The sequence below is a fragment of the Bombina bombina genome, chromosome 11, assembly GCF_027579735.1.
Source record: "Bombina bombina isolate aBomBom1 chromosome 11, aBomBom1.pri, whole genome shotgun sequence".
NCBI lineage: Eukaryota > Metazoa > Chordata > Amphibia > Anura > Bombinatoridae > Bombina > Bombina bombina.
In genome coordinates this window covers 32,735,725-32,807,813 of record NC_069509.1, presented here as the reverse complement: position 1 = coordinate 32,807,813, position 72,089 = coordinate 32,735,725, and positions in this window count along the sequence as shown.

Genomic DNA, 72,089 nt, shown 5'->3' with positions numbered 1-72,089 from the left:
ATATATTATAGAGTCTGGAAGACTTATATTTCTTGGTGTCTTTCTCATCATTTTTCTTGGCATTCTTTTAGAATACCGAGAATTTTACAGTTTCTTCAGGATGGTTTAGATAAGGGTTTGTCCGCGAGTTCTTTGAAAGGACAAATCTCCGCTCTTTCTGTTCTTTTTCACAGAAAGATTGCTATTCTTCCTGATATTCATTGTTTTGTACAAGCTTTGGTTCGTATAAAACCTGTCATTAAGTCAATTTCTCCTCCATGGAGTTTGAATTTGGTTTTGGGAGCTCTTCAAGCTCCTCCGTTTGAACCTATGCATTCATTGGACATTAAATTACTTTCTTGGAAAGTTTTTTTCCTTTTGGCCATCTCTTCTGCTAGAAGAGTTTCTGAATTATCTGCTCTTTCGTGTGAGTCTCCTTTTCTGATTTTTCATCAGGATAAGGCGGTGTTGCGAACTTCTTTTGAATTTTTACCTAAAGTTGTGAATTCCCAACAACATTAGTAGAGAAATTGTGGTTCCTTCATTATGTCCTAATCCTAAGAATTCTAAGGAGAAATCATTGCATTCTTTGGATGTTGTTAGAGCTTTGAAATATTATGTTGAAGCTACGAAATCTTTCCGTAAGACTTCTAGTCTATTTGTTATCTTTTCCGGTTCTAGGAAAGGCCAGAAAACTTCTGCCATTTCTTTGGCATCTTGGTTGAAATCTTTAATTCATCTTGCCTATGTTGAGTCGGGTAAAATTCCGCCTCAGAGAATTACAGCTCATTCTACTAGGTCAGTATCTACTTCCTGGGCGTTTAGGAATGAAGCTTCGGTTGACCAGATCTGCAAAGCAGCAACTTGGTCCTCTTTGCATACTTTTACTAAATTCTACCATTTTGATGTGTTTTCTTCTTCTGAAGCAGTTTTTGGTAGAAAAGTTCTTCAGGCAGCGGTTTCAGTTTGAATCTTCTGCTTATGTTTTTTGTTAAACTTTATTTTGGGTGTGGATTATTTTCAGCAGGAATTGGCTGTCTTTATTTTATCCCTCCCTCTCTAGTGACTCTTGTGTGGAAAGATCCACATCTTGGGTAGTCATTATCCCATACGTCACTAGCTCATGGACTCTTGTTAATTACATGAAAGAAAACATAATTTATGTAAGAACTTACCTGATAAATTCATTTCTTTCATATTAACAAGAGTCCATGAGGCCCACCCTTTTTTGTGGTGGTTATGATTTTTTTGTATAAAGCACAATTATTCCAATTCCTTATTTTATATGCTTCGCACTTTTTTTCTTATCACCCCACTTCTTGGCTATTCGTTAAACTGATTTGTGGGTGTGGTGAGGGGTGTATTTATAGGCATTTTAAGGTTTGGGAAACTTTGCCCCTCCTGGTAGGAATGTATATCCCATACGTCACTAGCTCATGGACTCTTGTTAATATGAAAGAAATGAATTTATCAGGTAAGTTCTTACATAAATTATGTTTTTATATGCTTTCGCACTTTTTTATCACCCCACTTCTTGGCTATTCGTTAAACTGAATTGTGGGTGTGGTGAGGGGTGTATTTATAGGCATTTTGAGGTTTGGGAAACTTTGCCCCTTCTGGTAGGAATGTATATCCCATACGTCACTAGCTCATGGACTCTTGCTAATATGAAAGAAATGAATTTATCAGGTAAGTTCTTACATAAATTATGTTTTTTGGCGCAAATATTTTGTAATTTCCGGCGCACTAATTGACGCCGGAAGTTTGTTCGTGGTTGCGTCATTTTTTGACGTATTTGTATTCAGACTTTTTTTGCGCCAAAAATGTGGGCGTCGTTTTTGTCGGCGTCACCGGATGTAGCGTCATATTTGGCGCCAAAAAATATAGGGGTTGTACTTAGCGCCAATAATGTGGGCGTCATTTTTGGCGCCAAAAAATGTGGGCGTCATTTTTGGCGCCAAAAAATGTGGGCGTCATTCTTGTCTCCACCTTTTTTTCACATTATTTCAGTCTCATTTTTCATTGCTTCTGGTTGCTAGAGGCTTGTTCATTGGCATTTTTTCCCATTCCTGAAACTGTCATTTAAGGAATTTGATAATTTTGCTTTATATGTTGTTTTTTCTATTACATATTGCAAGATGTCTCAACTTGACCCTGGATCAGAATCTACTTCTGGAAAGACGCTGCCTGATGCTGGTTCTACCAAAGTTAAGTGTATTTGTTGTAAACTTTCGGTAACTGTTCCTCCGGCTGTAGTTTGTGATAAATGTCATGATAAACTTTCTAATGCAGATTGTATTTCAATTAGTAATAATCCATTACCTGTTGTTGTTCCTTCAACATCTAATGCTCAGGATGTTCCTGTTAATGTAAAATAATTTGTTTCTAAATCTATTAGGAAGGCTCTGTCTGTTATTCCTCCTTCCAGTAAACGTAAAAGGTCTTTTAAAACTTCTCATATTTCAGATGAATTTTTAAGTGACCGCCATCATTCTGACTTGTCTGTTTCTGATGAGGATCTATCTGGTTCAGAAGACTCTGTCTCAGATATTGACACTGATAAATCTTCATATTTATTTAAAATGGAATTTATTCGTTCTTTACTTAAAGAAGTGTTAATCGCATTAGATATGGAGGAGTCTAGTCCTCTTGATACTAAATCTACTAAGCGTTTAAATTCGGTTTTCAAACCTCATATAGTTATTCCAGAAGTTTTTCCTGTCCCTGATGCTATTTCTGAAGTAATTTCTAGGGAATGGAATAATCTGGGTACTTCTTTTACTCCTTCTCAAAGGTTTAAGAAATTGTACCCTGTGCCATCTGATAGATTAGAGTTTTGGGACAAAATCCCTAAAGTTGATGGGGCTATCTCTACTCTTGCTAAACGTACTACTATTCCTACGGCGGATAGTACTTCCTTTAAGGATCCTTTAGATAGGAAGCTTGAATCCTTTCTAAGGAGTACTTTATGTTCAGGTAATCTTCTTAGACCTGCTATTTCTTTGGCTGATGTTGCTGCTGCTTCCACTTTCTGGTTGGAGGCTTTAGCGCAACAAGTGTCAGACCATAATACTCATAGCATTGTTAAACTTCTTCAACATGCTAATAACTTTATTTGTGATGCCATTTTTGATATCATTAGAATTGATGTCAGGTATATGTCTTTAGCTATTTTAGCTAGAAGAGCTTTATGGCTTAAAACTTGGAATGCAGATATGACTTCTAAGTCAACTTTGCTTTCTCTTTCTTTCCAAGGTAATAAATTATTTGGTTCTCAGTTGGATTCTATTATTTCAACTGTTACTGGGGGGAAATGAACCTTTTTGCCTCAGGACAAAAACATCTAAAGGTAAATACAGGGCTGCTAATCGTTTTCGTTCCTTTCCTCAGAATAAGGAACAGAAGCCTGACCCTTCCCCTAAAGGAACGGTTTCCGTTTGGAAACCTTCTCCAATCTGGAATAAATCCAAGCCTTTTAGAAAGTCGAAGCCAGCTCCCAAGTCCACATGAAGGTGCGGCCCTCATTCCAGCACAGCTGGTAGGGGGCAGGTTACGATTTTTCAAAGATATTTGGATCAATTCGATTCACAGTCTTTGGATTCAGAACATTGTTTCACAAGGGTACAGAATAGGTTTCAAGGTAAGGCCGCCTGCGAAAAGATTTTTTCTCTCTTGCGTTCCAATAAACCCAGTGAAGGCTCAGGCGTTTCTGAAATGTGTTTCAGATCTAGAGTTGACTGGGGTAATTGTGCCAGTTCCAGTTCTGGAACGGGGTCTGGGGTTTTACTCAAATCTATTCATTGTACCAAAGAAGGAGAATTCCTTCAGACCAGTTCTGGATCTAAAAATATTGAATCGTTATGTAAGGATACCAACATTCAAAATGGTGACTATAAGGACTATTCTGCCTTTTGTTCAGCAAGGGCATTATATGTCCACAATAGATTTACAGGATGCATACCTTCATATTCCAATTCATCCAGATCACTATCAGTTTCTGAGATTCTCTTTTCTAGACAAGCATTACCAGTTTGTGGCCCTTCCGTTTGGCCTAGCAACAGCTCCAAGGATCTTTTCAAAGGTTCTCGGTGCCCTTCTCTCTGTAATCAGAGAACAGGGTATTGCGGTATTTCCTTATTTGGACGATATCTTGGTACTTGCTCAGTCTTCACATTCTGCAGAATCTCATACGAATCAACTTGTGTCATTTCTTCAAAGACATGGTTGGAGGATCAATTTACCAAAGAGTTCTTTGATTCCTCAGACAAAGGTAACCTTTTTGGGTTTTCAAATAGATTCAGTGTCCATGACCTTGTCTCTAATAGAAAAGAGGCGTCTGAAATTGGTTTCAGCCTGTCGAAACCTTCAGTCTCAATCGTTCCCTTCGGTAACTTTGTGCATGGAAATTCTAGGTCTCATGACTGCTGCATCGGACGCGATCCCCTTTGCTCGTTTTCACATGAGACCTCTTCAGCTTTGTATGCTGAACCAGTGGTGCAGGGATTATACAAAGATATCACAATTAATATCCTTAAATCCCAATGTACGACACTCTCTGACGTGGTGGATAGATCACCATCGTTTAGTTCAAGGGGCTTCTTTTGTTCGTCCAACCTGGACTGTGATCTCAACAGATGCGAGTCTGTCAGGTTGGGGAGCTGTATGGGGATCTCTGACAGCGCAGGGGGTTTGGGAATCTCAGGAGGCGAGATTACCAATCAACATTTTGGAACTCCGTGCGATTTTCAGAGCTCTTCAGTTCTGGCCTCTTCTGAAGAGAGAATCGTTTATTTGTTTTCAGACAGACAATGTCACAACCGTGGCGTATGTCAATCATCAAGGTGGGACTCAGTCTTCTGGCTATGAAAGAAGTATCTTGGATACTTGTATGGGCGGAATCCAGCTCCTGTCTAATCTCTGCGGTTCACATCCCAGGTATAGACAATTTGGAAGCGGATTATCTCAGTCGCCAGACGTTGCATCCGGGCGAATGGTCTCTTCACCCAGAAGTTTTTCTTCAGATTGTTCAAATCTGGGGACTTCCAGAAATAGATCTGATGGCCTCTCATCTAAACAAGAAACTTCCCAGGTATCTGTCCAGATCCAGGGATCCTCAGACGGAAGCAGTGGACGCGTTGTCGCTTCCTTGGAATTATCATCCTGCCTATATCTTTCCGCCTCTAGTTCTTCTTCCAAAAGTGATTTTCAAAATTCTAATGGATTGTTCGTTTGTACTGCTGGTGGCTCCAGCATGGCCTCACAGGTTTTGGTATGCGGATCTCATTCGGATGGCCAGTTGCCAACCTTGGACACTTCCGTTAAGACCAGACCTTCTATCTCAAGGCCCTTTTTTCCATCAGGATCTCAAATCATTAAATTTGAAGATATGGAAATTGAACGCTTGATTCTTAGTCATAGAGGTTTCTCTGACTCAGTAATTAATACTATGTTACAGGCTCGTAAATCTGTGTCTAGGAAGATTTATTATAGAGTCTAGAAGACTTACATTTCTTGGTGTTCTTCTCATAAATTCTCCTGGCATTCTTTTAGAATTCCTAGAATTTTACAGTTTCTTCAGGATGGTTTGTATAAAGGTTTGTCTGCAAGTTCCTTGAAAGGACAAATCTCTGCTCTTTCTGTTCTTTTTCACAGAAAGATTGCTAATCTTGCTGATATTCATTGTTTTGTACAGGCTTTGGTTCATATCAAACCTGTCATTAAGTCAATCTCTCCTCCTTGGAGTCTTAATTTGGTTCTGAGGGCTTTACAAGCTCCTCCGTTTGAACCTATGCATTCTCTGGATATTAAATTATTTTCTTGGAAAGTTTTGTTCCTTTTAACCATCTCTTCTGCTAGAAGAGTTTCGGAGTTATCTGCTCTTTCTTGTGAATCTCCTTTTCTGATTTTTCATCAGGATAAGGCAGTGTTGCGGACTTAATTTCAATTTTTACCTAAGGTTGTGAATTCTAACAACATTAGTAGAGAAATTGTTGTCCCTTCATTGTGTCCGAATCCTAAGAATTCTCTGAAGAAATCTTTACATTCTTTGGATGTAGTAAGAGCTTTAAAATATTATGTTGAAGCTACTAAAGATTTTAGAAAGACTTCTAGTCTCTTTATCTTTTCTGGTTCTAGGAAAGGTCAGAAAGCTTCTGCCATTTCTTTGGCGTCTTGGTTAAAATCTTTGATTCATTATGCTTATGTGGAGTCGGGTAAATCCCCGCCTCAAAGGATTATGGCTCATTCTACTAGGTCAGTTTCTACTTCCTGGGCGTTTAGGAATGAAGCTTCTGTTGATCAGATTTGCAAAGCAGCAACTTGGTCTTCTTTGCATACTTTTACTAAATTCTACCATTTTGATGTTTTCTCTTCTTCTGAAGCAGTTTTTGGTAGAAAAGTACTTCAGGCAGCTGTTTCAGTTTGATTCTTCTGCTTATAATTTCAGTTTTTTTCATTATTAAGATTAAAACTTTTGTTTTGGGTTGTGGATTATTTTTCAGCGGAATTGGCTGTCTTTATTTTATCCCTCCCTCTCTAGTGACTCTTGCGTGGAAGTTCCACATCTTGGGTATCTACTATCCCATACGTCACTAGCTCATGGACTCTTGCTAATTACATGAAAGAAAACATAATTTATGTAAGAACTTACCTGATAAATTCATTTCTTTCATATTAGCAAGAGTCCATGAGGCACACCCTTTTTTGTGGTGGTTTTTTTTTTTTTTTTTTGTATAAAGCACAATTATTCCAATTCCTTATTTTGATGCTTTCGCTCCTTTCTTATCACCCCACTTCTTGGCTATTCGTTAAACTGAATTGTGGGTGTGGTGAGGGGTGTATTTATAGGCATTTTGAGGTTTGGGAAACTTTGCCCCTCCTGGTAGGAATGTATATCCCATACGTCACTAGCTCATGGACTCTTGCTAATATGAAAGAAATGAATTTATCAGGTAAGTTCTTACATAAATTATGTTTTTTCTGCCTCAGGATAAAAAACCTAACGGTAAATCTAAGGCTTCTAACCGTTTCCGTTCCTTTCGTCAGCATAAGGAACAATGCTTCTCCCAAGGAATCTGCTTCCAATTGGAAGCCTTCCTCAAATTGGAATAAATCCAAGCCATTTAGGAAACCTAAATCCGCATGAAGGTGCGGCCCTCATTCCAGCTCAGCTGGTAGGGGGCAGATTAAGGTTTTTCAAGGATTTTTGGATAAAATCTGTCCAAAATCATTGGATTCAGAGCATTGTTTCTCAAGGGTATCGAATAGGATTCAAAGTAAGATTTTTTTCTCTCACGCATCCCTGTAAATCCAGTAAAAGCTCAGTCTTTTCTGAAGTGTGTTTCAGACCTGGAGTCTTCAGGGGTAATCATGCCAGTTCCTCCTCAGGAACAATGTTTGGGGTTTTATTCAAACCTATTCATTGTACCAAAGAAAGAATCTGGATCTGAAAATTTTGAATCATTATGTAAGAGTACCAACTTTCAAGATGGTGACTATAAGGACTATTCTGCCTTTTGTTCAGCAAGGACATTATATGTCCACAATAGACTTGCAGGATGCATACCTTCATATTCCGATTCATCCAGAACACTATCAGTTTCTAAGATTCTCTTTTCTAGACAAGCATTACCAATTTGTTGCTCTTCCATTTGGCCTAGCAACAGCTCCAAGGATCTTTTCAAAGGTTCTGGGTGCCCTATTATCTGTAATCAGAGAACAGGGTATTGCGGTGTTTCCTTATTTGGACGATATCTTGGTACTAGCTCAGTCTTTACATACTGCAGAATCTCACACAAATCAACTAGTGTTGTTTCTTTGGAAACATGGTTGGAGGATCAATTTACCAAAAAGTTTCTTGATTCCTCAGACAAGGGTCACCTTTTTAGGCTTCCAGATAGATTCAGTGTCCATGACTCTGTCTCTAACAGACAAGAGACGTTTAAAATTGGTTGCAGCATGCCGGCACCTTCAGTCTCAGTCATTCCCTTCAGTGGCTATGTGCATGGACGTTTTAGGTCTCATGACTGCAGCATCGGATGCGATCCCCTTTGCTCGTTTTCACATGAGACCTCTACAGCTTTGCATGCTGAATCAATGGTGTAGGGATTATACAAAGATATCACAATTAATATCCTTGAATCCCAATGTAAGACACTTTCTGAAATGGTGGATAGATCACCATTGTTTGGTTCAAGGGGCTTCTTTTGTTCGGCCAACATGGACTGTGATCTCAACAGATGCGAGTCTTTCAGGTTGGGGAGCTGTTTTGGGATCTCTGACAGCACAAGGGGTTTGGAAATCTCAAGAGGCGAGATTACCAATAAATATTTTAGAACACTGTGCAATTCATTTGTTTTCAGACAGACAATATCACAACTGTGGCTTATGTCAGTCATCAGGGTGGGACTCACAGTCCCCAAGCTATGAAAGAAGTATCTCGGATACTTGCTTGGGCGGAATCCAGCTCCTGTCTAATCTCTGCGGTGCATATCCCAGGTGTAGACAATTGGGAGGCGGATTATCTCAGCCGCCAGACTTTACATCCAGGGGAGTGGTCTCTCCATCCAGATGTGTTTTCTCAGATTGTTCAGATGTGGGGTCTTCCAGAGATAGATCTCGTGGCCTCTCATCTAAACAAGAAACTTCCCAGATACCTGTCCAGGTCCAGGGATGTTCAGGCGGAAGCAGTGGATGCACTGACACTTCCTTGGTGTTATCATCCTGCTTACATCTTCCCGCCTCTAGTTCGCCTTCCAAGAGTGATCTCCAAAATCATCATGGAACAGTCTTTTGTGTTGCTGGTGGCTCCAGCATGGCCACACAGGTTTTGGTATGCGGATCTGGTTCAGATGTCCAGTTGCCCGCCTTGGCCACTTCCGTTACGGCCGGACCTACTATCTCAAGGTCCGTTTTTCCATCAGGATCTCAAATCATTAAATTTGAAGGTATGGAAATTGAATGCTTAGTTCTAAGTCATAGAGGTTTCTCTGACTCAGTGATTAATACTATGTTACAAGCTTGTAAATCTGTCTCTAGAAAGATTTATTATAGAGTTTGGAAGACTTACATTTCATAGTGTTCTTCTCATAAATTCTCCTGGCATTCTTTTAGAATTGCTAGCATTTTACATTTCCTTCAGGATGGTTTGGATAAGGGTTTGTCTGCAAGTTCCTTGAAAGGTCAAATCTCCACTCTTTCTGTTTTATTTCACAGAAAGATTGCTATACTTCCTGATATTCACTGTTTTGAACAGGCTTTAGTTCGTATTAAGCCTGTCATTAAATCAATTTCTCCTCCTTGGTTCTGAAGGCTTTTTAGGCTCCTCCATTTGGGCTATGCAATCTTTGGACATTAAACTACTTTCTTGGAAAGTGTTGTTCCTTTTGGCTATCTCTTCTGCTAGAAGAGTTTCTGAGCTATCTGCTCTTTCTTGTGAGTCTCCTTTTCTGATTTTTCATCAGGATAAGGCAGTTTTGCAGACTTCTTTTCAATTTTTACCTAAGGTTGTGAATTCTAACAACATTAGTAGATAAATTGTTGTCCCTTCCTTATGTCCTAATCCTAAGAATTCTTTGGAGAGATCCTTACATTCTTTGGATGTGGTAAGAGCTTTGAAATATTATGTGGAAGCTGCTAAAGATTTCAGGAAGACTTCCAGTCCTAGGAAAGGTCAGAAGGCTTCTGCTATTTTCTTGGTTGAAACTTTTGATTCATCAAGCTTATTTGGAGTCGGGTCAGGCCCCGCCTCAGAGAATTACAGCTCATTCTACTACATCAGTCTCCACTTCGTGGGCTTTTAAGAATGAAGCTTCAGTTGATCAGATTTGCAAAGCGGCGACTTGGTCCTCTTTGCATACATTTACTAAATTCTACCGTTTCTATGTATTTGCTTCTTCGGAAGCAGTTTTTGGTAGAAAAGTTCTTCAGGCAGCTGTTTCAGTTTGATTCTTCTGCTTTTGTTTTTTGTTTTTTTCTTTCAAAAATGAAATAAACTTATTTTTTTAGGTTGTGGATTAATTTTTTCAGCGTAATATGGCTGTTTTTATTTTTATTCCCTCCCTCTCTAGTGACTCTTGAGTGGAAGACTCCACATCTTGGGTATTGATATCCCATATGTCACTAGCTCATGGACTCTTGCCAATTACATGAAAGAAAACATAATTTATGTAAGAACATACCTGATAAATTCATTTCTTTCATATTGGCAAGAGTCCATGAGGCCCACCCTTTTTATGGTGGTTATGATTTTTTGTATAAAGCACAATTATTTCCAAATTTCCTTTGTTGATGCTTTCTACTCCTTTCTTTATCACCCCACTGCTTGGCTATTCGTTAAACTGAATTGTGGGTGTGGTGAGGGGTGTATTTATGGGCATTTTGAGGTTTGGGAAACTTTGCCTCTCCTGGTAGGATTGTATATCCCATATGTCACTAGCTCATGGACTCTTGCCAATATAAAAGAAATTAATTTATCAGGTAAGTTCTTACATAAATTATGTTTTTTCTCATTTCACTTCACCAACTTAGACTATTGTGTTCTGATCCATCACATAAAATTTAGATTAATAAAAGATTGAACTTAAGGCTGTAATGTAACAAAATAGGTAAAAAGTCAAGGGGGTGAATACTTTTGCAAGGCATTGTATTTCTTCTGTTCGCTCTCCTGCCAAGAGTCATTGCTCGGATCAAGGGTGTCAGTGATTCTCATAGCGCCGGCTTGACCTTGCAGGATCTGGTATGCAGATCTAGTGGAAATGTTATCTCTACCTCAGTGGAGACTCCCTCTAAGAAAGGACCTTCTACTTCAGGGTCCTTTTCTTCATCCAAATCTCGTTTCTCTGAAGCTGACTGCTTGGAGATTGAACGCTTGATTATCTAGTGTGGGTTTTCAGAGTCCGTCATTGAGACCATGATTCAGGCTCGTAAGCCTGTGACAAGAAAGATTTACTATAAGATATGGCGTCAATATCTGTATTGGTGTGAATCCAGAGGCTACTCTTAGAGTAGAGTCAGGATTCCTAGGATTTTGTCTTTTCTGCAGGAGGGTCTGGAGAAGGATTTGTCAGCTAGTACTCTGAAAGGTCAGATTTCTGCGTTGTCTATTTTGTTGCATAAGCGTTTGGTATTACGTACTAAATTAGGTTTACTACCTAAGGTTGTTTAAAACAAGAATATTAGTCAGGAGATTGTGATTCCCTCTTTGTGTCCTAATCCTCCTCCTAAGAAGCGTTTATTGCACAACCTAGATTATTATATCTATAGCCTGGCACCACTACAGATAACTAATGATATCTATAGCCTGGCACCATTACAGATAACGAAAGAGATATATAGCCTTGCACCACTACAAATAACTAATGAGATCTATACCCTGGCACCACTACAGATAACTAATGAGATCTATAGCCTGGCACCACTACAGATAACTAATGAGATCTATAGCCTGGCACCTCTACAGATAACTAATGAGATCTATAGTCTGGTACTACAACAGATAACTAATGGGATCTATAGCCTGGCACCACTACAGATAATTAATGAGATCTATAGCCTGGCACCACTACAGATAACTAATGGGATCTATAGCCTGGCACCACTACAGATAACTAATGAGATCTATAGCCTGGCACTACTACAGATAACTATTAAGATCTATAGCCTGGCACCACTACAGATAATTAATGAGATCTATAGCCTGGCACCATTACAGATAACTAAAGGGATCTATAGCCTTGCACCACTACAAATAACTGAGATCTATACCCTTGCACCACTACAGATAACTGAGATCTATAGCCTGGCACCATTACATATAATTAATTAAATCTATAGTCTGGCACCACTACAGATAACTAATGAGATATATAGCCTGGCACTACTGCAGATAACTAATGAGATCTATAGCCTGGCACCACTGCAGATAACTAATGATATCTATAGCCTGGCACCACTACAGATAACTAATGATATCTATAGCCTGGCACCACTACAGATAACTAATATCTATAGCCTAGCATCACTACAGATAACTAAAGAGATATATAGCCTGGCACCACTACAGATAACTAATGAGATCTATAGCCTGGCACCATTACAGATAACTAATGAGATCTATAGCCTGGCACCACTACAGATAACTAATGAGATCTATAGCCTGGCACCATTACATATAATTAATTAAATCTATAGTCTGGCTGAACTAAAGATAATTAATAATATCTCTAGCCTGGCACCACTACAGATAACTGAGACCTATAGCCTGGCACCACTACATATAACTAATGAGATCTATAGCCTAGCACCACTACAGATAATTAATGAGATCTATAGCCTGGCACCACTACAGATAACTAATGATATATATAGCCTGGCACCACTACAGACAACTAATGATATATATAGCCTTGCACCACTACAGGTAACTAATAAGATCTATAGCCTGGCACCATTACATATAATTAATTAAATCTATAGTCTGGCACAACTACAGATAATAATATCTCTAGCCTGGCACCACTACAGATAACTAATGAGATCTATAGCCTGGCACCACTACAGATAACTAGAGAGATATATAGCCTGGCACCACTACAAATAACTAATGAGATCTATAGCCTGGCACCACTACAGATAACTAATGAGATCTATAGCCTGGCACCATTACAGATAACTAGAGAGATATATAGCCTGGCACCACTATAAATAATGAATGAGATCTATAGCCTGGCACCACTACACATAACTAATGATATCTATAGCCTGGCACCACTACACATAACTAATGAGATCTATAGCCTGGCACCACTACAGATAACTAATGAGATCTATAGCCTGGCACCACTACAGATAACTAATGAGATCTATAGCCTGGCACCACTACAGATAACTAATGAGATCTATAGCCTGGCACCACTACAGATAACTAATGAGATCTATAGCCTGGCACCACTACAGATAACTGAGATCTATAGCCTGGCACCACTACAGATAACTAGAGAGATATATAGCCTGGCACCACTACAAATAACTGAGATCTATAGCCTGGCACCACTACAGATAACTAATGAGATCTATAGCCTGGCACCACTACAGATAACTAATGAGATCTATAGCCTTGCACCACTACAGATAACTAATGAGATCTATAGCCTGGCACTACAACAGATATCTAATGAGATCTATAGCCTGGCACCACTACAGATAACTTAAGATCTATAGCCTGGCACCACTACAGATAACTAATAAGATCTATAGTCTGGCACCACTACAAATAACTAATGGGATATATAGCCTGGCACCACTACAGATAAATAATGAGATCTATAGCCTGGCACCATTACATATAATTAATTAAATCTATAGTCTGGCACCACTACAGATAACTAATGATCTATAGCCTGGAACCACTACAGATAACTAATATCTATAGCCTGGCACCACTACAGATAACTAAAAAGATATATAGCATGGCACCACTACAAATAACTAATGAGATCTATAGTCTGGCACCACTACAGATAACTAATGATATATATAGCCTGGCACCACTACAGATAACTAAAGAGATATATAGCCTGGCACCACTACAGATAACCAATGAGATCTATAGCCTAACACCACTACAGATAATTAATGAGATATATAGCCTGGCACTACTACAGATAACTAATGAGATCTATAGCCTGGCACCACTACAGATAACTATTGAGATCTATAGCCTGGCACCACTACAGATAACTAATGAGATCTATAGCCTTGCACCACTACAGATAACTAATGAGATCTATAGCCTGGCACTACAACAGATATCTAATGAGATCTATAGCCTGGCACCACTACAGATAACTTAAGATCTATAGCCTGGCACCACTACAGATAACTAATAAGATCTATAGTCTGGCACCACTACAAATAACTAATGGGATATATAGCCTGGCACCACTACAGATAAATAATGAGATCTATAGCCTGGCACCATTACATATAATTAATTAAATCTATAGTCTGGCACCACTACAGATAACTAATGATCTATAGCCTGGAACCACTACAGATAACTAATGATATCTATAGCCTGGCACCACTACAGATAACTAAAAAGATATATAGCATGGCACCACTACAAATAACTAATGAGATCTATAGTCTGGCACCACTACAGATAACTAATGATATATATAGCCTGGCACCACTACAGATAACTAAAGAGATATATAGCCTGGCACCACTACAGATAACCAATGAGATCTATAGCCTAACACCACTACAGATAATTAATGAGATATATAGCCTGGCACTACTACAGATAACTAATGAGATCTATAGCCTGGCACCACTACAGATAACTATTGAGATCTATAGCCTGGCACCACTACAGATAACTATTGAGATCTATAGCCTAGCACCACTACAGATAACTGAGATCTATAGCCTGGCACCACTACAGATAACTAATAAGATCTATAGCCTGGCACTATTACATATAATTAATTAAATCTATAATCTGGCAGCACTACAGATAACTAATGAGATATATTGCCTGGCACCACTAAAGATAACTAATAATATCTCTAGCCTGGCACCACTACAGATAACAGATCTATAGCCTGGCACCACTACAGATATCTGAGATCTATAGTCTGGCACCACTAAAGATAACTAATTATATATATAGCCTGGCAAACAAGAAAATAGAGAGACACATTCAACTGAGGCAGAATAAAAGCTAGAAAAACTTCAGTGCTTGTCCACAAGGCCAGTGCCACTCAGGGTGTAGTCTCTTTTAGCACATTATGCCTTTCACAGAGAAAAAATATCCTGTAGTAAGCGTAAAAGGGGAAACCAGACGTGGACTCCTTGCACACATGCCCTAGAGATATGCAACTGCACCTCATTGACGAGGCCCAAGAGAGGCCGAAACGTACGTCTGGGGTTTGTTGTTTGTCTTGTTCAGAGAAGAATTGCCTGGTATTTTGGTGTTGGACTGTCATTGGGCAGGATCAGACTGATATGCTACAGTATATTTTCTTTCATGTAATTAGCAAGAGTCCATGAGCTAGTGACGTATGGGATATACATTCCTACCAGGAGGGGCAAAGTTTCCCAAACCTTAAAATGCCTATAAATACACCCCTCACCACACCCACAAATCAGTTTTACAAACTTTGCCTCCTATGGAGGTGGTGAAGTAAGTTTGTGCTAGATTCTACGTTGATATGCGCTCCGCAGCAAGTTGGAGCCCGGTTTTCCTCTCAGCGTGCAGTGAATGTCAGAGGGATGTGAGGAGAGTATTGCCTATTTGAATGCAGTGATCTCCTTCTACGGGGTCTATTTCATAGGTTCTCTGTTTTCGGTCGTAGAGATTCATCTCTTACCTCCCTTTTCAGATTGACGATATACTCTTATTTATATACCATTACCTCTGCTGATTTTCGTTTCAGTACTGGTTTGGCTTTCTACAAACATGTAGATGAGTGTCCTGGGGTAAGTAAATCTTATTTTCTGTGACACTCTAAGCTATGGTTGGGCACTTTGTTTATAAAGTTCTAAATATATGTATTCAAACATTTATTTGCCTTGACTCAGAATGTTCAACTTTCCTTATTTTTCAGACAGTCAGTTTCATATTTGGGTTAATGCATTTGATTTAATCATTTTTTCTTACATTCTTTGGATGTTGTTAGAGCTTTGAAATATTATGTTGAAGCTACTAAATCTTTCAGAAAGACTTCTAGTCTATTTGTTATCTTTTCCGGTTCTAGAAAAGGCCAGAAAGCTTCTGCCATTTCTTTGGCATCCTGGTTGAAATCTTTAATTCATCTTGCCTATGTTGAGTCGGGTAAAACTCTGCCTCAGAGAATTACAGCTCATTCTACTAGGTCAGTTTCTACTTCCTGGGCGTTGAAGCTTCGGTTGATCAGATTTGCAAAGCAGCAACTTGGTCCTCTTTGCATACTTTTACTAAATTCTACCATTTTGATGTATTTTCTTCTTCTGAAGCAGTTTTTGGTAGAAAAGTACTTCAGGCAGCGGTTTCAGTTTGAATCTTCTGCTTATGTTTTTCGTTAAACTTTATTTTGGGTGTGGATTATTTTCAGCAGGAATTGGCTGTCTTTATTTTATCCCTCCCTCTCTAGTGACTCTTGTGTGGAAAGATCCACATCTTGGGTAATCATTATCCCATACGTCACTAGCTCATGGACTCTTGCTAATTACATGAAAGAAAACATAATTTATGTAAGAACTTACCTGATAAATTCATTTCTTTCATATTAGCAAGAGTCCATGAGGCCCGCCCTTTTTTTGTGGTGGTTATGATTTTGTATAAAGCACAATTATTCCAATTCCTTATTTTATATGCTTTCGCACTTTATCACCCCACTTCTTGGCTATTCGTTAAACTGAATTGTGGGTGTGGTGAGGGGTGTATTTATAGGCATTTTGAGGTTTGGGAAACTTTGCCCCTCCTGGTAGGAATGTATATCCCATACGTCACTAGCTCATGGACTCTTGCTAATATGAAAGAAATGAATTTATCAGGTAAGTTCTTACATAAATTATGTTTTTTCTCTGTGAAAAGGCATACACCTAGATTTAGAGTTTTGCGTTAGAAGGGGTGCGTTAGCTACGCGTGGTTTTTTCCCCCGCACCTTTTAAACAACGCTGGTATTTAGAGTTCTCTGAAGGGATGCGTTAGGCTCCAAAAAGGGAGCGTACAGGCATATTTACCGCCACTTCAAATATCAATACCAGCGTTGCTTATGGACGTGGCCAGCCTCAAAAACGTGCTTGTGCACGATTCCCCCATAGGAAACAATGGGGCAGTGTTCAGCTCCTAACGCAGCCCAATTGTTTCCTATGGGGAAACACTTCCTAAGTCTGCACCTAACACCCTAACATGAACCCCGAGCCTAAACACCACTAACCTTACACTTATTAACCCCTAATCTGCGGCCCCCGCTATCGCTGACCCCTGCATTACACAATTAACCCCTAATCTGCCGCTCCGGACACCGCCGCAACCTACATTATAGCTATGTACCCCTAATCTGCTGCCCCTAACATCGCCGACGCCTATATTATATTTATTAACCCCTAATCTGCCGCCCCAAACGTCGCCGCTACCTTACCTACACTTATTAACCCCTAATCTGCCGACCGGACCTCGCCGCTGCTCTAATAAATGTATTAACCCCTAAAGCTAAGTCTAACCCTAACACCCCCCTAAATTAAATATAATTTAAATCTAACAAAATAAAATAAATCTTATTAAATAAATTAATCCTATTTAAAGCTAAATACTTACCTGTAAAATAAACCCTTATATAGCTACAATATAACAAATAATTATATTGTAGCTATTTTAGGATTTATATTTATTTTACAGGCAACTTTGTATTTATTTTAACTAGATACAATAGCTATTAAATAGTTAATAACTATTTAATAGCTACCTAGTTAAAATAATTACAAAATTATCTGTAAAATAAATCCTAACCTAAGTTACAATTAAACCTAACACTACACTATCAATAAATTAATTAAATAAACTACCTACAATTATCTACAATTAAATAAACTAAACTAAATTACAAAAAAAACAAACACTAAATTACAAAAAATAAAAAAAGATTACAAGAATTTTTAACTAATTACACCTACTCTAAGCCCCCTAAAAAAATAACAAAGCCCCCCAAAATAAAAAAAAATGCCCTACCCTATTCTAAAATAAAAAGTTTACAGCTCTTTTACCTTACCAGCCCTTAAAAGGGCCTTTTGCGGGGCATGCCCCAAAGAATTCAGCTCTTTTGCATTTAAAAAACATACAATACCCCCCCCCCACATTACAACCCACCACCCACATACCCCTAATCTAACCCAAACCCCCCTTAAAAAACCTAACACTAAGCCCCTGAAGATCTCCCTACCTTATCTTCACCACGCCGGGTATCACTGATCCGTCCAGAAGAGGGTCCGAAGTCTTCATCCTATCCGGCAAGAAGAGGTCCAGAAGAGGGTCCGAAGTCTTCATCCTATCCAGCAAGAAGAGGACATCTGGACCGGTAGACATGTTCATCTAGGCGGCGTCTTCTATCTTCATCCTTCCGGTGCGGAGCGAGACCATCTTGAAGCAGCCGACGCGGACCCATCCTCTTCCGGCGACTCCCGACGAATGAAGGTTCCTTTAAGGGACGTCATCCAAGATGGCGTCCCTCGAATTCCGATTGGCTGATAGGATTCTATCAGCCAATCGGAATTTAGGTAGGAAAAATCTGATTGGCTGATTGAATCAGCCAATCAGATTCAAGTTCAATCTGATTGGCTGAGCCAATCAGATTGAGATGGCATTCTATTGGCTGTTCCGATCAGCCAATAGAATGCGAGCTCAATCTGATTGGATCAGCCAATCGGATTGAATTTAAATCTGATTGGCTGATTCGATCAGCCAATCAGATTTTTCCTACCTTAATTCCGATTGGCTGATAGAATCCTATCAGCCAATTGGAATTCGAGGGACACCATCTTGGATGACGTCCCTTAAAGGAACCTTCATTTGTCGGGAGTCGCCGGAAGAAGAGGATGGATCCGCGTCGGCTGCTTCAAGATGGTCCCGCTCCGCACCGGAAGGATGAAGATAGAAGACGCCGCCTGGATGAACAGGTCTACCGGTCCGGATGTCCTCTTCTTGCCGGATAGGATGAAGACTTCGAACCCTCTTCTGGACCTCTTCTTGCCGGATAGGATGAAGACTTCGGACCCTCTTCTGGACGGATCGGTGATACCCGGCGTGGTGAAGATAAGGTAGGGAGATCTTCAGGGGCTTAGTGCTAGGTTTTTTAAGGGGGGTTTGGGTTAGATTAGGGGTATGTGGATGGTGGGTTGTAATGTTGGGGGGGTATTGTATGTTTTTTAAATGCAAAAGAGCTGAATTCTTTGGGGCATGCCCCGCAAAAGGCCCTTTTAAGGACTGGTAAGCTTAAAGAGCTGTAAACTTTTTATTTTAGAATAGGGTAGGGCATTTTTTTTATTTTGGGGGGCTTTATTTTTTTAGGGGGCCTAGAGTAGGTGTAATTAGTTTAAAATTCTTGTAATCTTTTTTATTTTTTGTAATTTAGTGTTTGATTTTTTTTGTAGTTTAGTTGATTTAATTGTAGATAATTGTAGATAGTTTATTTAATTAATTTATTGATAGTGTAGTGTTAGGTTTAATTGTAACTTAGGTTAGGATTTATTTTACAGGTAATTTTGTAATTATTTTAACTAGGTAGCTATTAAATAGTTATTAATAGCTATTGTACCTAGTTAAAATAAATACAAAGTTGCCTGTAAAATAAATATAAATCCTAAAATAGCTACAATAAAATTATTCGTTATATTGTAGCTATATTAGGGTTTATTTTACAGGTAAGTATTTAGCTTTAAATAGGATTAATTTATTTTAATTAGAGTTAATTTATTTCATTAGATAAAAAATATATTTAACTTAGGGGGGTGTTAGGGTTAGGGTTAGACTTAGCTTTAGGGGTTAATACATTTATTATAGTAGCGGCGAGGTCCGGTCGGCAGATTAGGGGTTAATAAGTGTAGGTCGGGGTCGGTGATGTTAGGGGCAGCAGATTAGGGGTACATAGGGATAATTTGCATACAAAGAGAGAAGCGCTCTACCAGGAACGAACAACAGCTCAGTGGCTTGTTCTATGGCGATTTACCACCCTGAAGCAGCCTCTTTTAGACCAGTGTGCTTTTCACAGAAAAAAAACTTTCCTGAAGTATATCAGTCTGATCTGGTTGTTGCTTCCCTTGTTCAGAGAAGAATTGCCTGGTATTTCGGCGCTGGACTGTCATTGGGCAGGGTCAGACTGATATGCTTCAGGATATTTTTTCTCTGTGAAGGGGCATAGTGTGCAAAAAGAACTGGCACCCTGAGGAATTCAATAAAAATTAACATGCATGGAAGTTATTCCAGCTTCTGTTCTATCTCATGGAGTGCTGTTCTCTCTCTTTGACTTTTTATGCAAATTATTCTTGGGTCACCCTAAGAGTAATGGGGAAACCAGACGTGGACTCCATGCACACTTGCCCTTAGAGAGATACAACTGCACCTCACTGACGAGGCCCATAAGAGGCCGAAACGATCGTCTGGGGTTGTTGCTTCCCTTGTTCAGAGAAGAATTGCCTGGTATTTCGGCGCTGGACTGTCATTGGGCAGGGTCAGACTGATATGCTTCAGGATATTTTTTCTCTGTGAAGGGGCATAGTGTGCAAAAAGAACTGGCACCCTGAGGAATTCAATAAAAACGAACACGCATGGAAGTTATTCCAGCTTCTGTTCTATCTCATGGAGTGCTGTTCTCTCTCTTTGACTTTTTGTACATAGGGATAATGTAGGTTGCGGCGGTGTGCGGTTGGCAGATTAGGGGTTAAAAAAATTTATTAGAGTGGCGGCGATGTGGGGGGACCTCGGTTTAGGGGTACATAGGTAGTTTATGGGTGTTAGTGTACTTTAGAGCACAGTAGTTAAGAGCTTTATGAACCGGCGTTAGACCAGAAAGCTCTTAACTCCTGGCTTTTCTCTGCGGCTGGAGTTTTGTCGTTAGAGTTCTAACGCTCACTTCAACCAAGACTCTAAATACCAGCGTTAGAAAGATCCCATTGAAAAGATAGGATACGCAATTGACGTAAGGGGATCTGCGGTATGGAAAAGTCGCGGCTGGAAAGTGAGCATTAGACCCTTTCCTGACTGACTCTAAATCCCAGCGGGCGGTAAAAACCAGCGTTAGGACCCCCTAACGCTGGTTTGGACGGCTAACGCAGAACTCTAAATCTAGGCGATAGTGTGCAAAAAGAGACTGCACCCTGAGTGGCACTGGCCTTCGGGACAAGCACAGAAGTTTTTCTAGCTATTGTTCTGTCTCAGTGAGTGCGTCTCTCTATTTTCTTGATTTTATGTAAATTGCTCTTAGGTCTCCCTAAGAGTAAAAGGGGAAACCAGACGGTGGACTCCTTGCACACATGCCCTAGAGATATGCAACTGCAACTCACTGATGAGGCCGAATTGTACGTCTGGGGTTTGTTGTTTGTCTTGCTCAGAGAAGAATTGCCTGGTATTTCGGTGCTGGACTGTCATTGGGCAGGATCAGACTGCTATGCTACAGGATATTTTTTCTCTGTGAAAAGGCATAGTGTGCAAAAAGAGACTGCACCCTGAGTGGCACTGGCCTTGTGGACAATCACAGAAGTTTTTCTAGCTATTGTTCTGTCTCAGTGAGTGCGTCTCTCTATTTTCTTGATTTTATATATAGCCTGGCACCACTACAGATAACTAATGAGATATATAGCCTGGCACCACTACAGATAACTAATGAGATATATAGCCTGGCACCACTACAGATAGCAGAGATATATAGCCTGGCACCACTACAGATAACTAATGAGATATATAGCCTGGCACCACTACAGATAACTGAGATCTATAGCCTTGCGCAATGACAGATAACTAATGATATCTATAGCCTGGCACCACTACAGATAACTGAGATCTATAGCCTTGCACAATGACAGATAACTAATGATATATATAGCCTGGCACCACTACAGATAACTGAGATCTATAGCCTTGCATAATGACAGATAACTAATGATATCTATAGCCTGGCACCACTACAGATAACTGAGATCTATAGCCTTGCACAATGACAGATAACTAATGATATCTATAGCCTGGCACCACTACAGATAGGCTGAACAGAAAAGAGATTTGGTTATACATATTAGTACTGTGCTAATGGAGAAAACACCATACCTTCCAACATATGTGGCTGGGTATTAGGGACTTAGGAGTTTGATGGGGGCCTGTCACCATTTTGTAGGTGGTGCCATATTAAGAGGGATGGGATCATGGGTGTTTGGTAAACAGGATTGTGGGTGTGTCTGGGTGTTCTGTAGGTGGGGCAAAAGAAAATTCTGCAAATATGAACATAAGGCTGTCTTAGAGTGAGAGCGGGGCAGAGCCCAGAATCAGGGACTCTCAAATAGAGACAGTTGGGAGGTCTGAATATACCTTTTTCAGTTACACATCTAACTGGCCTTAGCAACTGACTTCTACAACAGCCCAACAGTTGGTGCTAAATTCAAATTCAGATCAAACAGCTAGTGGAGCTGCCAGATCTGGTGCCAAATGCTAAACGTCTGCCTGATAACAGCACACAGGTTTATTTTACCTACAAAGGAAATCTGATCATATCATGTTTAAGAATCATGTAGGCCATGGCATTAAAGGGACATTATACACTAGATTTCTCTTTGCATAATGCATAAATGTTTTGTAGGCGATCCATTTATATAGCCCATCTGGGAGGGTTTTTGTAAAATGTATAGTTTTGCTTATACTTTAATAAGATTGTGCTGATTTTCAGACTCCTAACCAAGCCCCAAAGTATCAGATGTAGACTGTAGTCTACAGATTCCTGTTTGCTCCTGTTTGTTTAAGGGTCTTTTCATATGCAGGGGAGGGGGAGTCCTTGCTCCTTCCGCTTTCTCATCCCCTTTCAATTGGTGTCCTAGCCTAACTTCATCAACAGTACTAAACTGCTTCTAAGTAAGTTTTTAAAGGCTTTATACTGGATTTTTAGATCAATATCTGTGCATATTCTTTATATTAGTGTCTATTACCTGCGATAATGTGAAAATTGGTGTATACTGTCCCTTTAATTCACAGATTACTTTAAAATCCAATCCATAAAAATGTTAGTGACTTTTTTTTTAAAGAGAATTCAGTATTTAGATTTATAATTTAACTACAGAGTATTTAGAAGTGGATTGAGTGGTAGGTTATAAACCTATTAATAAAGATTCAGACAGATGAAAATGTGTATGCATATATTAATTGTAGTTATTTTCTTTGATATTAAACACTACACCTGTTTGTACATTTTGAAAGAACAGAAGCAGGGAGTCAGTAAGCCACAGAGGGTGCTGCAGTTATGAATAAAGAGAGCAGTTCTCTGGGACAGCAGGACTATTTGACCAAGGAGTCGCTAAGTCAATCAGAATATGTAGAGCACCTGATTCAGCTGTTAACAAGCGCAGCCAGCTTGGTGTGTGCCACGGACGCTTCTGAAAAAGCAGCTAAGGTAATGGTCCTGTATGGGAAGGGGGGAAGGATAAAATAGAGACTATGGAGAAGGAAAAGGATATCATGGGAAAAACAAGAAAATAAAGATTATAGATAATAACTATGGTATTCGGCTGCAAATTCCCAGTTATAAGGTCTAGATCATGGCACTTCTAGGGCTGAGGAAGTAAAGAGATATATAGCTTGGCACTAATAGGTTTAGTACTGTAATGGGATCTGTAGCTTGGCACACATAGGGCTGGGCAGTAATGCAATCTATAGCCTGGCAGCAATAGGGTTAGTACAGTAATCAGCTGTATACTGGCACCAATTATACCCTGGCACCAATAGGGGGTTAGTACAGTAATGTAATCTATAGCTTGGTACCGATAGGGTTATTACAGTAATGTGATCTGTAGCTTGGCACATGAAGGGCTGGGTAGTAATGCATTCTATAGCCTGAACCTAAAAGGGTTAGCACATTAATGAGATTTATAGCTTGGTACCGGTAGGGCTGGACAGTGATGAGATCTATAACCTGGCACCAATAGGGTTAGTACAGTAATGAGATCTAGAGCCTGGCACGTCTAGGGCTGAGGAAGTAAAGAAATATATAGCCTGGCACCAATAGGGTTAGTACAGTAACGTGATCTAGAGCCTGGCACGTCTAGGGCTGAGGAAGTAAAGAGATATATACCCTGGCACCAATAGGGTTAGTACAGTAATGAGATCTAGATCCTTGCACGTCTAGGGCTGAGGAAGTAAAGAGATATATAGCTTGGCACCAATAGGGTTAGTACAGTAATGAGAATGAGATCTTAGAGCCTGGCACGTCTAGGGCTGAGGAAGTAAAGAGATATATAGCCTGGCACCAATAGGGTTAGTACAGTAATGAGATCTAGAGCCTGGCACGTCTAGGGCTGAGGAAGTAAAGAGATATATAGCCTGGCACCAATAGGGTTAGTACAGTATTGTGATCTGTAGCTTGGCACATGAAGGGCTGGGTAGTAATGCATTCTATAGCCTGAACCCAATAGGGTTAGCACATTAATGAGATTTATAGCTTGGCACCAATAGGGTTAGTACAGTAATGTAATCTATAGCTTGGCACCAATAGGGTTAGTACAGTAATGTAATCTATAGCTTGGCACCAATAGGGTTAGTACAGTAATGTAATCTATAGCTTGGCACCAATAGGGTTAGTACAGTAATGTAATCTATAGCTTGGCACCAATAGGGTTAGTACAGTAATGTAATCTATAGCTTGGCACCAATAGGGTTAGTACAGTAATGTAATCTATAGCTTGGCACCAATAGGGTTAGTACAGTAATGTAATCTATAGCTTGGCACCAATAGGGTTAGTACAGTAATGTAATCTATAGCTTGGCACCAATAGGGTTAGTACAGTAATGTAATCTATAGCTTGGCACCAATAGGGTTAGTACAGTAATGTAATCTATAGCTTGGCACCAATAGGGTTAGTACAGTAATGTAATCTATAGCTTGGCACCAAAAGGGTTAGTACAGTAATGTAATCTATAGCTTGGCACCAATAGGGTTAGTACAGTAATGTAATCTATAGCTTGGCACCAATAGGGTTAGTACAGTAATGTAATCTATAGCTTGGCACCAATAGGGTTAGTACAGTAATGTAATCTATAGCTTGGCACCAATAGGGTTAGTACAGTAATGTAATCTATAGCTTGGCACCAATAGGGTTAGTACAGTAATGTAATCTATAGCTTGGTACCGATAGGGTTATTACAGTAATGTGATCTGTAGCTTGGCACATGAAGGGCTGGGTAGTAATGCATTCTATAGCCTGAACCTAAAAGGGTTAGCACATTAATGAGATTTATAGCTTGGTACCGGTAGGGCTGGACAGTGATGAGATCTATAACCTGGCACCAATAGGGTTAGTACAGTAATGAGATCTAGAGCCTGGCACGTCTAGGGCTGAGGAAGTAAAGAAATATATAGCCTGGCACCAATAGGGTTAGTACAGTAACGTGATCTAGAGCCTGGCACGTCTAGGGCTGAGGAAGTAAAGAGATATATACCCTGGCACCAATAGGGTTAGTACAGTAATGAGATCTAGATCCTTGCACGTCTAGGGCTGAGGAAGCAAAGAGATATATAGCTTGGCACCAATAGGGTTAGTACAGTAATGAGAATGAGATCTTAGAGCCTGGCACGTCTAGGGCTGAGGAAGTAAAGAGATATATAGCCTGGCACCAATAGGGTTAGTACAGTAATGAGATCTAGAGCCTGGCACGTCTAGGGCTGAGGAAGTAAAGAGATATATAGCCTGGCACCAATAGGGTTAGTACAGTATTGTGATCTGTAGCTTGGCACATGAAGGGCTGGGTAGTAATGCATTCTATAGCCTGAACCCAATAGGGTTAGCACATTAATGAGATTTATAGCTTGGCACCAATAGGGTTAGTACAGTAATGTAATCTATAGCTTGGCACCAATAGGGTTAGTACAGTAATGTAATCTATAGCTTGGCACCAATAGGGTTAGTACAGTAATGTAATCTATAGCTTGGCACCAATAGGGTTAGTACAGTAATGTAATCTATAGCTTGGCACCAATAGGGTTAGTACAGTAATGTAATCTATAGCTTGGCACCAATAGGGTTAGTACAGTAATGTAATCTATAGCTTGGCACCAATAGGGTTAGTACAGTAATGTAATCTATAGCTTGGCACCAATAGGGTTAGTACAGTAATGTAATCTATAGCTTGGCACCAATAGGGTTAGTACAGTAATGTAATCTATAGCTTGGCACCAATAGGGTTAGTACAGTAATGTAATCTATAGCTTGGCACCAATAGGGTTAGTACAGTAATGTAATCTATAGCTTGGCACCAATAGGGTTAGTACAGTAATGTAATCTATAGCTTGGCACCAATAGGGTTAGTACAGTAATGTAATCTATAGCTTGGCACCAATAGGGTTAGTACAGTAATGTAATCTATAGCTTGGCACCAATAGGGTTAGTACAGTAATGTAATCTATAGCTTGGCACCAATAGGGTTAGTACAGTAATGTAATCTATAGCTTGGTACCGATAGGGTTATTACAGTAATGTGATCTGTAGCTTGGCACATGAAGGGCTGGGTAGTAATGCATTCTATAGCCTGAACCCAATAGGGTTAGCACATTAATGAGATTTATAGCTTGGTACCAGTAGGGCTGGACAGTGATGAGATCTATAAACTGACACCAATAGGGTTAATACAGTAATGTGATCTATAGCTTGGCACACGTAGGGCTGGGCAGTAAGGAGATCTATAGCCTGGCACCAATAGGGTTAGTACAGTAATGTAATCTATAGCTTGGTACCAATAGGGTTAGTACAGTAATGTAATCTATAGCTTGGTACTAATAGGGTTAGTACAGTAATGTAATCTATAGCTTGGTACCAATATGGTTAGTACAGTAATGTAATCTATAGCTTGGTACTAATAGGGTTAGTACAGTAATGTAATCTATAGCTTGGTACTAATAGGGTTAGTACAGTAATGTAATCTATAGCTTGGTACCAATAGGGTTAGTACAGTAATGTAATCTATAGCTTGGTACCAATAGGGTTAGTACAGTAATGTAATCTATAGCTTGGTACTAATAGGGTTAGTACAGTAATGTAATCTATAGCTTGGTACCAATATGGTTAGTACAGTAATGTAATCTATAGCTTTGCAGATGTAGGGCTGGGCAGTGATGAGATCTATACTGGCACCAGGAGGTTTAGTACAGTAATGTGATTTATAGCTTGGCAGACCTAGTGCTGGGTAGTCATGAAATCTATATCCTGGCACCAATAGGGTTAGTACAGTAGTGAGATCTATAACCTGGCACCAATAGGGTGCAGTAATGAGATCTATAGCCGGGCACCCATAGGCATAGTACAGTGAGGAGATATAGCTTGGCACCAGTAGGGCTGAGCAGTAATGAGATCTACCTACCAGCCTGGCATCCCTAGCGGTTTAGCAGTAATTAAATATATAGCCTGGCATTGCTAGGGTTGGTGCAGTAATAATGTCTATAATCTGGCACCTTGAGGGTCGGAGAAGTGATGAAACTTAGTGTGCCACCTCTAGGACTCATAGCCAGAGATGTATGTTCTTGCTCCTTTTAATATCCCAGTTCAAGAATGTCAATGGTTAAGGATCTTGATGTAAGGTTAAGGGGAAGCAGTTGAAGTTCAGGTTCCTTATTTGGCATCCAAGGAGTTAATATGTATTTGCCCCTTGGCGGCAATGTTGTTGACAGGCAAATTACTTCAGAGAGGTAAAGCTGATTGTGACGTATCATTCTCAACAAGAACCAGAAACACAGGTTATGTTAAATGATAATTTTAATTACCAGTTAATCCCATTTCAAAAGTTAGGTGCAGAACTTTAACCATCCCAAATATTTTTTATAGTTTTTGAGGCAATATTTTTTATTATGTTCTCTAAAAAAGTTAAACAAGAGAGTGGTTGCAAAAACAAATATTAAATAAAGAGGCAGAGGGGGAGATTAAAATGAGATAGACTGTGGTAAAAATTGTAGGGATATGTGAGAAGGGAAACCATATTGTTTGGTGGGGAGTGATATTGGTCAGGGCTAATACTGTTGTTTATTGCTCCCTAGTTGGCCTATCAGTTTGCAGAGCATGCCCTCAACCAGGCCAATCACAACATCAAACTGGCTCTATCAGTGTTTCAAGACACTCAGCAGCTTGTACAACAAATGTTGATCCAGAAGAATCAGAATGGCTACAAGGAGCTGTTCCTCAAACATCCGGAACTGAACCCAAGCTTCAAGGCCTTCCAAAACCTTCTGCAAGAAGCAGAAGATGGTAATTAGGAGGGGGTGACTATTAAACATGCAGCAAATGAATCATACGGGCCCAGATACAGTCACCCTCTGACCCAGACAGATCACACACAGTGATCAGCCAAAACATTCAGTGCCCAACATGACACACTCAGTAGCTGATGAACATGACTGGAGTAGCTAGGGTTACCACCTCAGCCATGTTTTGCTGGTCTGATATGAGTTACACATGCTGCAGGGAGCTGAACATACTATATGGAGCGACTATTTGAAGGTCCGCATCATCTTCAAATAAGTTGATATTATGTGTAACTTCTATAATAGTTTGAGAGTCCTCACTTACTGCCCTTCCTGCAGATTCCCTTTCAGAGTAAATGGCCCAGTTTCCAAAGAGAAACCAGGGACAGCCCAGACTCTGCCCATAGCCCACTCATGATACCCATCAACTCTGCCCCTCTTAATACAGCTTGGCTTATATAACACCTGCGCCCCCACTCGCACGTCACTCTTAGCAAACACCTCTCAGTACTAGAGGCACCTGGGAAATGTTAGGAGGTTTGAAGTTATGTTACCAAAACATAAATGGTGAAGGTGGAAACGTCTCTTATCTACACCCGCTCCACCCTAGCAGAGTTATACTGTAAAGTGCCAGAATCTAGCTAAGCATCTTTCCTACAACCTTCATAAAATGATTATAAAGTTATATATTACACACACAGGTGAAAACATACCACTATAATTTACTAGTCAATGTTTAAAAGTTATTAGCCAATAATTTTTTTTATCTAGTCCATCCAAAATTAAAGATAGGATAAAGTCAAATTGTTTACTAGTCTGCAATTTTTTTTACTCATCTAGGACGAGCACCCTCTCGCTAGCAAACATCCATGTATTAAGGTGCATGAAAATATATCAACAGAATGGCACCGCACTTTCTGGATTTAAATTGCAGTTCCATCCTATACATCTGACATATTGTGGTATTCACCCCTACCTCAGACAATTAGAAAGATTTAAGAAGTGTTGAGTCGTCATTTTTTTTTATTATTCTTAGTGACTCTTGATAAATTTGTCAGACAAAGTTACACATAAATAAGTGTTTATGAAGAATGGCTATTAAGTCATCTCTCTTCTACATAATGACAAGTAACATCATATGTTCAATTTACATAGAAACAAATATTTTTTACTATAAATAAGAACCAGTAGGTCCATCTAGTATGTAGAAATTCCTACATAAAGTGTAGGCTTCATCCCCAGGATAATCTAATGCATTAATGAACTGTAGCTAACTTTCCTGTATATTGGTCAACAAAATAGTGATTGTAATCTAGTTTTATTGTGGGGTTATTACCTTTACCATAAACCTGGGCAATCATGCCATTAGTGCCCCTGCTTTACAAAATTCATTGCTACTAACTCAGCTGAAAGGCTATTTTATATACCACAACCCTTTTCTGTAAATACTTTTGAAAATTACTCCTGAACTGGAACTTCAATAACTTCAGATCAAGGGGTAGATTTACGGATAGGCAAGTGGACATGATTTGCTGTAGTGAATAATGTCCGCTCAACCTCGCTAAATGCCGACCGCATATGCTGTAGGCATTTAACATTGCACAAGCATTTCAGCGTCCCCTGCCCACTGGCGGCCACGTGGCGGCTAGCAGGGGCCGTCAAACATCCCAATCGGATCGGGATGATTTCCGGAGAAGTTAAGGAGCAGCGGTTTTACGACCACTGCTTCTTAACTTCCGTTTCAGGCGGACCTGAAACGATGGGGCTCCAAAGCTGCATCTGCTGCTAAATAAATGGTGGCCCAAATCTTCTCATTAGAAGCTCACCAAGCCTATCATTGGTACTGACAATGACTCATTTTGTTCCGATTAAACCCGAACACTCTCTTGGGCCGTGCACAGCAAGAAAACAAATTCCAGAGTACAAACTAAAGTAGCAGCACAGAAACACAAACTCACACATAAATATTCTCTCACACACACACTCTAAACACACACATTCTCTCTCACACAGACACTCACAAAAAGACACTAATGCTCTCTCACACACACTAACACACACATTCTCTCACTTTCTCTCTCACACACACTTGCATTCTAACACACACATTCTCTCACTTTCTCTCTCACACAGACACTCGCACACACAAAAAGACACTAATGCTCTCTCTCACACACTAACACACACATTCTCTCACTTTCTCTCTCACACAGACACTCACACACACAAAAAGACACTAATGCTCTCTCACACACTAACACACACATTCTCTCACTTTCTTACTCACACGCACACACACACACAAAAAGATACTAATGCACTAACACACACATTCTCTCACTTTCTCTCTCACACAGACACACTCACACAAAAAGACACTAATGCTCTCTCTCACACACTAACACACATTATCTCACTTTCTCACTCACACACACACACAAAAAGATACTAATGCTCTCTCACACACACTAACACACATTCTCTCACTTTCTCACTCACAAACACACAAAAAGATACTAATGCTCTCTCACACACACTAACACACACATTCTCTCACTTTCTCACTCACACACACAAAAAGATACTAATGCTCTCTCACACACACTAACACACACATTCTCTCACTTTCTCTCTCACACAGACACTCGCACACAAAAAAAAAGATACTAATGCTCTCTCACACACACTAACACACACATTCTCTCACTTTCTCACTCACACACACAAAAAGATACTAATGCTCTCTCACACACACTAACACACACATTCTCTCACTTTCTCTCTCACACAGACACTCACACACAAAAAAAGATACTAATGCTCTCTCACACACACTAACACACACATTCTCTCACTTTCTCACTCACACACACACAAAAAGATACTAATGCTCTCTCACACACACTAACACACACATTCTCTCACTTTCTCACTCACACACACACAAAAAGATACTAATGCTCTCTCACACACACTAACACACACATTCTCTCACTTTCTCTCACACAGACACTCACACAGACACACACACACAAAAAGATACTAATGCTCTCACACACACTAACACACTCATTCTCTCACTTTCTCACTCACACATACACAAAAAGATACTAATGCACTCTCACACACACTAACACACTCATTCTCTCACTTACTCACACAGACACTCACACACGCACACAAAAAGGTACTAATGCTCTCACACACACTAACACACACATTCTCTCACTTTCTCACACAGACACACTCACACAAAAAGACACTAATGCTCTCTCACAGACACTAACACACACATTATCTCACTTTTTCTCTCACACAGACACTTACTCGCACAAAAATACACTAATGCTCTCTCTCACACACACACTGACACACACATTTTCTCACTTTTTCTCTCACACAGACACTCACACACACAAAAAGACACTAATGCTCTCTCCCACACACTAACACACACATTCTCTCACTTTCTCACTCACACACACACAAAAAGATACTAATGCTCCCTCTCACACACTCTAACAGCAGTACCGTGAGTGTATCTTTGATGTTTATGTTTCTCTTGTTTTCCGCTGTTTGAATTAATATCAACTGTGGATAATAGAAAGGATGTTTTCCTATACACATGGATGTACTAGCTGGAGGCTATAACGGACTCTATAATCATATCTGGTATAACGACATTCCTACAGTTTGATTACATGATTTATGCCACTTGCTTCGATGAGTGGATATAGTTAACCAGTATGTGCACCAAAATGGATGGTTTAAAAACCTTGTAAAATAAATTTATATTTAAAATATGTTTGCGCTATGTACAATAGTTATAATACTAAACCACTACTGACCATTTTAATTTTGGTTATTGAGGTTTGCTTTTAACCTACAAGTAAGCTATATACGCAATATAGGGTTTGTGTTATTTGATACAATAAAAGTTTAATATATATTTTTTCACATCCCTCTGCTACTGTTGTCATTGTTTTAAAGACACAGTGTTTCATTATACAGTGCACAAAACACTGTTTCTTTTTGTTAATATGGAACAACAAATGGATACCCGGTTGTATTCCTGGGATAAAGCCTTTGCTAGAGGACTAAATAGTGTGGAATTTGAAAGTATATTTTCACTCAGTAGAACAAATTCAGCTTTAGGGGATTTGTTCTATGAAATGTAAGCTCTGCAACTTAAAGAGACACAATTAAAATTGGATAAATGGACACTTGAAAGGTATCATACCTTCAAAATGATCCTACGTGGTCTCAGATTGAATAAATACCCCACATTCGAAGTGAGTGATCAGGATTTTATTAATGAACGGAACAAGGTATTACAGGACTGCTCCATCAGGCTCTTGCTATTAATTATCAAATACAAGACCAAAGAATTAGTAGTGACACAAGATAAGACCAAAAGTAAAAGAGTGACCTTTTCAGATACTGAGGCGGAATCCCTTGATGAGGACTTTGAATCCAACTGTGATTCAGAGGACTACCTTGAAAATTCTGGCAGTGAAAGTGCTCTACCTACTTCAAAGGAGAAGCCTAATTGGGGTTCTATTCTAAGGTCAAGGGGAGGTAGAGGTCAGCAAAGCAGCCATTTACAAATTGCGACTACTAGTGATAATGTAAATATAAATAAAGGTAAAGGGGATTATCAAAAGTCCACTCATTTTAAAGGGTCACAAAAATGGAAAGGAAAGAAAACTTATGTTAATCCGGCCAGTAAATATATACTTAAAGATGCAAATAAAGCCGGTGAGGCAGCAATAGATGAGTACCATAGTACAATGCTGCAGGTTTTTCACTTGAAAAAGTAAAAGAAACGAAGGGGGGGGGGGGGGGTTTAAGAAAAGAGCAGAGAGAGCAAACGGAGAGAAACAGATATCTTTTAAGAGCACCGAAATAGATTTCACTACAGTGTATTTGGTCACCCCCCTTAGGGATGAAAATTCATCTAGTGGAAGCGTATCATGTCCACCGCACATCGATAAATGCCGACAGCATACGCTGTCGGCACTTATTGCACTAGCAGTTCTAGTGAACTGCTGGTGCAATACCGCCCCCTGCAGATTGGCCGCTAGCAGGGGTGTCAATAAACCGGATCATATTCGATCGGGTTGATTTCTGTCTGCCGCCTCAGAGCAGGCGGATAGGTTATGGAGTAGCTGGCTCGCCAGAGACACGGACCTTCAAGCTCCATACAGAGCTTGATAAATAGGCCCCCAGAAGTGTGGCACCTGCGATGGAGGCTAAATTTGCCCCATCATACGCCAACCTATTTTTAGGTTGGTGGGAGACTGTGCACATTTTGCAGATAAGAATCCCTATAGGTCATGTATCAGGGTCTATAAGGTATTTATAGAGGACCTGATCTTTACAGGTACTAGGGATGAGGCTGTTTTGTTTGTGGATTATTTAAATAATAATAATCATGTATGCCTAAGTTTTACTATGGAGTTTGATGCTAGGAAGATCAATTATCTTGATGTAACCCTTATAGGCGCTTACCATGAAATTGCAAGGCCAACTTTATAGAAAACCGATCTAATACCTTGTTACATGCTACAAGTAATCACCCCACCCATGTCCCTTTTGCGATTGCAAAGGGACGGTTTTTGAGGATCAAAAGAAACTGCAGTAATACTGATATATATAAATTTATATATAAACAAGAATGTGTAATATTAACCCAACATTTGAGAGAAAGTGGTTAATCACACAAGGTAATAAAAAGGGCAAACGCTCAGGTAGATCTTTGCTCAAGACAAAGTCTTCTGGTAGACAAACAGAAATATAAGAATATCGAGGATAATAAGACGACTTTTGTGACAAGTTACAGTAATCAGTACTCAAAAGTATGTAGCATAGTGAAAAAAACATCTTCCTATTCTGCTAGCTGATAGCAAACTTAAAGAGTATGTTGTAGGTTTTCGTACAGAAGAGGAGTAATGCTAGGAAATATACTCTCACCTTCTCAGCTTCACAATATTATTGGAGGGACAAGAAGCTCCTGGCTTACCCATAATGGGACTTTTAGATGTGGAAGTGCAAGGTGTAGGGCCTGTGACTTTATTCAGGTCACTAGCAAATGTGTATCATATACTACAGGCCAGGAGTATACCACCCTACAGTGTATAAATTGCTCTATGAGCTATGTGGTGTACTTGGTTTCTTGTCTCTGCTGTAAGATGCAGTATGTAGGCCTCACCACTAGGGAGGTGAGGTCTAGGATTAGAGAGCATCTCACCAATATAGACAATGGAAGAGAATGTTCCGCTTTGGCTTCCCACTTTATAATGAAACATGACAAAAATGTAAATTTCTTCTAGTGGCAGGCAATTGAAAGGGTGTTTGCCCCAAAGAGAGGAGGGGATAGGACTAAGATTTTGTACCGGAGAGATGTTTTCTGGATCTTTAAGCTCCAAACTCACTTACCCAGGGGATTTAATTCAATGTTTGATTTGATTAATCATTGGGAATAATTGATCTGGCTTTTACAGTTGAGTTCTGTCCTTATGTATATATATATATATATATATATATATATATATATATATATATATATATATATATATATATATATATATATGTATATATATATATATATATATAAGTTGTTAGTACTGAAAGGAAAAATCAATTTAACCTATGAAAACTCAGATACCACTGGGATGCAATTCTATTCTCTCTCTCTGTATGTATATATACACTCTAATACACTAACACACACATTCTCTCACTTTTTCTCTCACACAGAGGCTCACACACACACACACACACTTTCACACATTAACACACACATTTTCTCTCTCTCACACATACACACACTTACTCTTTCCCACAAACAGAAAGACACTGACAAAGACACACACACAAATACACTTACACAAAGATACACTCCCACACACACACACTCACACACAAATACACTTACACACATATACACTGCCACACACACACACAGATACACTTACACACAGATACTCGCACACAAATACTTATACACTCCCACACAGACATACACACTCGCACACAAATACACTTATACACTCCCACACAGACATACACACTCACACACAAATACACTTATACACTCCCACACAAAGACTCACACACAAATACACGTACACACAGATACACTCCCACACAAAGACACAATCACACAAAAATACTTACACACAGATACACTCCCACACAAAGACACACTCACACACAAATATGCTCCCACACAGACACTCACATACAAATCACACACAGACACGCTCCCACACAGACACACACACAAATACACTTACACACAGATACACTCCCACACAAAGACACACACACTCACACACCGATACACTTACACACAGATACACTCCCACACAAAGACACACACACTCACACACCGATACACTTACACACAGATACGCTCCCACACAAAGACACACACACACACAAATACACTCCCACACAAAGACACACACACAAATACACTTACACACAGAAATAACTGTATCCATGTACAGTATATTGCAAATGCACAGTTGCACCTTTTTAGCTGTGGCTGTTTCCCACCAAACATTTGCATTTCTGGGCCTAATTCAGCTTCAAACCCGAACACACAAATGAAAACCCGAACTGTGCGTGTCATTCCCAGACAGGTGGCAACCCTATTGGTACTGTAACCTGCCTCTGTTTTCAATACTGAGTTCTGTATAGGACTTTGTGATTATTCTATGCACCATCTGATGCTTCCTCTTAGACGTCCCCGCGGCTCCCAGTGAATAAGTCTGACACCAATATGAGTAAAGCCAGTTACTATTTCAGACTTATAACATGCATTTTTTTTTCTCCTGCTAGTTCTTTCTCACCCCAAGTGGAAGCACAATTTGCTTCAAGAATGGTAAGTAGCAATACATGTAATTATCTTAACATAGTATTAACCCATCTCCTGCTACATATTGACTTTATTTCACCACAGGGCTGATACCAGGAGAAGATCCAGAGAACTTTTCCCCAGTGTGAGGATAATGCAACTGTCTTTATTTTCTGTTTATGTGCTATATGTGTCTTAGTTTATAAGTACCATTTGGTACATAGGTGTTTGTTCATCTGTTCATCTGTCCATCTGTTTTCCTGTTTCTATGTAAACTTTCTATGCTAAATTTCACTAGTAGTATCAGTTTCCAGCTGTGCTATGTAAGTATTCTTACAGTCTTTCTTTGTGTTTATTTCATTGTGTTTATTGCTTTAGGATAATCACCTGAATCAAATGGATGGATCACATGACTCAAATGAACATCATTTGAACAAAATAAATGTGTTTCATCATAAACAGGTAAAAGAAGCAGATATTAAAGGGATAGTATACTGTAAAATTGTTTTTCCATTAATGTGTTTCCAAAATTTAGTAATGTATGAGAATTTGATTTGAAAGGTTATTTGTGTATATGAAACAGCTGATTTTGTATTTTGAAGCCACAACCTAATAAAATGGGTTGAGCTTGTAGGTATAATCAGATCTCATTACTTTATCACATTGTGTACATATAAATGCTTCTTATATCTGTCCGTAAACCAAAGACCAATACTTGGAGAGAACAATGGAAAATTAACATTTTATAACCTTATCTCTTCTATACCCTACTGGGAGTGTAATTTTGTCTGCTGGCTGTGTTTACACAGATTATCTACAGCTTGGACCTAAGGCCAGAAACTTTCAGAATAGGTAGAGATACCACAGGCTAAATCAACTATTTCAAACGCCAATATAAGGGTAAAGGAAATACTTTTAAACAATTTGAATACATGCCAGCAGATAAAGTGGATCATTGGGAACAGATTAAAGGGGAGGACATTTTTGAGTTAATTGTCCCTTTAAGTATTCGGGGGTTCCAAACAGTTTACAATATTAGAGCTGATTGGGAATAGTAAAGATGAACAGTTAGATGATATTTTAGCTTGTGGTGGTTTAATTAGATAAAAATATTTATTAAAATAGAAGCTCACCGTGTTGAAGCATGTAACTGGCCAGGATGTCATAGAAATTGATTAAGTATTATGTAGTATGTTTTTTTTTTATGAATTAAGAAATTTTCAGAAAATTAATTTTTTTTGTGTGGATTGCTGTAAAGCCTGATGGTGCAAGAAAAAAGTAACATAATAGTTCTGCACAGGTTATGTCCTATAGGAACTTGTGAATAAATAGATATTGTTGGTGAATTATGGAGAATGGTTGAGCTATAATGAAGATTTTCAGTTAATACCAAGAATTTTACCCTGATTTTAGTGGTCTGGTGAGATTATCTATGAAGTCTCATCAGTTCTACAAGGTCACTAAAATAATTTTAGAAAGGCACAGTGTGTGGTCAGTATAGAGGTGGCAAAGTCACTAAATAGCTGGATGAGAAAAATATGAAAAAAAAGACAATCACACAACATCTTAAGGGTAAATTTATTAAGCTGCGTTCAAAGCTTTTTCGGCAATGTGGAGCGGGTACATAAATGAGCCTCCTCAACATATTTAAGAAGCATAAACTGCTTATTTTGACTCCCCTCCACCTCAGAAGGGGTGAAATTAATCAGACACTCGCTCATTCAGGGGTGATTGACTTGCCCTGCTCTAGTGCAATTAGCTGTGCCAGAGCAGTGGTCGGCATTGCTCTAGAAACTTCCTGTGCAATGTTCAATGTCGCCTTGTGATGAAACATTACAAGTGGACATTGCAGGAAGACAGGTTCACTACTTGCAAACTTGTCAGCCTGCAGGGATGGTAAATTTACCCCTGAAATTTGTGGTTCACCTATGAGGAGGGGGAGATGGGGCAGAAAGTGCTGTCAGAATAGGAGTGATCAGAGAGTTCAGATTGGAAACATGAGAGACCTGCACAGCTAACACCTAAAGAGTGGAGGGTTAATATGAGATGGAAGCCAACTGTATAAGTCAGACATCTAGAATGCAGAGGCAGAACTGATCGGTTCAGTGGCACCAGGGCCCATGTGCTGTGGGGGCCCCATAGCAGCCATTCTATACGTGGGTGTGTGCAGAATGTTTAAAACCTAATGCATGGGAGTCTTTTAGTAGAGCAGGTTGCAGGTTCCAAGTCCATCTTATCTTTCAATCTATATATCTACTCAAAATCATTATACAGAGCAGCTTGTATATTTTTACTATTGTTTACTACTACCTTTGTGGGGGTCCAAAAATGTTTGCACCAGGGTCCTCTGTTGAGTAGGCCCACTACTTCTAGAATGACCAGCAACATATTGTTGTAGCTGCTAGTAGGTCAGAAGTTCATGGTTTCAATAGAGCTAACAACAAAACTAGAGTGGGGTTGGGTGAGCTATAAATTTTGATAGAGCACATAGAACTCAGGTGCGTTTAGGGGCCATAGTTTGTGACTGAGTGGCACATAGTACAGGAACCTACTGGGGATACATATTGCAGTTGGATGAGGAAGGATGGTCGATAGACCGCACAGAGTACAGAGGCTGCTGGGGCCACGGATTCCAGAGGTTGTTCTGTAAGGGGAAAGTAAAAGGAAGTGCAGCAAATGTTCCTTTGTTCCTCACAGGTGGAGAAGCTACTACTTGAGGAGCAGGTGGGCGGAGCCTGCATGACCCAACAACGTCGTTCTCCACTCCGTTTACCCTTTACTAGAGTTGAAGCTTTATCCTCACCATTGTCTGAGCTGAAGGTAAACACCCTTAAGGTACTAGTAAGCATGTGCTGTGTAGTATGTTCCTGTGTGCATTAAATGGACTTGAAACCCAAAATGTAAAATGACCATGAGTTATGGTGTGGCAGTCTTTTAACCCCTTGGCTGACAGAGAACTGGCAACTAATTAGTTTTGCTATCATAAAAATAAAAATCAACTTGAATTCTTATCAGATTTTTTTCCATCACAAACGTAAGTTTGCTTATTAGGGATCACTAAACCTTTCCTATGTTTATATAATATTTTATTTTTCTCTCTCAGACGGTCTCTCCTCCATCGTGTAGAAGCTCTTCTTTCACAATATGATTGTGCACCCTGCAAAATCCAGTGACAGACAGTGAGATAAAACAAGATCTCTAGATGCCCACCCTAGTCTCATATATGTGTATAAATACGTATTTACAGTTAATTAAAATAGTTCTGAGTATTCCTTCATGTCTTATCTCTGATAAAAATGTAGAGTTTGTTTACTATGTGGGAATCTGGGTAATGTAAACAATAAACATTGTAAGATTATATTATAAAACAATAGTGTAGGGCACCTTGTGCGTGTGTTTTAACCTTCTGGGGGAATTAAGGCAACAACAATTTTGTTGCACTATGGTTGGAAGGCTTAGGCTTTACCTTAAAGGGACATGCAACCCAAACATTTTCTTTCATGATTCAGATAGAGAATACAATTTTAAACAACATTCCAATTTACTTCTATTTTCTGATTTGCTTAATTCTTTAGGAATTATTTGTTGAAGAATTAGCAATTCACATGGATGATCCAATCACATGAGGCATCTATGTGCAGCCACTAATGGGCAGCTACTGAGACTATTTAGATATAATTTTCAACAAAGGATACCAAGAGAATGAAACAAATGAGATAATGGAAGTAAATTGGGAAGTTATTTAAAGGGACAACTTTCCAGTTCACTTTCATTATCTAAATGTGCACAATCTTTTTATACGCACACTTTGAGGCACCAGATTCTACTGAGCATGTGCAAGAGTCACAGAATATAATGACCCTGGGGAAGTCTCCCTATGGGTGATGGGGAAAAACAGACGTGGACTCCTTGCCCAGTGTGCTTAGAGGAATGTGGCTGCACCTCACTGACGAGGCCCATAGGAGGCCGAAACGATCGTCTGGGGTTGTCATGTTCCTTGTTCAGAGGAGAATTGCCTGGTATTTCGGGGCTGGACTGACCTTACTTGGCGGGATCAGACTGATAGGAAAGTTTTCCTTTGTGAAAAGCACAACTGGGCTAAAAGAGGCTGCTCCTGGGTGGTAAATCGCCATTGAACTAGCTGAGCTGGTAGAGCGCTTCTCTCCTCGTATGCACAATCACAGAATATAAGTTTATGCATTTTGTGATTGACTGACTGCTATCAAATGATTCAGTAGGAGTGAAAATAGAACTCAATTTTAAATTTGTTAGAAAGAAATCTACTACTCATTTGAAATTCAAACTATTGGCTAGATTACAAGTTTTGTCGGTAAAAACCCACGGGGCTAACGAGCCTTTTTTTTCCAGCGCACACTTTAAACAACGCTGGTATTACAAGTTTTCTGAATGGCTGCGTTAGCCTCAGAAAAGTGAGCGTTGGGCAAATTTAGCGCCACTTCTCCCTGTAATACCAGCGTTGCTTACGGTAGCGGTAAGCTGGCTAAAACATGCTCGTGCACGATCTCCCCATAGGAAACAATGGGGCTGAGCCGACTGAAAAAAACCTAACACCTGCAAAAAAGTAGCGTTCAGCTCCTAACGCAGCCCCATTGTTTCCTATGGGAAAATACTTTCTAAGTCTACACCTAACACCCTGAACCCCGAGTCTAAACACCCCTAACCTTACACTTATTAACCCCTAATCTGCCACCCCCGACATCCTCGCCACCTGCATTATATTATTAACCCCTAATCTGCCGCTCCGGATACCGCCGCCACCTACATTATACCTATGAACCCCTAATCTGCTGCCCCTAACATCGCCGACACCTACATTATAGTTATTAACCCCTAATCTTCCGCCCCAACGTCGCCGCCACCTAACTACAATTATTAACCCCTAATCTGCCGACCGGACACCACCGCCACTATAATAAATGTATTAACCCCTAAACCGCCGCACTCCCGCCTCGCAAACACTATAAAATATGTTATTAACACCTAATCTGCCGTTCCTAACATCGCCGCCACCTACCTACAATTATTAACCCCTAATCTGCCGCCCCCAACGTCGCCGCTACTATATTAAATGTATTAACCCCTAAACCTAAGTCTAACCCTAACACCCCCCAACTTAAATCTATGTTTAATAAATATAAATAAAATTACTATAATTAAATAAATTATTCCTATTTAAAACTAAATACTTACCTATAAAATAAACCCTAATATAGCTACAATATAAATAATAATTATATTATAGCTATTTTAGGATTTATTTTTATTTTACAGGCAACTTTGTATTTATTTTAACTAGGCACAATAGTTATTAAATAGTTATTAACTATTTAATAGCTACCTAGCTAAAATAAATACAAAATTACCTGTAAAATAAACCCTAACCTAAGTTACAATTACACCTAACACTACTCTATAATTAAATTAATTACCTAAACTACCTACAATTAAATACAATTAAATTAAATAAACTAAATTACGGAAAAAAACCCCACTAAATTACAGAAAATAAAAAAGAAATTACAATATTTTAAACTAATTACACCTAATCTAATCTCCCTAATAAAATAAAAAAAGCCCCACAAAGTAATAAAATTCCCTACCCTACACTAAATTACAAATAGCCCTTAAAAGGGCCTTTTGCGGGGCATTGCCCCAAAGTAATCAGCTCTTTTACCAGCCCTTAAAAGGGCTTTTTGTGGGGCATTGCCCCAAAGTAATCAGCTCTTTTACCAGTAAAAAAAAGAAATACAATACCCCCCCAACATTACAACCCACACACCCCTACTCTAAAACCCACCCGATCCCCCCTTAAAAAACCTAACACTACCCCATTGAAGATCACCCTACCTTGAGCCGTTTTCACCCAGCCGGGCACCAGTGGTCATCTGATGGGGCAGAAGAGGACATCCGGACCGGCAGAAGTCTTTATCCTATCCGGGCAGAAGAGGCCATCCGGACCGGCAGACATCTTCATCCAAGCGGCATCTTCTATCTTCATCCATCCGACGAGGAACAGCTCCATCTTGAAGACCTCCGGCGCGGAACATGCATCTAGGCCGACGACTACCCGACGAATGGCTGGTCCTTTAAATGACGTCATCCAAGATGGCGTCCCTCGAATTCCGATTGGATGATAGGATTCCATCAGCCAATCGGAATTAAGGTAGGAAAAATCCGATTGGTTGATTTAATCAGCCAATCGGATTGAAGATCAGCCAATAGAATGTGAGGTCAATTCTAGGTAGGTGGCAGCGATGTTAGGGATAGCAGATTAGGGGTTAATAACAAATTTTATAGTGTTTGCGAGGCGGAAGTGCGGCGGTTTAGGGGTTAATACATTTATTATAGTGGTGGCGATGTCCGGTCGGCAGATTAGGGGTTAATAAGTGTAGTTAGGTTGCGGCGACGTTGGGGGCGGCAGATTAGGGGTTAATAAATATAATGTAAGTGTCAGCGATGTTACGGGCAGCAGATTAGGGGTTCATAGGTATAATGTAGGTGGCGGCGATGTCCGGTCGGCAGATTAGGGGTTAAATAATTTTATTATAGTGTTTGCGATGTGGGGGGCCTCGGTTTAGGGGTTAATAGGTAGTTTATGGGTGTTAGTGTACTTTTTATCACTTTAGTTAGGAGCTTTATGTTCCGGCGTTAGCCCATAAAACTCTTAACTACTGACTTTTATATGCGGTAGGAGTCTTGAAGGTAGAGGCTGTACCGCTCACTTCTTCCAAGACTTTTAAAACCGGCGTTAGGAAAATACCATTAAAAAGATAGGATACGCAATTGACGTAAAGAGATTTGCGGTATGGAAAAGCTGCGGAAGAAAAGTGAGCGGTACACATGTACCTGCCAAACTCGTAATACCAGCAGGCATTAAAAAGCAGCGTTATGACCCCTTAACGCTGCTTTTTAAGGCTAATGCCAAACTCGTAATCTATCTGTAAGTGCTTTTGCATTGTCTATTTATTATGTATTTATTGACGCTATTCTACTATGTTAAGGGGTCCTTTAAATTGGATTTTATGTCCCCATAAATAAGGGTGCAGAATCTTCAGCTTCCTTTTTGGCTCCTGATCACAGTTGCAGTTTTCCTGCCTTTCTTCCCCTATTGTTTTCTTACAGTTGGGGGCAACACAGAGTCCGCTTAGGACTTCCATGAGGTTGCTGTAGTCGCGTTTAGCAGGAGCTTGTTTAGTTGAACTTGCTCTTGTAAGTCCAGGACCGTTAATGTTTTGTGTTCCCCTTGGGGTGGACAAAAATCAATGATTTTTTTTAGTTTAGATTATTTATTTTTTATTTAAACTTAATTTTTCTTTTTAAATGATTTTTGAGGAAAATCTATTTAAATGTTTCTATTTAAAGGGAAAGTCAACACCAGAATTTTTGTTGTTTAAAAAGATCGATAATCCCTTAATTACCCATTCCTTAGTTTTTCATAACCAACACAGTCATAATAATACACATTTTACCTCTGTAATTACCTTTTATCTAAGCCTCAGCAGACTGCCCCCTTATTTCAGTTCTTTTGACAGACTTGCATTTTAGCCAATCAGTGCTCACTCCTTTGTAAATTCACGTGCGTGAGCTCAATGTTATCTAAATGAAACACATGAACTAACGCTCTCTAGTGGTGAAATATTGTCAAATGCAGAGGTGGCCTTCAAGGTCTAATAAATTAGCATATGAAACTCCTAGGTTTAGCTTTCAACTAAGAATACCAAGAGAATAACGCAAAATTGATGATAAAAGTAAATTGGAAAGTTGTTTAAAATAATTACATTCTCTATTTGAATCATGAAAGTGTTTTTTTGGACTTGACTGTCCCTTTAAGTCAAATACATTCTAATCTAAAGGTTATTCATCGTGAAATATATAGATTAGTTTGTAATTATATAGCAAGATGCTGTATATTCATGGCTGCAATGCTTAAAGGGACGGTCTAGTCAAAAATAAACTTTTGTGATTCAGATAGGGCATGCAATTTTAAACGACTTTTCCAATTTACTTTTATCATTAAATTTGCTTTGTTCTTTTGGTATTATTTGTTGAAAGCTAAACCTAGGTAGGCTCATATGCTACTTTCTCTTGTAAGGTGTATCCAGTCCACGGATCATCCATTACTTGTGGGATATTCTCATTCCCAACAGGAAGTCGCAAGAGGACACCCACAGCAGAGCTGTAATATAGCTCCTCCCCTAACTGTCATAGCCAGTCATTCTCTTGCAACTCTCAATAAGCAAGGACGTTGTAGGAGAGAGTGGTTAAATATAGCTAGTTTATTTTCTTCAATCAAAAGTTTGTTATTTTTAAATAGTACCGGAGTTGTGCTATTTTATCTCAGGCAGTAAATAGAAGAAGAATCTGCCTGAGGTTTCTATGATCTTAGCAGGTTGTAACTAAGATCCATTGCTATTCTCACATATGTCTGAGGGGATTACACAGATGAGAATGGCGTGCAGTTTATTCTGCTATCAGGTATGTGCAGTTATAATTTTTTCTAGAGATGGAAAACACTAGAAAATGCTGCTGATACCGGATTAATGTAAGTTAAGCCTGAATACAGTGATTTAATAACGACTGGTATCATGCTTACTCCCAGGGGTAATACCCTTATGATATTTACAATATAAAACGTTTGCTGGCATGTTTAATCATTTTTATATATGCTTTGGTGATAAAACTTTATTGGGGCCTAGTTTTTTCCACATGGCTGGCTTAAATTTTGACTAGAAACAATTTCCACTGTTGTAGTATAAAAGTTACAGTTGGTGCAGTTAAAATTACAAACTGTGACATCCAGCTTCCCTCAAAGGCCCTCTGAATGCTATAGGACATCTCTAAAGGGCCCAAAGGCTTTCCAAAGTCGTTTATTGGGGAAGGTAGGGCCACAGCTTGCTGTGGCAGTTGGTTGCGACTATTAAAAAACGTCTATTTCGTTTTTTTTATCCGTTTTTTGAACTAAGGGGTTAATCATCCATTTGCAAGTGGGTGCACTGCTCTGTTAGCCTATTATACACACTGTAAAAATTTCGTTTGATTTACTGCATTTTTTCACTGTTTTTCAAATTCTGACAAAATTTGTTTCTCTTAAAGGCACAGTACCGTTTTTTATATTTGCTTGTTAACTTGATTTAAAGTGTTTTCCAAGCTTGCTAGTCTCATTGCTATTCTGTATAAACATGTCTGACATAGAAGAAACTCCTTGTTTATTATGTTTAAAAGCCATGGTGGAACCCCCTCTTAGAATGTGTACCAAATGTACTGATTTCATTTTATGCAATAAAGATCATTTTCTGTCTTTAAAAAATGTATCACCAGAGGAATCTGACGAGGGGGAAGTTATGCCGACTAACTTTCCCCACGTGTCAGACCCTTTGACTCCCGCTTAAGGGACTCACGCTCAAATGGCGCCAAGTACATCTAGGGCGCCCATAGCGTTTACTTTACAAGACATGGCGGCAGTCATGGATAATACACTGTCAGCGGTATTAGCCAGACTACCTGAACTTAGAGGTAAGCGAGATAGCTCTGGGGTGAGACAAAATGCAGAGCATACTGACGCTTTAAGAACCATGTCTGATACTGCCTCACAATATGCAGAAGCTGAGGAAAGAGAGCTTCAGTCAGTGGGTGATGTTAATGACTCAGGAAAGATACCTGATTCTAATATTTCTACATTTAAATTTAAGCTTGAACACCTCCGCGTGTTGCTTAGGGAGGTTTTAGCTGCTCTGAATGACTGTGATACCATTGCAGTGCCAGAGAAATTGTGTAGACTGGATAAATACTTTGCAGTGCCGGTGTGTACTGATGTTTTTCCAAATACCTAAAAGGTTTACAGAAATTATTAATAAGGAATGGGATAGACCAGGTGTGCCGTTCTCTTCCCCTCCTATTTTTAGAAAAATGTTTCCAATAGCCGCCACCACATGGGACTTATGGCACACAGTCCCTAAGGTGGAGGGAGCAGTTTCTACTCTAGTAAAGCGTACTACTATCCCTGTCGAGGACAGTTGTGCTTTTTTTTTTTAGATCCAATGGATAAAAAATTAGAGGTTACCTTAAGAAAATATTTATTCAACAAGGTTTTATCCTACAGCCCCTTGCATGCATTGCCCCTGTCACTGCTGCTGCGGCGTACTGGTTTGAGTCTCTGGAAGAGGCTTTACAGGTAGCGACTCCATTGGATGACATACTTGGCAAACTTAGAGCACTTAAGCTAGCCAATTCTTTTATTCTGATGCCATTGTTCATTTGACTAAACTAACGGCTAAGAATTCTGGTTTTGCTATACAGGCGCGCAGAGCGCTATGGCTTAGATCATGATCAGCTGACGTGACTTCAAAATCTAAGCTACTTAACATTCCCTTCAAGGGGCAGACCCTATTCGGGCCTGGTTGAAGGAGATTATTGCTGATATCACTGGAGGAAAAGGTCATGCCCTTCCTCAGGACAGGTCCAAATCTAGGGCCAAACAGTCTAATTTTCGTGCCTTTCAAAACTTCAAGGCAGGTGCGGCATCAACTTCCTCTAATAATAAACAAGAGGGAACTTTTGCTCAATCCAAGACGGTCTGGAGACCAAACCTGACATGGAAAAAAGGTAAAAAAGCCTGCTGCTGCCTCTAAGACAGCATGAAGGAACGGCCCCCTATCCGGGAACGGATCTAGTAGGGGGCAGACTTTCACTCTTTGCCCAGGCGTGGGCAAGAGATGTTCAGGATCCCTGGGCGTTGGAAATTATATCCCAGGGATATCTTCTGGACTTCAAAGCTATCCCCCCAAAAAGGGAGATTTCACCTTTCACAATTATCTGCACACCAGATAAAGAGAGAGGCATTCTTACACTGTGTACGAGTCCTCCTAGTTATGGGAGTGATCCATCCAGTTCCAAAGGAGGAACAGGGACAGGGTTTTTACTCAAATCTGTTTGTGGTTCCCAAAAAAGAGGGAACCTTCAGACCAATTTTGGATCTAAAGATCTTAAACAAATTCCTCAAAGTTCCGTCGTTCAAGATGGAAACTATTCGTACCATCCTACCACTGATCCAGGAGGGTCAATATATGACTACAGTGGATCTAAAGGATGCTTATCTTCACATTCCGATACACAAAGATCATCATCGGTTTCTCAGGTTTGCCTTTTAAGACAGGCATTACCAGTTGTAGCTCTTCCCTTGGGATTAGCTACAGCCCCAAGAATCTTTACGAAGGTTCTAGGGTCACTTATGGCGGTCCTAAGGCCGCGGGGCATAGCAGTAGCCCCTTATTTAGACGACATCCTGATACAGGCGTCAAACTTCCAAATTGCCAAGTCTCATACGGACGTAGTACTGGCATTTCTGTGGTCGCATGGGTGGAAAGTGAACGAGGAAAAGAGTTCTCTATCCCCACTTACAAGAGTTTCCTTTCTAGGGACTCTGATAGATTCTGTAGAAATGAAAATTCACCTGACAGAGTCCAGGTTATCAAAGCTTCTAAATTCCTGCCGGGTTCTTCATTCCATTCCGCTCCCTTCGGTGGTTCAGTGTATGGAAGTAATCGGCTTAATGGTAGCGGCAATGGACATAGTGCCGTTTGCACGCTTACATCTCAGACCGCTGCAACTATGCATGCTCAGTCAGTGGAGTGGGGATTACACAGATTTGTCCCCTCAACTGAATCTGGACCAAGAGACCAGGGATTCTCTTCTCTGGTGGCTATCTCGGGTCCATCTGTCCAAAGGTATGACCTTTCGCAGGCCAGATTGGACAATTGTTACGACAGATGCCAGCCTTCTAGGTTGGGGTGCAGTCTGGAACTCCCTGAAGGCTCAGGGATCATGGACTCAGGAGGAGTCTCTCCTTCCATTAAATATTCTGGAACTAAGAGCGATATTCAAGGCTCTTCAGGCTTGGCCTCAGTTAGCAACTCTGGGGTACATCAGATTTCAGTCGGACAACATCACGACTGTAGCTTACATCAACCATCAAGGGGGAACGAGAAGTTCCCTAGAGATGTTAGAAGTTTCAAAAATAATTTGCTGGGCAGAGATTCACTCTTGCCACCTATCAGCTACCCATATCCCAGGTGTAGAGCACTGGGAGGCGGATTTTCTAAGTCGTCAGACTTTTCATCCGGGAGAGTGGGAACTCCATCCGGAGGCATTTGCACAACTGATTCATCACCAGAACTGGATCTCATGGTGTCTCGCCAGAATGCCAAGCTTCCGTGTTACGGATCCAGGTCCAGGGATCCCAAGGCGACACTGATAGATGCTCTAGCAGCGCCCTGGTCTTTCAACCTGGCTTATGTGTTTCCACCGTTTCCTCTGCTCCCTCGACTGATTGCCAAGATCAAGCAGGAGAGAGCATCAGTGATTCTGATAGCACCTGCGTGGCCACGCAGGACCTGGTATGCAGATCTAGTGGACATGTCATCCTTTCCACCATGGTCTCTGCCTCTGAAACAGGACCTTCTACTTCAGGGTCTTTTCAACCATCCAAATCTAATTTCTCTGAGGCTGACTGCCTGGAGATTGAACGCTTGATTTTATCAAAGCGTGGCTTCTCCGAGTCAGTTATTGATACCTTAAGACAGGCACGAAAGCCTGTCACCAGGAAAATTTACCATAAGGTATGGCGTAGATATCTTTATTGGTGTGAATCCAAGGGTTACTCATGGAGTAAGGTCAGGATTGCTAAGATATTATCTTTTCTCCAAGAAGGTTTGGAAAAAGGATTGTCAGCTAGTTAAGCGTCTGGCAGATGTTCCAGACGTTCAGGCATTTTGTCAGGCTTTAGTTAGAATCAAGCCTGTGTTTAAACCTGTTGCTCCACCATGGAGCTTAAACTTGGTTCTTAAGGTTCTTCAAGGAGTTCCGTTTGAACCTCTTCATTCCATAGATATCAAGCTTTTATCTTGGAAAGGTCTTTTTTTGGTAGCTATTTCCTCGGCTCGTAGAGTCTCTGAGCTATCTGCCTTACAATGTGATTCTCCTTATCTGATTTTTCATACGGATAAGGTAGTCCTGCGTACCAAACCTGGGTTCTTACCTAAGGTGGTATCTAACAAGAATATCAATCAAGAGATTGTTGTTCCATCCTTTTTGATATAATGTTTTTTTTATTGTTATTAAAGGTCAAAAAAAAAGAATATACAGAAATACGAAAGAAAAGGCAAAGACAAAAAATTACATAAACAATGATACACTTATGTCATTTGGAACCAGAAAACATGGAACAGAGATACAGATAAGATATACATGAAAATAAAATCATAACCTTTTCAGATATTAAATATTTCACTTTTCTTCCTTTATCACATTAGTCATTAACACGGGATTTACCCTAACTTCATTATTATAAACCTTAAAAAACAAAGAAAAAAAACAAAAACAAAAAGACAGATCTTTACTGTGATATATAATAAGTTCGGGTAGTCCAGTGTAAATTTTAAATAATTTCAACCTTTAAATTATTGAGAAAGGTGGAGCCACCTGCAAATTAAATATCAAAATCCTGACCGGCTTCAAGGAAAAGTTTTTAGCTTTTAAATTTTTCTAGGGGGGGCAGAGTGGAGAAGAAAAAAAAAAAAAAAAAAAAAAAAAAACCCCAAAAGGGGGAAAAAAAAGGGGAAAAAAGAGGTTTGCGTCTTAACTTATATTCTCTAATGGTGATAATAACTGGTTCTGTAAATTAGTGTTTTTGTAGTGTTTAACAAAATCTAACCATTTTGAATTAAATCTATTATGCTGCTGTTCAGAGTTAATTGCGTTATCAAATTGTTCTATTGTATATTGTCTTTGTAATAAAAATGTTAAATTATTTATAGTCGGTGACTTTTTTTGGTGCCAGTTTTTAAGGATGAGATATCTTCCACCCAGAATTACCGTATTACAGAAAGCTCTGTTTACCAGTCTGTCTGATGTGTCTAGTAGGAAAATTATGTGTTGTAGTTCTAATATGTGATTTGTAGCTGTCACCTTATTTAACCAAAATTGTACCCGTTTCCAAAACTGATTAATTTTTGGGCAACTCCAAAACATATGGGTTAAGTCAGCATCGGCTAAAGAGCAACGTGGGCATACCCTTAAACCTTGTGTCGACCATTTATTTATTTTAGCAGGCGTAAAGTATATTCTGTGTAGGAGTTTTATATGCATTTCTCGCCAGCTTGCCGCGAGTGTGGCCTCGTCCAAGAGAATTATACTTTGTTTTACTTGTTCCCTTTTTAGATCTATAATCGTTGTTTGCCATTTTGAACAGATCTGTACAATGTTTAGTTCCCCTGTCTTAGTAATAATCATATTATACCAGTATTTAATAGAGCGTTTGCCTGCCTTAAATAATGCTAGCCCCATTTTCATTCCTGAGTGGGTCCATGGAAATTTATTATCTTCCATAGCTTTAAAGAACCAATGTCTCACTTGAAGGTATGCAAAAAAATCCACATTCTGTACATTATAAGACTCTTTAAGAGTCTCAAATGGTAATATACTCTGTAGATTGGGTTCTCTAAGTTGTGTTAAATAAATAAGTCCTGCTGTGGCCCATTTCCTAAATACTTGACTGCTAATACCAGGTGGAAAGCGTGGGTCACCTCTAATAGGAAGTAGATCTGAAAAATGAGGGTCACTATCTACTCTGCGTCGTATGTCTTGCCATGCAATTATAATATGATATAATGATTGTTTATTTTTAATACTTTTTGGAATTACTTTTTTAGGACAGTGCAGAAGCGCATTTAATGAAAGAGGGTATACTAAATTTTGTTCTGCTTCTGTAAATGCAATATAGTTCCCGCCCGTAATCCAGTCCATTGCAATTTTTGCAAGACTTACACTATTGTAAATAGCAAAATTGGGTAGTGCCAATCCACCATATTGCCTTAGTTGTGACAGTTTATATAATGATATTCGATTCGCACCCCTCCCCCATATAAATCGTCTCATTAGTTGGTCTAACTTGCTAAGATATTTTTTTGGTATGATTAGAGGGATATTTTGCATGAAATATAATATTTTAGGTAAGACGATCATCTTAACTACATTGATTCTTGCGGTAATTGAGAGTGGAAGATTATCCCATTTCATCATCTCAAATCTGATTTTTGCAAATAGGGGTGGGTAATTTAAACTAAACCATTCTTCTGGATTGGCACTGATCTGGATTCCTAAATATGTGATGTATTGCGGGGCTACTTTAAAAGGGGGTGTGTATTGATTTTGGTGATGCTTACTCAACCAGAGTAGTTCTGATTTGGATATGTTAATTGTGTAACCTGAAAAAGAACCAAAATTTTTTATAATTTCCAAAATTTTGGGAATTTCGATCTGTGCATCCTTTAAAAGTAAAATCAAGTCATCTGCGTAAAGTAGAAGTTTAACAGGGATTTTGCCTATCTTAATCCCCCCTAAATTATCCCTTAAGGTAACTGCAAGGGGTTCAATTGCTAAATTAAATAAAAGCGGTGAAATTGGACATCCCTGTCGTGTTCCAGATAGAATAGGGAAGGATGTAGTGTTTGAGCCATTAACCATCAAAATAGAAGTTGCATTGGAATATAAGGCACAAATACATTCAAGGAACTGATCTTTGAACCCAAAGTTCTTCATAGAGCAGAATAAATGGTCCCAGATAATGGAGTCAAATGCTTTATGTGCGTCAACTGCAAGAATGGCGGAGTTTTGTTCACTTTTATTTTTAACATCTGCTAAGAAGTCTATTAATAGAAAAATTTTGCGTATGTTTGCTGACAAGTTTCTCTTAGACATAAAGCCAACCTGATCTTGGTGTATTAACAGGCTCATAATTAACTTCAGTCTATCTGCCAAAATTGCAGTGAATAGTTTGTAATCGGAGTTTAATAGTGAAATTGGACGATAGGAGTCTATTGATTCAGGATCTTTCCCTTTTTTTAGGAGTAATATTATTTTTGAAACTGCAAAGTTAGGAGATGGAATCTTATAGTTAATTAAATAGTCATTAAATAGTTCCGTAAGTACACCTATTACTTCATTTTTGAGAATTTTATAAAATTCTGCTGGTAGAAGGTCAGGTCCGGCGGCTTTGTCCAACTTCAAATTATTTATTGCGTTTAGGACTTCCAATTCTTTAATTGGTGCATTGAGTTTCTCTAAATCTTCCGCCGAGAGCTTAGGTAATTTAATTTTTTCCCAAAAATCTTGTTTAATTTTTACATTAATATCCGCTACTGAGTATAGGTCCCTAAAGTATTTATAAAATTCTGCTTTAATTGTGTCAAGGTTCAATATTTTTTTGCCATCAATATTTAGTGACTTAATGTGATGCATCGGTTTCCTATCTTTTACAGATCTTGCTAACAATTTCCCTATTTTATTTCCAAATCTGTAAAATCTACTTTTGTTCTTCAGTTCTTGGATAGCAAATTTTTGTGATAGAAAAACTTCCCATTCTTGCTTAGCCTTCATGTAACTTTGCCAATTAGTCTGTGTATGAGATGCAATATATGCGTTATATTTGTTTTTTAGATAGTTAGAAATTTCAGTCTCTCTTAAATATAGCTTTTTTTTAAACCTAATAGTGAATTTTTTAATTTCTCCTCTGGCTACTGCCTTAGCAGTTTCCCAGAAGATCTCTTTCTTGTGTATATAATCTTTGTTCTGTTGAACATATTCGTGCCATATAGCAATGAGTCGGTTTCTAAATTCTAAATTGTTTGCTAAATAACGTGGGAAGCCGTAACTCTTAACTGGATCATATCTGTCTGTTTCCCACCGTGTCTCTAATGATATCGGGGCATGGTCTGAAATGGTGAAGTTATCTATTTGTGCTTTTATATCTGAGTTAATAATTTTGTCTGACCCCAGAAAAAAGTCTATCCGTGAAAATGTCCGGTACTTTTTTGATTCACACGTAAAATCTCTGCGATTAGGATATAGCAATCTCCAGATGTCTTTGATGTTTAGTGCGCTAGCAAATACTTTAAGAATCCTGGAGGATTTTTTTGTGATCTGTTTAGTTTTATTTCCAGTTGCCTGTGATCTATCAATATTGTTAAAAACCATATTGAAGTCTCCTGCAACTATAAGATTCGTATTTATAGAATCATGTAATTTTAATTTTAATTTTTCCCAAAATTTTATATCTGGCACATTTGGGCCATAGACATTACATAACGTGAACATACGTGAATTTATAATAATTTTCAGAATAATAAATCGTTCCCCTGGGTCTATCTCTTGCCCTATAATTCGATATTCTAAGTTTTTGCTGATTAAAACTGCGACCCCCCTTTTACGTGTTGCACATGGGGTATAGACAACCTCACTAACCCAGTTAACTTTAAGTTTATTATGTTCTATTTCAGTCAGATGTGTTTCTTGTAGGAGTGCAATATCCACTCTTTTATTTCTAAGATATGTCAGGATCCTCTTTCTTTTGATTGGGTTAGTGACCCCTCCCACATTCCACGAAATTAGTTTTAGTGTTGCCATTTATACTTTATTTTAAGATAACAAACCAGAAGAAGAAGAAGAAAAAAAAAAAAAAAAAAAAAAAAAGGGGATTCAAAATAAATTCTAACCTCCTTGCCCCTCCCTCTAACCCGAACCTTTATCTTTAATAGAACATAAGTGTTTAAAATATTTAAAGAAAAATGTACTGTCCTTGTTTTCGACCATTCTTTCATTTTTATACAAATCTTAACCTTAGTTATCTCGTTTATTATATGAAGGTAAAATAAAGTTATCCAACTTGCCATACCATTAACTGTCCATACACCAATAAACCAAAAGCACAAAAAAGAAAAAGAAAGGAGAGAAGAAGAGGAGCACTTTCCTTATTTTTTAATAATTACCTAGGTTGGAACTTATTCAAAAATGCCTTGGCCTCTGCAATTGTTTCTAGTGTAGTTGTCTCATTATCCATATAAATCTTAATTTTAGCGGGATAAATTAAGTGTGCGGCTAGGCCCATGTTTATCATGTTTGTACAGAATGGAGCCATACTTTTGCGTTTTGTTGCTGTCTGGACTGAGTAATCTTGGAAGATTAAAATTCTGTTATTGTCAATCTCTAGGTTTTTCATTTTTCTGAATGCTCTAAGTATTAGTACTTTGTCCTGAAAATTCAGGTATTTAATTAGGATAGCTCGTTTCTGAATAGTATTTTCTGATGTGTTTCTAATAAAGCCTACACGGTGTGCTCTTTCAACCATAAAATTATGCAGTTTGGTATCAATCTCTAGACTTTGTGGCAGAGTCACTGAGGCAAAGTATATTAGATCCTGAAAGTTGGTGGTTTCTGGAAGGCCTACAATTTTTAAGTTGTTCCTACGTGATCTATTTTCTAAATCTTCTATTTTGTCAGTAATTTCTGAAATTTTTATATTGTGTTGTTGTATAGAGAGGTTTTGTTTGGTCACAGAGTCTTCAGTATCTGAAATTCTTGATTCAATTTCTGTAAGTCTAGATGTAAAGTTTTTCATTTCTACTGAGAGTGTAAATAGTTCTGTTTTGATATGTTCAAGTTGAGGTGATAGAGATAGTGCTACCTGTTTAGAAATTTCTTCTATATCATCTTTAGAAATATTTACAGGTTGTTCCATCCTTGTGTTACACAATTTGGACGTGGTCCGTGCTTTAAAGTTTTACTTACAAGCTACTAAAGATTTTCGTCAAACATCTGCTTTGTTTGTTGTCCACTCTGGACAGAGGAGAGGTCAAAAGGCTTCGGCAACCTCTTTTTCTTTTTGACTAAGAAGCTTAATCCGCTTAGCCTATGAGACTGCTGGACAGCAACCTCCTGAAAGGATTACAGCTCATTCCACTAGAGCTGTGGCTTCCACTTGGGCCTTTAAAAATTAGGCTTCTTTTGATCAGATTTGCAAGGCGACGACTTGGTCTTCGCTTCATATTTTTTCAAAATTTTACAAATTTGATACTTTTTTTCTTCGGAGGCTATATTTGGGGGAGAGGTTTTACGGGCAGTGGTTCCTTCCATTTAAGTTCCTGCCTTGTCCCTCCCTTCATCCGTGTACTTTAGCTTTGGTATTAGTATCCCACAAGTAATGGATGATCCGTGGACTGGATACACCTTACAAGAGAAAACACAATTTATGCTTACCTGATAAATTTATTTCTCTTGTGGTGTATCCAGTCCACGGCCCGCCCTGTCATTTTAAGGCAGGCAATTTTTAAATTTAAACTACAGTAACCACTGCACCCTATGGTTCCTCCTTTCTCGGCTTGTTTTCGGTCGAATGACTGGATATGGCAGTTAGGGGAGGAGCTATATTACAGCTCTGCTGTGGGTGTCCTCTTGCAACTTCCTGTTGGGAATGAGAATATCCCACAAGTAATGGATGATCCGTGGACTGGATACACCACAAGAGAAATAAATTTATCAGGTAAGCATAAATTGTGTTTTCTAAGCCCTTGAAGGCTGCCTCTTATCTGAATGCATTTTTTTTAGCTTTTTACAATTAGACAGTGCTAGTTCATGTGTGTCATATAGATAACACTGTGCTCACTCATGTGTAGTTATTTATGAGAGGGTACTGATTGGCTAAAATGCAAGTCTGTCAAATGAACTGAAATAAGGGGGCAGTCTGCAGAAGCTTAGATACAAGGTAATCACAGAGGTAAAACGTGTATTATTATAACTGTGTTGGTTATGCAAAACTAGGGAATGGGTAATAAAGGGATTATCTATTTCTTCTGTTATGTGTGATCAGTCCACGGGTCATCATTACTTCTGGGATATAACTCCTCCCCAACAGGAAATGCAAGAGGATTCACCCAGCAGAGCTGCATATAGCTCCTCCCCTCTACGTCAGTCCCAGTCATTCTCTTGCACCCAACGACTAGATAGGATGTGTGAGAGGACTATGGTGATTATACTTAGTTTTTATGACTTCAATCAAAAGTTTGTTATTTTACAATAGCACCGGAGCGTGTTATTACTTCTCTGGCAGAGTTTGAGGAAGAATCTACCAGAGTTTTTTACTATGATTTTAACCGGAGTAGTTAAGATCATATTGCTGTTCTCGGCCATCTGAGGGAGGTAAAAGCTTCAGATCAGGGGACAGCGGGCAGATGAATCTGCATTGAGGTATGTAGCAGTTTTTATTTTCTGAATGGAATTGATGAGAAAATCCTGCCATACCGTTATAATGACATGTATGTATACACTTCAGTATTCTGGGGATGGTATTTCACCGGAACTACTCTGTTAAAAGTCACTAATCCTTTTAATAAGTATTTATCATGTTAAACGTTTTTGCTGGAATGTAGAATCGTTTACATTTCTGAGGTACTGAGTGAATAAATATTTGGGCATTATTTTCCACTTGGCAGTTGTTGGTTTTAATTGTGACAGTTTCGTTTCTCTTCACTGCTGTGTGTGAGGGAGGGGCCGTTTTTGGCGCTCTTTGCTACGCATCAAAAATTTCCAGTCAGTTACTCTTATATTTCCTGCATGATCCGGTTCATCTCCGACAGATCTCAGGGGTCTTCAAACTTCTTTAGAGGGAGGTAGATTCTCTCAGCAGAGCTGTGAGAATTTTATATTGACTGTGAATAAAAACGTTGCTCTGTAATTTTTATGTCAAATTTAATTATTGTTATTTTACTATGGGAACAAACCTTTGCTAAAAGTTGTGTTGTTTTAAAGTTTGATGCTATAACTGTTTTTTCAGTTCATTATTTCAACTGTCATTTAATCGTTTAGTACCTCTTTGAGGCACAGTACGTTTTTGCTAAAAAAGATTATAACCAAGTTGCAAGTTTATTGCTAGTGTGTTAAACATGTCTGACTCAGAGGAAGATATCTGTGTCATTTGTTCCAATGCCAAGGTGGAGCCCAATAGAAATTTATGTACTAACTGTATTGATGCTACTTTAAATAAAAGTCAATCTGTACAATTTGAACAAATTTCACCAAACAGCGAGGGGAGAGTTATGCCGACTAACTCGCCTCACGCGGCAGTACCTGCATCTCCCGCCCGGGAGGTGCGTGATATTATGGCGCCTTGTACATCTGGGCGGCCATTACAGATAACATTACAAGATATGGCTACTGTTATGACTGAAGTTTTGTCTAAATTACCAGAACTAAGAGGCAAGCGTGATCACTCTGGGGTGAGAACAGAGTGCGCTGACAATACTAGGGCCATGTCTGATACTGCGTCACAGCTTGCAGAGCATGAGGACGGAGAGCTTCATTCTGTGGGTGACGGTTCTGATCCAAACAGATTGGATTCAGATATTTCAAATTTTAAATTTAAATTGGAGAACCTCCGTGTATTACTAGGGGAGGTTTTAGCAGCTCTCAATGATTGTAACACCGTTGCAATACCAGAGAAACTGTGTAGGTTGGATAAATACTTTGCGGTACCGGCGAGTACTGAAGTTTTTCCTATACCTAAGAGACTAACTGAAATTGTTACTAGGGAGTGCCGTTCTCACCCCCTCCAATATTTAGAAAGATGTTTCCAATAGACGCCACCACTCGGGACTTATGGCAAACGGTCCCTAAGGTGGAGGGAGCAGTTTCTACTTTAGCTAAGCGTACCACTATCCCGGTGGAGGATAGCTGTGCTTTTTCAGATCCAATGGATAAAAAATTAGAGGGTTACCTTAAGAAAATGTTTGTTCAACAAGGTTTTATATTGCAACCCCTTGCATGTATCGCGCCGATTACGGCTGCGGCAGCATTTTGGATTGATTCTCTGGAAGAGAACCTTAGTTCATCTACGCTAGACGACATTACGGACAGGCTTAGAGTCCTTAAACTAGCTAATTCATTCATTTCGGAGGCCGTAGTACATTTAACCAAACTTACGGCTAAGAACTCAGGATTCGCCATCCAGGCACGTAGGGCGCTGTGGCTAAAATCCTGGTCAGCTGATGTTACTTCTAAGTCCAAATTACTTAATATACCTTTCAAGGGGCAGTCTTTATTTGGGCCCGGTTTGAAAGAAATTATCGCTGACATTACAGGAGGTAAGGGCCACGCCCTACCTCAAGACAAAGCCAAAGCTAAGGCTAGACAGTCTAATTTTCGTCCCTTTCGGAATTTCAAAACAGGAGCAGCATCAACCTCCACTGCACCAAAACAGGAGGGAGCTGTTGCTCGTTACAGGCAAGGCTGGAAGCCTAACCAGTCCTGGAACAAGGGCAAACAGGCCAGGAAACCTGCTGCTGCCCCAAAGACAGCATGAACCGAGAGCCCCCGATCCGGGACCGGATCTAGTGGGGGGCAGACTTTCTCTCTTCGCCCAGGCCTGGGCAAGAGATGTTCAGGATCCCTGGGCGCTAGAGATCATATCTCAGGGATACCTTCTAGACTTCAAATTATCTCCCCCAAGAGGGAGATTTCATCTGTCAAGGTTGTCAACAAACCAGATAAAGAAAGAAGCGTTTCTACGCTGTGTACAAGATCTGTTATTAATGGGAGTGATCCATCCGGTTCCGCGGTCGGAACAAGGACAAGGGTTCTACTCAAACCTGTTTGTGGTTCCCAAAAAAGAGAGGGAACTTTCAGGCCAATCTTAGATTTAAAGATTCTAAACAAATTCCTAAGAGTTCCATCGTTCAAAATGGAAACTATTCGGACAATCTTACCCATGATCCAAAAGGGTCAGTACATGACCACAGTGGATTTAAAAGATGCTTACCTTCACATACCGATTCACAAAGATCATCACCGGTATCTACGGTTTGCCTTCCTAGACAGGCACTACCAGTTTGTAGCTCTTCCATTCGGATTGGCTACGGCTCCAAGAATCTTCACAAAGGTTCTGGGTGCCCTTCTGGCGGTACTAAGACCGCGAGGGATTTCGGTAGCTACGTACCTAGACGACATTCTAATACAAGCTTCAAGCTTTCAAACTGCCAAGTCTCATACAGAGTTAGTTCTGGCATTTCTAAGGTCGCATGGATGGAAAGTGAACGAAAAGAAGAGTTCTCTTTTTCCTCTCACAAGAGTTCCATTCTTGGGGACTCTTATAGATTCTGTAGAAATGAAGATTTACCTGACAGAAGACAGGTTAACAAAGCTTCAAAATGCATGCCGTGTCCTTCATTCCATTCAACACCCGTCAGTAGCTCAATGCATGGAGGTGATCGGCTTAATGGTAGCGGCAATGGACATAGTACCTTTTGCACGCCTACACCTCAGACCGCTGCAATTGTGCATGCTAAGTCAGTGGAATGGGGATTACTCAGATTTGTCCCCTACTCTGAATCTGAATCAAGAGACCAGAAATTCTCTTCTATGGTGGCTTTATCGGCCACACCTGTCCAGGGGGATGCCATTCAGCAGGCCAGACTGGACAATTGTAACAACAGACGCCAGCCTACTAGGTTGGGGCGCTGTCTGGAATTCTCTGAAGGCTCAGGGACTATGGAATCAGGAGGAGAGTCTCCTTCCAATAAACATTCTGGAATTGAGAGCAGTTCTCAATGCCCTTCTGGCTTGGCCCCAATTAACAACTCGGGGGTTCATCAGGTTTCAGTCGGACAACATCACGACTGTAGCTTACATCAACCATCAGGGAGGGACAAGAAGCTCCCTAGCAATGATGGAAGTATCAAAGATAATTCGCTGGGCAGAGTCTCACTCTTGCCACCTGTCAGCAATCCACATCCCGGGAGTGGAGAACTGGGAGGCGGATTTCTTGAGTCGCCAGACTTTTCATCCGGGGGAGTGGGAACTTCATCCGGAGGTCTTTGCCCAAATACTTCGACGTTGGGGCAAACCAGAGATAGATCTCATGGCGTCTCGCCAGAACGCCAAACTTCCTCACTACGGGTCCAGATCCAGGGATCCGGGAGCGGTTCTGATAGATGCTTTGACAGCACCTTGGAACTTCGGGATGGCTTATGTGTTTCCACCCTTCCCGCTGCTTCCTCGATTGATTGCCAAAATCAAACAGGAGAGAGCATCAGTGATTCTAATAGCGCCTGCATGGCCACGCAGGACTTGGTATGCAGATCTAGTGGACATGTCATCCTGTCCGCCTTGGTCTCTACCTCTAAGACAGGACCTTCTGATACAGGGTCCATTCAAACATCAAAATCTAACTTCTCTGAAGCTGACTGCTTGGAAATTGAACGCTTGATTTTATCAAAACGTGGTTTTTCGGAGTCGGTTATTGATACCCTGATACAGGCTAGGAAGCCTGTTACCAGAAAGATTTACCATAAAATATGGCGTAAATACCTATACTGGTGCGAATCCAAACGTTACTCCTGGAGTAAGGTTAGGATCCCTAAGATATTGTCCTTTCTACAAGAAGGTTTAGAAAAGGGTTTATCAGCTAGTTCATTAAAGGGACAGATTTCAGCTCTGTCCATCTTGTTACACAGGCGTCTGTCAGAAAATCCAGACGTCCAGGCCTTTTGTCAGGCTTTAACTAGGATCAAGCCTGTGTTTAAAGCTGTTGCTCCGCCATGGAGTTTAAACTTAGTTCTTAACGTTTTACAGGGTGTTCCGTTTGAACCCCTTCATTCCATTGATATAAAATTGTTATCTTGGAAAGTTCTGTTTTTAATGGCTATTTCCTCGGCTCGAAGAGTCTCTGAGTTATCAGCCTTACATTGTGATTCTCCTTATCTGATTTTTCACTCAGACAAGGTAGTTCTGCGTACTAAACCTGGGTTCTTACCTAAGGTAGTCACTAACAGGAATATCAATCAAGAGATTGTTGTTCCATCCTTGTGTCCAAATCCTTCTTCAAAGAAGGAACGTCTTCTACACAATCTGGATGTAGTTCGTGCCCTCAAGTTCTACTTGCAGGCAACTAAAGATTTTCGCCAAACTTCTTCCCTGTTTGTCGTTTATTCTGGACAGAGGAGAGGTCAAAAAGCTTCTGCTACCTCTCTCTCTTTTTGGCTTCGTAGCATAATACGTTTAGCCTATGAGACTGCTGGACAGCAGCCTCCTGAAAGAATTACAGCTCACTCCACTAGAGCTGTGGCTTCCACTTGGGCCTTTAAGAATGAGGCCTCTGTTGAACAGATTTGCAAGGCTGCAACTTGGTCTTCGCTTCATACTTTTTCCAAATTTTACAAATTTGACACTTTTGCTTCTTCGGAGGCTATTTTTGGGAGAAAGGTTCTTCAGGCAGTGGTTCCTTCTGTATAATGAGCCTGCCTATCCCTCCCGTCATCCGTGTACTTTTGCTTTGGTATTGGTATCCCAGAAGTAATGATGACCCGTGGACTGATCACACATAACAGAAGAAAACATAATTTATGCTTACCTGATAAATTCCTTTCTTCTGTTGTGTGATCAGTCCACGGCCCGCCCTGTTTTAAGGCAGGTAAATATCTTTTAAATTATACTCCAGTCACCACTTCACCCTTGGTTACTCCTTTCTCGTTGATTCTTGGTCGAATGACTGGGACTGACGTAGAGGGGAGGAGCTATATGCAGCTCTGCTGGGTGAATCCTCTTGCATTTCCTGTTGGGGAGGAGTTATATCCCAGAAGTAATGATGACCCGTGGACTGATCACACAACAGAAGAAAGGAATTTATCAGGTAAGCATAAATTATGTTTTTTTAAAACAATAACAATTATCAAGTAGACCTTTAACTCTAAAAGCTGAAGACTTTCTAATTCTCAGAAATGCACCTGCTGGACTTCTGAAGGCTAACCCTGCTACATATGGCTTCAAAACAATGCATTTTATACGAACTTTGACAGTGACGTTGTCTGAGGACTAAAGCCCAGATTTGCTCCTCTAAATAAGACAAATTGTGGTTGGAGTTTTGCAATTGTAGTAAAAAGGATGTTCATTTCTTTAAAAAAATAAAAATAACTTTAGACTTGGCTGATCTTCTACAACAATGTAACAAAAGTATCTTGTAATTACAAGGTGTTTATATATTTTAGACCCACTCATTTTCTGAATAAATTTCAATACAGTGTAAATTGACAAAAATAAACATCTTTTCTTCTAAATGTTTATTAAAGAATATCTACATAAAATCCTACATTTTGGTGTTTGGGACGATGAGCGGATACTGAATATGGGAGCATAAAATGTGTGTTTGGAATATTTAAAGGGACACTGAACCCAAATAATTTATTTCATGATTCAGATACAGCAGCAATTTTAAGCAACTTTCTAATTTACTCCTATTATCAATTTTTCTTCGTTCTCTTGCTATCTTTATTTGAAAATCATGAATGTAAATCTAAGCAGCCAGTCCATTTTAGGTTCAGCACCATGGATAGAGCTTGCTTATTGGAGGCTGACATTTACCCACCAATAATCAAGCATAACCCAGGTTCTCAACCAAAAATGGGCCGTCTCCTATGCATCACATTCCTGCTTTTTAAATAATGATAGCAAGAGAACGAAGAAAATTGATAATAGGAGTAAATTAGAAAGTTGCTTTAAATTGCATGCTCTATCTGAATCATGAAAGAAGAAAAAAAATTGTTTAGTGTCCCTTTAAGGAATGATCACTTCTGTTCTGCTATTTACCATATATACAATAAAAAAAATACACAAATGTTTTTTTTGTTCTCGTTTAGTGGTGTTTTCCCAATTTATGGTATTTCTATAGACTAAAGTTCTTTTCTAAAACTACTGGGGAACAAAAAAAACAAGGTCTGGGTTGTGTGGGGTCCTCAGAGAACCCCCCCCTTGAAATGTGTAAATTCAACAACTACAAACCGCTCTAACACAGTGTGTGATGTGGCACCGCATCAAATTTGTTAAACAGCACAATAGAGCAGATTGTTACTGCTCTTTTAAGCTTCTTTGAGGGACGTAAACGAGGGGACTTCAAATCATTGCTGCAAAAGACAGGACCTGCCTATAGTGTAGCCAGGTGTCCAGTATTCAACCGGACAGTCCAGTATTTTAGCAAGTCCAGTAAAATGTTTGCAAAAATACTGGACAAATAAATGTCCACGTTTTATAAATTCCCTTGATCTAAATGCCTCACAAAATATGGAGCAGAAATAAGTGAGGGTCTGTCAAGGGGGTCAAATCACTGGCTAAGTGTGTCACTGTCAGCCAAATAGGTACAATTATTTATTTGTGCATTACTGGCAGCCAAGGAGTAAAATGCCTGCTCAGTTGTGAAAAATATACATGGTACGTTCCAGACTGGGGGACCAAGGTAGAGCATTTTGGGAAGAGGCACTGCACTGTGACCTCACCCTACCATTGTGCGCAGCCGCAGAGAGGATGTCCAGTATTTTTGTGGAGGAAACCCTACCTGCAGAAAAGTAGGTTTATTCAGCAGATAGACATAAACTATACTTTTTTGAGATCTCCTCTTTAAGATAATGTTTTATATCTTTTAACTACGGTTTGCTCCTTAGTGACACCTGCTAATAATCTGTGGTAGGTCGTGCACTGCTTGTGTCAGTCTATAAATAGGTTTCTTGTGTGGGAAGTTAGTAGCTTGACAAAGGCTCCCCGAGAGCTAAAATCTTTTATCCATAGAACAATACATTCTGTTGTTTCTGCCTGGTTTGTGTTGGAATTATTTGCTTCATTGGTTTAAATCTGGATACTGCGGTTCAGCGACTGCAGGCAACTGTGCTGCTACTTCTGTATTATGTTTTAACAAGTTATATATAAAGCAGGTGAATAAATATACTCACAATTTATCTGCCCGGTAGTCGTAGGCCGGAGATCATAACCAAGCTAGCATTTATTTGGTGTCATACAAATTATACTGGTGTAGGCTGAGATGAAACATTTATAATAAAACATGAAAATGTGCTACCTAGTTATGTTAAATATCTCTAAAAAGTACACTGGACCTCCCAGGTGTCCCTGTTTAAAATGGACAGTCCCTAATTCTGAGCTATGTCCCTCTGAGACAGTCATAAATCCCGATTTACAGAATTTCTCTAGCCACGCCCACAGACTGCCAGACACGCCCACAAAACACCCAAACAGACTGTCCAGACACAACCGTTATCCACTACCCACCCATGACCCGTGAATGAGGCAAATTTGATAATATAAGTAAAGTGGATAGTTGTTTAAAATTCTATGCTCTATCTGAAACATGAAAGAAAAAAAATGTGGCTTAATTTCCCTTTAACCACTTCATGCCGTTAGGAAGTTCCATGCCGTTCTAACAGCGATGGGCTTTAACCCCGAAGGACTACCTTATATGGCGTCCTGCATCCTCCCCCTTAGACGCAAGCAAGAATCGGACTGGGGGGCATGCCTAGCAGTGTAGGTAATCCCCCGTGATCCAATCCCAGCTTTGAAATTACGTGATCACACCAACGATTGTGTAATTTCATTTTTACAGCAAGTGTTTACATCAGAACTTTTTTTCTATCTAAGAACTTGCACCCTGGCATGAAGGGGTTAAGTACAAAACTGAATAATACCTTTAAACAAAATAAATATTTTAAAAATATTTAAAACAGTCAATTTATCAATTATTTGAAAAGCTTGTTGACTATGTTTATCGTACCTTGCTAAGTTATGGCTAGCTGTAAATGAGTTTGCTCACTGATCTAAGCAATTACTACTACATAGCAGCTGGTTCATAGTAACATAGTAGATGAGGTTGGAAAAAAAAACAACCATTCCATTGAGTTCAACCTATACAAATCTAATATACTTACAAAAAAGCTCCAGTTGAGCTTAAATTAATCTCATTAAAAGGTGAGGCATTTAACACAAACAATCATAACCCTGAATTCTGTTTCTAGCCAGAAATGCATCCAAACCATTTTTAAATGTATCTAAGGTATTGGCATTCACTACCTCCTTTAGTAATGAGTGCCACAATGTTATTGCTTTTACAGTGAAACAACGTTTCCGTTTCAGGAGATTAAATCTACTTTCCTCCAGCCTTAAATTGTGACCTCTTGTCACAAATAATTTTCTTGGAATAAACAGAGCTTCTGCCATCTCTGTATATGGGGGCCTTGAATATATTTATATAAAGTAATCAGTCACCTTTCAAGCACTTTTTTTCTAGAGAAAACAGACCCAGTTTGGCTAACCTCTCCTTATAGCTTAAATTCTCCATTCCCCTTATTAGCTTTTCAGCCATTCTCTACACTTTCTTTCATGTAATTAACAAGAGTCCATGAGCTAGTGACGTATGGGATATACATTCCTACCAGGAGGGGCAAAGTTTCCCAAACCTTAAAATGCCTATAAATACACCCCTCACCACACCCACAAATCAGTTTTACAAACTTTGCCTCCAAGGGAGGTGGTGAAGTAAGTTTGTGCTAGATTCTACGTTGATATGCGCTCCGCAGCAAGTTGGAGCCCGGTTTTCCTCTCAGCGTGCAGTGAATGTCAGAGGGATGTGAAGAGAGTATTGCCTATTGAATGCAGTGATCTCCTTCTACGGGGTCTATTTCATAAGGTTCTCTGTTATCGGTCGTAGAGATTCATCTCTTACCTCCCTTTTCAGATCGACGATATACTCTTATATTTACCATTTCCTCTACTGATTCTCGTTTCAGTACTGGTTTGGCTTTCTACAAACATGTAGATGAGTGTCCTGGGGTAAGTAAGTCTTATTTTCTGTGACACTCTAAGCTATGGTTGGGCACTTTATTTATAAAGTTCTAAATATATGTATTCAAACATTTATTTGCCTTGACTCAGAATGTTCAACTTTCCTTATTTCCAGACAGTCAGTTTCATATTTGGGATTATGCATTGAATTATCATATTTTTTCTTACCTCAAAAATTTGACTTTTTTCCCTGTGGGCTGTTAGGCTCGCGGGGGCTGAAAATGCTTCATTTTATTGCGTCATTCTTGGCGCGGACTTTTTTGGCGCAAAAATTATTTTCCGTTTCCGGCGTCATACGTGTCGCCGGAAGTTGCGTCATTTTTTGACGTTATTTTGCGTCAAAGATGTCGGCGTTCCGGATGTGGCGTCATTTTTGGCGCCAAAAGCATTTAGGCGCCAAATAATGTGGGCGTCTTTTTTGGCGCTAAAAAATATGGGCGTCATTTTTGTCTCCACATTATTTAAGTCTCATTATTTATTGCTTCTGGTTGCTAGAAGCTTGTTCACTGGCATTTTTTTCCCATTCCTGAAACTGTCATTTAAGGAATTTGATCAATTTTGCTTTATATGTTGTTTTTTTCTTTTACATATTGCAAGATGTTCCACGTTGCAACTGAGTCAGAAGTTACTACAGGAAAATCACTGCACAGTGCTGGAGCTACCAAGCTAAGTCTGCTATAAACTTTTGGTATCTGTTTCTCCAGCTGTTATTTGTATTGCATGTCATGTCAAACTTATTAATGCAGATAAAATTTCCTTTAGTACTGTTACATTACCTGTTGCTGTCCGTCAACATCTAATTTTCAGAGTGTTCCTGATAACATAAGAGATTTTATTTTTTAAATCCATTAAGAAGGCTATGTCTGTTATTTCTCCTTCTAGTATACATAAAAGTCTTTTAAAACTTCTCTTTTTTTCAGATGAATTTTTAAATGAACATCATCATTCTGATACTGATAATGGTTCTTCTGGTTCAGAGGTTTCTGTCTCAGAGGTTGATGCTGATAAATCTTTGTATTTGTTCAAGATGGAATTTATTCGTTCTTTACTTAAAGAAGTGTTATTTGCATTAGAAATAGAGGATACTGGTCCTCTTGATACTAAATGTAAACGTTTAAATAAGGTTTTTAAATCTCCTATAGTTATTCCAGAAGTGTTTTATCTCCCTGATGCTATTTCTGAAGTAATTTCCAGGGAATGGAATAATTTGGGTAATTTATTTACTCCTTCTAGACGTTTAAGCAAATTATATCCTGTGCCATCTGACAGATTAGAGTTTGTTGGGACAAAAATCCCTAAGGTTATGGGGCTGTCTCTACTCCTGCTAATGTACTACTATTCCTATGGCAGATAGTACTTCATTTAAGGATCCTTTAGATAGGAAAATTGAATCCTTTCTAAGAAAAGCTTACTTATGTTCAGGTAATCTTCTTAGACCTGCTATATTTTTAGCGGATGTTGCTGCAGCTTCAACTTTTTGGTTAGATGCTTTAGCGCAACAAGTAACAGATCCTAATTTTATAGCATTATTATTATTCTATAACATGCTAATAATTTTATTGGTGATACCATCTTTTGATATCATTAGAGTTGATGTCAGGTATATGTCTCTAGCTATTTTAGCTAGAAAAGCTTTATGGATTAAACTTGGAATGCTGACATGTCTTCTAAGTCAACTTTGCTTTCCCTTTCTTTCCAGGGTAAATAATCATTTCGTTCCTTTCCTCACAACAAGGAACAAAAGCCTGATCCTTCATCCTCAGGAGCGGTATCAGTTTGGAAACTATTTCCAGTTTGGAATATATCCAAGCCTTATAGAATCCTATAGCCAGCTCTTAAGTACCTATGAAGGTGCGGCCCTTATTCCAGCTCAGCTGGTATGGGGCAGATTACGTTTTCTTCAAAGAAATTTGGATCAATTCCGTTTTTAATCTCTGGTTTCAGAAACATTGTTTCAGGAAGGTACAGAATTGGCTTCAAGTTAAGGCCTCCTGCTAAGAGATTCTTTTCTTTCCCGTGTCCCAATTGACACAGCAAGGCTCAGCATTTCTGAAATGTGTTTCAGATCTAGAGTTGGCTGGAGTATTTATGCCAGTTCCAGTTCTGGAACAGGGGCTGGGGTTTTATTTTATCTCTTCATTGTACCAAAGAAGGTCAATTCCTTCAGACCAGTTATGGATCTATCATTATTGAATCGTTATGTTAGGATACCAACATTCAAGATGGTTACTGTAGGTCTATCCTGCCTTTTGTTTAGCAAGGGCATTATATGTCTACAATAGATTTACAGGATGTGTATCTGCATATTCTGATTCATCCAGATCACTTTTAGTGTCTGAGATTCTCTTTTTAGACAAGCATTACCAGTTTTGTGGCTCTACTATTTGGTCTAGCCTCAGTTCCAAGAATTTTTTTCAAAGGTTCTCGGTGCCCTTCTTTCTGTAATCAGAGAATAGGGTTTTGGTATTTCCTTATTTGGACGATATCTTGGTACTTGCTCAGTCTTCTCATTTTCGAAGAATCTCATACGAATCGACTTGTGTTGTTTCTTCAAGTTCATGGTTGGAGGATCAATTTACCAATCAGTTTATTGATTCCTCAGACAAGGGTAACCTTTTTAGGTTTCTAGATAAATTCAGTGTCTATGACTCTGTCCTTGTCAGACAAGAGAAGTTTAACATTGATATCAGCTTGTCAAAACCTTCAGTCACAATCATTCCCTTTGGTAGCCTTATGCATGGAAATGTTGGATCTTAGGACTGCCGCATCAGATGCGATCTCCTTTGCTCGTTTTCACATGCGACCTCTTCAGCTCTGTATGCTGAACCAATGGTGCAGGGATTACTCAAAGATAACTCAATTAATATCTTTAAACCGATTTTACGACACTCTCTGACATGGTGGACAGATCACCATCGTTTAGTTCAGGGGGCTTCTTTGTTCTTCCGACCTGGACTATAATCTCAACAGATACGAGTCTTACAGGTTGGGGAGCTGTGTGGGGGTATCTGACGGCACAAGGGGTTTGGGAATCTCAGGAGGTGAGATTTCAGATCAATATTTTGGAACCCCGTGCAATTTTCAGAGCTCTTCAGTCTTGGCCTCTTCTGAAGAGAGAGTTGTTCATTGTTTTCAGATAAGACATTGTCACAACTGTGGCATACATCAATCATCAAGGAGGGACTCACAGTCCTCTGGCTATGAAAGAAGTATCTCGAATTTTGGTTTGGGCGGAATCCAGCTCCTGTCTAATCTCTGCGGTTTATATCCCAGGTATGGACAATTGGAAAGCGGATTATCTCAGTCGCCAAACGTTGCATCCGGGCGAATGGTCTCTTCACCCAGAGGTATTTCTTCAGATTGTTCAAATGTGGGAACTTCCAGAAATAGTTCTGATGGCTTCTCATCTAAACAAGAAAATTCCCAGGTATCTGTCCAGATCCCGGGATCCTCAGGCGGAGGCAGTGGATGCATTTTCACTTCCTTGGAAGTATCATCCTGCCTATATCTTTCCGCCTCTAGTTCTTCTTCCAAGAGTAATCTCCAAGATTCTGAAGGAATGCTCGTTTGTTCTGCTGGTAGCTCCGGCATGGCCTCACAGGTTTTGGTATGCGGATCTTGTCCGGATGGCCTCTTGCCAACCGTGGACTCTTCCGTTAAGACCAGACCTTTTGTCTCAAGGTCCTTTTTTCCATCAGGATCTCAAATCCTTAAATTTAAAGGTATGGAGATTGAACGCTTGATTCTTGGTCAAAGAGGTTTCTCTGACTCTGTGATTAATACTATGTTACAGGCTCGTACATCTATATCCAGAGAGATATATTATAGAGTCTGGAAGACTTATATTTCTTGATGTCTTTCTCATCATTTTTCTTGGCATTCTTTTAGAATACCGAGAATTTTACAATTTCTTCAGGATGGTTTGGATAAGGGTTGGTCCGCAAGTTCTTTGAAAGGACAAATCTCTGCTCTTTCTGTTCTTTTTCACAGAAAGATTGCTATTCTTCCTGATATTCATTGTTTTGTACAAGCTTTGGTTCGTATAAAACCTGTCATTAAGTCAATTTCTCCTCCTTGGAGTTTGAATTTGGTTCTGGGAGCTCTTCAAGCTCCTCCGTTTGAACCTATGCATTCATTGGACATTAAATTACTTTCTTGGAAAGTTTTGTTCCTTTTTGGCCATCTCTTCTGCTAGAAGAGTTTCTGAATTATCTGCTCTTTCGTGTGAGTCTCCTTTTCTGATTTTTCATCAGGATAAGGCGGTGTTGCGAACTTCTTTTGAATTTTTACCTAAAGTTGTGAATTCCAACAACATTAGTAGAGAAATTGTGGTTCCTTCATTATGTCTTAATCCTAAGAATTCTAAGGAGAAATCGTTGCATTCTTTGGATGTTGTTAGAGCTTTGAAATATTATGTTGAAGCTACGAAATCTTTCTGTAAGACTTCTAGTCTATTTGTTATCTTTTCCGGTTCTAGGAAAGGCCAGAAAGCTTCTGCCATTTCTTTGGTATCTTGGTTGAAATCCTTAATTCATCTTGCCTATGTTGAGTCGGGTAAAATTCCGCCTCAGAGAATTACAGCTCATTCTACTAGGTCAGTATCTACTTCCTGGGCGTTTAGGAATGAAGCTTCGGTTGACCAGATCTGCAAAGCAGCAACTTGGTCCTCTTTGCATACTTTTACTAAATTCTACCATTTTGATGTATTTTCTTCTTCTGAAGCAATTTTTGGTAGAAAAGTTCTTCAGGCAGCGGTTTCAGTTTGAATCTTCTGCTTGGGTTTTTCATTAAACTTTATTTTGGGTGTGGATTATTTTCAGCAGGAATTGGCTGTCTTTATTTTATCCCTCCCTCTCTAGTGACTCTTGTGTGGAAAGATCCACATCTTGGGTAGTCATTATCCCATACGTCACTAGCTCATGGACTCTTGTTAATTACATGAAAGAAAACATAATTTATGTAAGAACTTACCTGATAAATTCATTTCTTTCATATTAACAAGAGTCCATGAGGCCCACCCTTTTTTTGGGGTGGTTATGATTTTTTTGTATAAAGCACAATTATTCCAATTCCTTATTTTATATGCTTCGCACTTTTTTTCTTATCACCCCACTTCTTGGCTATTCGTTAAACTGATTTGTGGGTGTGGTGAGGGGTGTATTTATAGGCATTTTAAGGTTTGGGAAACTTTGCCCCTCCTGGTAGGAATGTATATCCCATACGTCACTAGCTCATGGACTCTTGTTAATATGAAAGAAATGAATTTATCAGGTAAGTTCTTACATAAATTATGTTTTTTCTAGGTCTGCAATGTGTTTTTTTTTTAGATTGGTCCCCAGAACTGCACTCCATACTCAAGATGAGGTCTTACCAGGGATTTACAGTATATAGTGACAGAATTATGCTTTCTTCCCTTGAATCAATGTCTCTTTTAGTACAGGTTCAGGCAATGTTAAACTATTTGAAGAAAACCTTGTTACAGAATTTGCTTTTTCACCCTCTCTCAATCAGCATGGAACATGCACAGTTTTACACCAATGCAAGGATTTTTTACAGCAAAATAATGTTTCGTATAGTTTTTTCACTAGAATGACAATACATTGGCATGATCAAAGCATTTTGTTCAAAGACAACTTATATAAAAATAAGCGGCAAAGAGCACCACAGCCAAGCTGCCTGTGAGGAATTGTGTCCTTGCATACCTAGTGAGCTGTCTGCATGTCAGACAGCTGATGTAGCAGGTAAGCGCTTTTGCTTCCAGGTGGGCAGACTATGCACTTTAATAAATTGACCCTGCATAACTGAAAATCCTTATGGGACAAGGTAATCCTTATTTAGGATTAAATTGGGCATGAAGCAGGCACTGCACTTTGTGACTGAGAGGAGAGACCGGTGAAGGGGTTAAATCCTTTGGGGGTCTTTATGGCTAACATATAGATCACTTTAATTTAAAAAGAATATATGTTCATATGGTAAATGCTTGTTAAGCACAGTTGGGGCTGACATTTATTTGTGCAAAAAGAAGGAAGAAAAGAGAGAGGGGCTATGTGTGTACCAATATAGACAGATGAGTGAGATAAAAAAGCCCACAACAGGGTACTCACATTCTGTAGGAGCACTCAGACAGTGCTATTAGGCGCATACTGGGTACATGCTATAGATGAAGGGTTAATGACCTGGGTGCCCTCCCTCTGTTGGAGAACTTCCGTTGTATGTTATACTGATTAATTGCTTAATTGATTTGTTTGGTGTGTTTACAAGTGTATATATAGTAGAGTTATGATCAGTTTGATATATATGCCTGATGAAACAGCAATATAGCTGAGAAACGCGTTGCATGATTACAGGGGGGACTTGTTTGTCCTGCCCTACTGTTCCAGCTTTTTAAATTGGTTTTAATAAATGTATCTTTTGTTATATTTTAACCTGGGACTGATACTGATCATTTCTACTTAACACACCATCCCTATTTCCATCATTGGGACCACTTTTGCCTGCTGTAGGGACCCTTGATATCACCTGCACGAACCACCTTACTTGCTGGGGCTCATCATCCGGACTATCCATCTTTCCAGTTCCAGAAGGGGGCCTTGGGATTCTCCCTGGAGACGCACTGAAAGTTTCAGCAAGCTGGGCTGCTGTTGAGTACCCAGTACGCACCTAATAGCACTGTCTGAGTGCTCCTACAGAATGTGAGTACCCTGTTGTGGGCTTTTTTATCTCACTCATCTGTCTATATTGGTACACACATAGCGCATCTCTCTTTTCTT